The sequence below is a fragment of the Mesoplodon bidens genome (assembly GCF_964165515.1).
Source record: "Mesoplodon bidens genome assembly, chromosome: 6".
NCBI lineage: Eukaryota > Metazoa > Chordata > Mammalia > Artiodactyla > Ziphiidae > Mesoplodon > Mesoplodon bidens.
Window position 1 is genome coordinate 6,649,093 of NC_138162.1, and position 67,897 is coordinate 6,716,989.

Consider the following 67,897-nt stretch of genomic DNA (forward strand, 5'->3'; position numbering starts at 1 on the left):
CAAGAGAGCACAGAGAACCTCTCCTAAATGGGAAGACTTGGCTGGATACAAGGCCGGCCTGCTGTGGACCTGCTGTGTGACTCTGGGTCATGTACTTCCCTCTCTGAGCCTCAGCTTCCCGTCTGTAAACTGCTTGCTTTATCCTTTTCACCGTTGTGTCCCCAGAGCCCGCAAAGGAGAAGAAAGGAGAAGTGATGCAGGCCCTGACCCAGCACACAGTAGGCCTCCAGATATGGTTATTTCAAAAGTGAATGGCTGTTTGAATGGCTGGTGGTCAGATTCCCTATAGCCCAGGACACACCTGGCTGGCATGGTGCACTATGCCTGGGCCAGTGCCACAATGGCATTCAGGTGGTTTTGGGGGCCCGAGGACCCCCCAGGGCTGGGACAGGCCTGGATCTGGGTCTGGAGCCAAAGACAAGCTCCTATTAAGGACCTACTGCGTGCAGGGCTCCCAGTGTACGGTACGGCGTGGTGCCCATGTGACTTACACTCTGGACCCACTACAATCCCTCTGCTGCCCTGGGTCGGGGGGTTGCTGTAGGCGTCACAGGGAGATGGACCAATGGGAAACAGTCCTGAACAACGCATTCCACAGTGATTTATTGAGCACCTACTATATACTGAGGCATGTTGGGTGAGCACCAGGCCATAGACCTAGTGGGACTCTCCGAGGACATGCTGCTGTCCAACTTCGGCAGCCGGAGCACCACAGGCTCAACTCCGGTGGGCCGGGCACTCTGTTCCAACAAAGACATCTTCCAAGTCATGAGCTTTGGGCTCTTGGGACCAACGTGACTCCCAGGCTGGCCCTTGTTGGAGAATTCTTTTCTGTTACAGGTGGACAAACTGAGGCTCAGAGGGGGAAAGGACCAAACTTGGGACACACCCCACCCCACAGCTCTCCAGAATTCTCTTTTGGTGAACTGCCCCTACCCTCTCCCGCCCTGCCTTCCCCAGGAGTCAAGGGAAGGATGCGGGGCAAGGGGCACAGGCCTAGGCCTAGGGCAGCCCCCAGCCTTCACAAAGGCTTCCGGAGCCCTTGGGCCCTGCCCTCACTCCCTCACGGGCCCTGAAACATCTTGCTGTGATTATTCTGCAGAGAGCGGAGCGGAGCTGCACGAGGCTCTTCTTGGCACTCAGCATGGGGGTGAGGGCCTGTGCACGATGGGGCCCCCGCGGTGGCCGAGGACAAGGCAGGGCTGAAGGACAGGGCTGAGGCTTTCCGCTCACCAGCTTAATTGGGGATCTAATCGTTATTATTATTTATAACTCGCTCCTGAACCCTCGCCAGGAGAGTGTGTTCACAGCCTGCACAATCCAGGCAGGCGTTAAATAATTAAACCAAGGGCCTAATCGGCGGTGAAACTCTCCAAGGGCCCCCACTTCCTTAGTTCGCTGATTGCTGATATTTTGGGGGTGAAATATGACCATTTTTACGATCAAAGAGATCAGAGTTCCAAAGGAAAGAAACGGAAAAAAAGGAGGGGTGGGGGGGGACTCTTCCAGTTTTCTTTTCCTCTGACTTAGCGGTCTGGTAAAGTTTCTTTAGACATGCAAAGATTTACACACCTTTCTGCAGGGAGCCTTAAATAACTCCCCATTCCTCACACATTTCCCCAAGCAGCCAGGAACAGTAAGTCATTGAGAAATGAACAGGCCTCCCTGTAATCGCTCCGGCGGCCTTTGAGAAGGAGAATGTCTAATGACTTTTTTTGAAGTGGAGGTCAAGGTTTTTTAAATAAAACAATCTGTATTAATGCAATTTCCTTTTTAGCTATAGCGTTGGATTTTTTTTTCCTTTTTCTCCTTTTTTTCTTATGGGGGGGAGGGACGGGAGGCGGTGGGGGGGAAGAGCATCATTTTTCTCTTGCCAGACAACGCGTCCCTAATGAGATACATTTATTTAAAACTCTGTACATCATCACCCTGTCAGGGCCTCCAAGTGGGACGCCGAGTCTCCCTCTTGGTTTGTTTCGGATTAGCGGGGCTTGTGGATGGCCCTGCAGTCCGGCTGCTTTGGCGGCCACCGTCTCTTCCCGCTGCCTCCCTGAGCGGGGCCTTGACCGCTGCTGCATTGTGTGCCCGCGCCCTCACCCCGTCTGATCACCCAGATCTTAGTACAGCCCTTTGGCCTCTGGTCCTCGGTCCTCGGCTTTCCCGTCCCGCCTCCACCCCAGCTGCCTCTGCTGCTCAGTGCTGGCCCCTCGGGGTCCTTTGTCCCCTGCCCCACGAGGAAATATGGCTCTGTGGTAATGCCAGTGACAGAACGGACAGGACCGCCCCAGACAGAACCGAGCTCCAGTCCCAACTTGGTCACTTTCCAACCTCCCCCATCTCCCCAGTTTCCCTAAGGCTTCATTTACTTATCTGTTCAATGAGAGGATAACAAGAATTACATGCACATCTGGGGGCTGCAAGGAGGTGCTGCTGGGCCTCCCTAGCATCTGCCCGGCGTCCAGCCTGCAGAGCACATCCACTTAGAGCAGGAGCCACTGTCACCACCATTACTGCTCCCCCAAACCTAGAGCAGAGCCTGAGGGCAGGACCCGGACTGTCCCCCCTCCCCCAGACCACCCCAGCTCACAGGCTGGTGCACCCAAACGCAGGGCTTAGTACCTCTATTAACACGTTTTTGTTTTGTTTTGTTTTGTTTTTGCGGTACGCGGACCTCTCACTATTGCAGCCTCTCCCGTTGCGGAGCACAGGCTCCGGACACGCAGGCTCCGCGGCCATGGCTCACGGGCCCAGCCGCTCCGCGGCATGTGGGATCCTCCCGGACCGGGGCACGAACCCGCGTCCCCTGCATCGGCAGGCGGACTCTCAACCACTGCGCCACCAGGGAAGCCCTCAACACGTTTTTTAATTGAATGCCTTCCAGTGCTGGGAGCCGGCTGGGGCACTGGGGATAGAGTGGTGACCCAGACAGCCCAGTCCTGCAGAGAAGTCAGTAAGCCAATCTCAACAGAGAAGTAAGCAGATCCGGGCTCCACGGGGGAGAGGGCTGGGGGAGGGGCATCGGGGAGGGCTTCCCTAAGGAAGGGGCATTAAACTGACTCTTCAAGCTTGAGCAGGATTTAGCAGGTGACAGGAGACAGAGTCTAGGGGTAGCCAGGCCGGAGACCCAGCATGTGCAAAGGATGCCCAGAGCCTCCAACCTTACCTGTTCCAAGCATCCTTTTTGCTCCTGCTGTGTCTCACTTTCCTCTCCAAGCCAAGAACTTGAACTACATTTTTCAACTGCTCCGCAGGTACCAAGGTCATGAGATATCCATTCCACAAATAGGTACCATGCTCCTTCCTCTGCCTGCTCTGGGCTGGACCTGGGGTTAATCTGCGGACCACGTTGGAGCTGGCTCCTGCCCTACAGAGGAAGAGTGAAGATGGATACGGAACTCGGGGCTAAACTTCAGCCATCCTGGGCTGTGGCGGGGGGCGGCGCTGGGGGAAGAGGGATCAGAGAAGGGCCCCCAGGCTGCACAGGCTGCAGGGCAGGTGTTGGGTTTTAGGGGAGGAAGGGAATTAGTCCAGAAGTGGTCACCCCAGAGTGGACACCCTGTTCCTCCCCTACAGCCCTGGCTGGCAGGAGCCTTGGGGGCCTTTTGGGGCCTGGGGATTCTGGGACCTGGGGGAGGGGGGGCGGTAAGCTTGGAGACCAGGGGCAGGATTGCTAACATGCAGGAGTCTGGCTTAAAGGGGACCAGGCCAGTGTCAGATGGCTCAGCCACGGGGCTCAAGGCTGGGAAGCCGCCCACCTGTCCCCGTGCCCATGAGCACCCGCTCTGACCCAGCTCCGGGCTGCAGCCTGGGACCTGGAGGGTCCTGTTCCACAGGGGCAAGAGAGAGAGACCCCGAGGCCTCTGTCTACACCTCCTCTCTTAGCCAACTCTGGCCCGGAGAGACTGTTTCTCCCCACAGCCTAGACCTGGGCCCAGCACTGACTGCCCAGCGAAGCGATTACCATCACAGTGACCCAGGCAGCACATCTAGACAGTATCAGACAGGCCTGGGATCAAACCACGGCACTGCCACTCGTGTGCTCTGTGACCTTGGGCAAGTCACTTCCCTCTCATCTATAGCTACACCTCAGGGGTGTCGGGAGGATTCAGCCACAATGTGTTTCAAGCAGGGCAGGGGCTTGGTAAATGCTGGCTACCTGAGGGACCCTTGGCCTGGCATGTTGTTTTCTGGGATTTTCTGGGACTTACTGTCTTGGTCTGTGACGTAGACCTTTACCTCCTGTCACTGCTGACACCTCTGAGGCCAAATCCCAGGGCACCGCCCGGCCACCCACCCCACCTCTTCTTTCCTGGCTCTCCCGTCCCTGCCTCTGTCTCTGTTCAGCCAGCTCTTCTCCTGCTTCTGTCTGGGCCTCCACCATGGTTTCACTGCCTTTGGTTTCCCTCTGTCTCTGTCTGCCAGGAATTGTATCCCAGAGGAACAAGTACTCTAGGGCTCTCCTGTGTTCCCTTTTACAGCGGTGAGATGGGAAGAGGGAGGGAGGGAATGAGAGAGAAAGAGAGAGAGAGAGAGAGAGAGGAGGGAAAAAAAATCAAAGCCTACATATTGGTTCCAGATGTGGCTCTCTCTCACAGCCCTCTCCAGCAATTTAATTAAATTCCCCCAGACAGCCAGGAGGGTTTCTTAATGATCAAATTTCCCGGCCCCCCTCCTTGAACGGGCCCACTCCGTCTCCCTGACGGATGGCCGACGGGATTCTTCCTGCCGTCAGCTTTGCCAAGCAGGGCCAGTGGGGGTGGAATAGGGGGCTTCCCCAGAGCACAAAGGACCCGTCCTGTGCCCACCCCTGCCCCCCTCCATCCCCAAGGGCTCTGAGCCTTGCCCCCCCCGCCCCCACCCCCGAGCCTATCCTTGGCACAGCCTGCCTGGGCCAAGCTGCAGTGGCTGGAGGGGGCCCAGTGGTCCCCTCCCATGATCTCTGCCTCTGGGCTGGCCTGCTGGGGACTGATGCCACGTGGGTGCCAGCAGGGGTCAGATGGGGAGTCTGGGATCAGTACACTGGGCTCACAGACCAGCCAGAGATGGGGCAGGCTCGGACCTCCCGGGCACCCTTCCGAACCCATCTGGCAGTGAGATAGACCAAAACTCAGAGAGGGTAAGACCAGGGCCAAGATCACACATACCTGCTTGCCAGGGATGGGAAAGGCAGAGGCAGGCTGATCAGCATTTAGGTGGAGAGGCTGTGCCAGGGAGAGAGACCTGGGATGGTTCCCCCACGTGAAGCTAAGGGTCACTCTCAGTAGGACCCCTCCCTGACTTCTGGAGTGGGAAGGAATCTAGGTGAGCCTTGCAACCACCATCTTCTTGTGCCAGTGAGGCAGTGAGGCTGAGAGAGGGCCAGGCCAAAGCCCAGGCCCCAGACTCCCTCCTGTCTTGAGGCGAGGGGCCTGAGGGTCTCTGTGTGAATTGAATGTTTGCGTTCCCCAACCTGCAAATTCATATGTTGAAGCCCTAACCTCCGATGTGATGGTATTAGGAGGTGGGCCCACTGGAAGGAGTTAGGTTAGATGAGGTCATGAGGGTGGAGCACCCGTGATGGGATTAGTGCCCTTATAAGACCAGGATGTGGTCATGTGAGTGCATGGGGAGATGGTGGCCACCTGCAAGCCCAGAGAAGAGGTTTGGAATGAAACCTACCTTGCTGGCATCTTGATCTTGAATTTCCCAGCCTCCAGAACTGTGAGAAATAAATATCTGTTGTTGAAGCCACCTAACCTACAGTACTTTGTATGGCAGCCCGAGCTGACTAAGACAGGCTGTAAGCACCTTCTCACCCTGTTCTCCTGGGTGAATCCCTAAGGATCCACCTCATCTGGAAGAGGCTGGGGGTCAGGTGGGGCCTCTGATGTGGGCACACAAGGATGGCAGAGAAAGGGAGGATCCCTCATCTTCCCCTCTGAGGCTCTGGGATGCCCACCTGGGGCTTCACCAGGGCCTGACCCAACCCATAACTGGCTCTCACAGGCCCCACACCTGGCCAAGCATCGGGACCACGTGGCAGTGTCTGGGTGTGGAATGGGGTGGGGGGATAAGTCAGGGAGGAGGCTGCCCTTGGAGCAGGGGACTCTGGCCAGCAGTGCCGGATTTCCTGGAGGGCGCAGTGGCAGGGGAGGAGCAGGGCAGGCCACTGGGAGCAGAGATGTCCCTGGGTGTCAGGGTCACAAAATGCTCCTGGGTGCTGGAGAGCAAATGGAATGAGGGAGGGGACAAGAAAGTCTTTCCCTGGCCCAGCTGAGGCCCTGCCACCCACTCCTGATCCCGGTCCCCTGGTCCCTCAGCTCCTCCCTGAGCCCACAGAGGGCCAGGCCCTTCAGCATGGGGACGGTGGCCAAACAGGGCCAAGCAGGCCAGGCCTCCTGGGGTCTTGAGGGTCAGGGGTCAGGGCGGGGTCAGGTGTGGGGGAGGGGAAAGGAGAGGGAGGGAAGCCGGGCCCGAGGAGGAGGGGTTCAGGCAGAAGGAAGCCCAGGGCGGTGGCCCCAAGATGGCACTGGAGGAGTCCACCCAGGCCGCCTGCTGCTCCCTGCTGCCAGGCCTGAAGCTGGAGGCTCCACCAAGGAGAGGGGGAAGCATATTCCTTGTGGCAGATTGCTGCGTTTTCCAAATATCTCACTTTATGGAAACTCTGCCAAATCAAAAAAAAAAAGAGAGAGAGAAATAAAAGGGGGCCTCTTACCCAATTTCTCTCTCCAGGGCCTTATAAGGGACAGACCTTGCTGCCGACTGCCCCTCCTGGACAGGGGGCACCAGGAAGGTGGGGTGCTGGGCCGGGGCCGTGACACCACCCCTCCTGCAGCCCCTGTCCTGAGCGCGTGTTTGTGTGCGTATGAATGAGTGTGCCTGATTGTGTGTCTGAGCAAGTGAGTGTCTGCATGTGAGAATGTCTTGTGAGTGTGAATGCGGTGTCACAAGCACATGTGGGTGTGTGAGGGCGCCTCTGTGTGAGAATGTGTGTGAGTGTGTGAACCGGTGAGCAGGAGTGTGTGAGGGAGGGAAGCAGGAGAGAGTGCAGGGGACCGTGGCTGGGCAGGGCCAGGTGTCCTGAGCTGGGGTCCAGGGAGCCCTTAAGGGCTAGGCTCGGGATCGAGTCCCGGAGGCCCCTCGCTAGCCAGCCGCCCTGGAGCTGGTCAGTTCTCTCTCTGAGCCTCGGTCCCCCAGACTATGACACGGGAATCCTGCCGTCACTTCCTTGCTGGAGCGTTATGACGAGTTGTTGAGACATCTGTGCTGAGCTTCTAATCTGATTCACAAGGCGCAGGACTCACTCCACCAAAGGCCACTGCTGTCATCAACGTACCATTCATATGATCAGGCTGGGCCCTGAGGTACCCAAGGACTGGGGAGGGCAGTGGGGGGGTGCCCAGGGGCTGGGGATCCAGGAAGGCCTGTGTGCTGGGAAGGATGTCACTAGGTGGAGTTGGGAGGAGAAAAGGTTTTGTGGAAGGACCTTGCCCTGGTGTTCACGGCCTTACCTTCAACCCCAGGTATAACTGTGTGCAGGGCCTGATCCCCTGCCTCTGGCTGATTTAGTCTCAGGTAAGACACATTCATTGGTAAGAAGGTAGAAGACACAGAGAAGCACAAAGAAGATCAAAATTCTCCAGATCCCAGCACCCAGAAACAACCACCACCCATGTCTCAGCACAGGGTCATCAAGAATTACTCCTGCCCACGAGCAAATGCACACACACGCACACACACACACACCACTTTTTCCTAAATGGGATCAGAGAGTACCTACTATTCTGTAACTTGCTTTGCTGAGCTGCTATAGGGAAGAGTCAAGCACATGGTAAGTCTTATATGTCAGCTATTATCACTGTTGGTGTTGGGCTAGAGAGGCCAAACTTCTCTCCTTATGTTTGTTGACCGTAGTTTTTCATCCTTTCTGACTTGCCTGTGTATGTCCTTTGCCCATTTTTCTCTTAGTGTTTTTGCCTTCTTCTTGTTGGTTTTTAACAGTTCTTTACATATGAAGGTTATCCCCCTCTGTGCATTGGATAGTCAGAGTGACTCCTAAACTGCCCTAGGAGAAGGAGGCAGGGACAGACGCTGCCAGGGTCTGAGCACTGGGTGCTTGGGCCCAGCCCCCCCACAGCCTGCTAAGAACCTTGGAGTTGGGCATCAGGAAGCGGTTGGGCTGACAGGGCAGTGAGAGGCAGTGGCAGGGAAAAAAGAGAAGGTTCAGAGCTGAAATGAGAGGCTCTGAGCGACAGAGCCTTAATAGGAGGCAGATGGAGGAAACAGGGTTGCCCTTGCTGATAGGAAGGAGGTCATGGGTCACGGAGCTTTCTAAAGATAGGAGCCTGGGAGACGGGCAGGCAACAGGGCCTGCTCCATGGTGTGGTGCCCAAGGACTGTGACAGAGCAGGGCTCAGCCCCTCCCTTCAGCATATCCAGACCCTCTCAGGCCCAGAACCAGAGGAACTGCAGGGCACCTGAGGCCAGGTATATGGAAGAGCCCCCCCAAACTTGGGTTAAAGTCCCAACCTAGCTGTGTGACATCGGGCAAGCACGCAAACCTCTCTGAGCCTCAGTTTCCTTGTTGAAAACGGGTGTAATACCATCCCCTACTTAGGGGGTGTGTATTAAGATTAGATTAGTATGTCAAGTGTTTAGCACAGTGCCTGGCACATCAAAAGGGCTCAGTAAATAAAAGTTAACTTGTGATTGGGGTTTCCCTGGGAGCGCAGTGGTTAAGAATCCGCCTGCCAATGCAGGGAACACAGGTTTGATCCCTGGTCCGGGAAGATCCCACATGCCGCAGAGCAACTAAGCCCATGTGCCACAACTACTGAGCCCATGTGCTGCAACTACTGAAGCCCACGCGCCTAGAGCCTTGTGCTCCGCAACAAGAGAAGCCACCGCAATGAGAAGCCTGTGCACCGCAACGAAGAGTAGACCCCACTCACTGCAACTAGAGAAAGTCCATGTGCAGCAACAAAGACCCAACGCAGCCAAAAAAAAAAAAAAAAGTTAACTCAGGCTTCGCTTCCCTGGTGGCGCAGTGGTTGAGAGTCTGCCTGTCGATGTAGGGGACACAGGTTCGTGCCCCGGTCCGGGAAGATCCCACATGCCGCAGAGCGGCTGGGCCCGTGAGCCATGGCCACTGAGCCTGCGTGTCCGGAGCTTGTGCTCCGCAACGGGAGAGGCCACAACAGTGAGAGGCCCATGTACCGCAAAAAAAAAAAAAAAAAAAAAAAAGTTAACTCAGGATTGTCACTATCCTAATCACAAGACAGTTATAGTTATCTTGGTGGTAGAGCCCATTGGTGACATCAAGGACCTCTTCATTTGGCTCCAACACTGTCAGAGCTGAAGGGATTTCAGGTTACAGGTAGGGAAACGGAGGCCCAGAGACCAGAAGGGCCATGCCTGGGGTCATCCATTGGAGCAGCTTTAATTGTGTCCTCCAAAGAGATATTTCCAAGTCCTAACCCTGTGGAAACTATTGCAGTGATCCTATTTGGAAATAAGGTTTCTGCAAAGGTGATCAAGTTAAAATGAATTCATATTGGATTAGGGTGGGCCATAAATCCAGTGACTGGTGCCATTTAGAAAGCACAGGGAGATTTGGACAGAGAGACAGACACAGGGAAGAAGGCCACGTGAAGACAAAGGTAGGCAGAGATTGGGGTAATGCTGCCACAAGCCAAGCCATGCCTGGGGCTGCCAGAACCTTCCCCAGGGTCTTCAGAGGGAGCATGGCCCTGCCTACACTTTGACATCAGATTTCTGGCCCCCAGAACTGGGAGAGAATACATTTGTGTTGTTTGAAGCCACCCAGTGTGCGGTGCTTTGTTACCACGGCCTTATGAAGCCAGGGCAGAAGCTGGCCTCAGACCGGGCTGTGCCCACCACTCCCAGTTCTGCCCTGGACCCCATTCTAGGTGGGCCTCCTCCAGTTACCTCCACGTGCTCTAGCCTTCTCCAGGCCCCTCAGGGCTCTCACCTGCGCCATGGAGCAAGTGACCCGGGATCAAATAGGGCTGTGAAACCTGGGGGCTGCTGCACCATTCAGGGCCTGGGGATCAATTGAGGGGTGGAGTGTGGATCCTTCAGACAGGGGCAGACATTCCCAAACCCCCAGGGTAACGCCTGGGGAGACTGAGGCACTTCAGAGCAAACCCCCATCCAGATGCGCCTTGTTGCCAGATGGGAATTTGGGCCCAGGTGCCCAATCTTCTGATTTTACCAGACAAGCTGGAAATCTCCATTGCTGTGTGAGCAAAAAAAAATGTCCCAATTTCACTTAAGGAGAAGATACTTCTTCCTGGAGTGAGAACCAAGGCAGATGTGTGCTGGGAACCAGGGACCCTGTGGTCTGGAGCCCCTTCTGGCAACCCTAAGCTGGCCTGTCCTAACAGGGCTTAAACCCCACCCCTCTTTCTTGCTCCTTTAGGCAACGGAGGGGCAGGCAAAATGAGGCCTTCTGAGGCCTGATGGGGATTTTAGTAACTCATCGCTTGGTATGCACAGCAACCTTGTAAACTGAACGATAATAACAGTGAGCAATTATCCAGCCCCTGCTGTGTACTCCACACTGCTGGGTCGCCATAGCTGGACCTGGAATACCTTGGACTGGGTTTTCTTGCTAAGACTGATTTTGCTCTTGGCAGGGGAGCCTTATTCTATCTATCTTTTTACATTTAATCATAGACACACGGGGTTGTCTTTAAATTCATCTCTAAACGTTTTCTACTTCACTCAACAACGCTTGCCTCTGACAGGTGCCAGGCAGGAGAGCTCCCACGCCCATGTGGTGGAAGTAGGGGTAGATGGGAGACCAGGGCTGCCACGGGCACAGCTGGGACTGGCGCACATCTTCATAACGGACTTTCCAGAATCACGAAGACATCAGGGCTCCACTGTGGGCCTCAAGGTTGTGGAGGTTCAAATGCGAGGCCCAGGGCCGGATGCCTTCACCCCAGAAAAGTGGCCCCAGGCTTGGGCTCCTTCCTGCTAGACTCCACTTCCACGCACAGTGACAGAGCTCTTGATCCAGGTTCTCGCGTGCGTTTGATTATCCCCATTATACAGATGAAGAAACTGAAGTTCATTGAGTCCATCAAGGCAGAAAGTGGAAGGAGCCAGCAGCCTGCGGGGCCAGGAGCTCCAGGGGACAGAGACTCAGGAATCATCCCCATCGCCCGTCGGGTTGAGTGTGGTCCAGTCAGCGTGGGGCAAGGCGAGAGCCAGGCCCAGCCGTGGTCCGACCCGAATCCAGGGCGTCTCGCGGGCGCCGGGGGTTCGAGTCACCTCCACCACGGGAGGGAGTTGGACAGGGGTCAAGCCGGTGTGCTCGCTCAGTGGGCGGAGCTCGGACGGCGCCCAGCGGCCGCGGGCGGGATCGCAGGGCGGAGCCGGGCCGGGAAGGCAAGGGACGGGCCCTCCAAGAGCTGGGATCCGGCTGGGCTGCAGGTCCGCGCCCTCCAGTCCCCCAGGGCCGCCCCCCGAGACACCCTCAGCTGGCGCGCCCAGTCGCGCCGCGGTCCTCCCAGCCCGCAGAGGGCGCTGTCGTCCCCCGCTCGCTTTCCCGGGCTGGAGCGGGCCGGAAGTGCCAGAGTTACTTCCGGCGTGGAGCAGCTGGTTGGGCGGTGTAGTGGGCCGGCGAGGGGACTGGAGCAGCAGTGGTCAAACCTGGCCGAGACCGCGGCCCCCGGAACGTGCCCAATCGGCGTCTCGGCCTCGGCGGAAGGTGCGGCCGCCGCAATGCCGTTCCTGCACGGCTTCCGGAGGATTATCTTCGAGTACCAGCCGCTAGTGGATGCGATTCTGGGCTCCTTGGGGATCCAGGACCCCGAGCGGCAGGAGCCCCTGGACGGGTAAGTCGCTCCCTTCCCGCCTCCGACCCGGAGCTGCATCCCTTTCATTGTCACTACAGACATGGCGGGGCGGGGCGGGCGGTGTCCCACCTGACAGATAAGACAGACGGCGGTGTTGAGGGTTCCCAGCTAGCGCAGGCAGGTCCGGAGGGTGGGGTGTCGGTAGGGCCTCCGCCTCAGGGCCCCACCCTGCGCCCTGCCTGTCCCGTGCCCTCCACCTGGAGTTGCAGAGGAGCAGGGTGGAATCTGTGAGCAGTGCGAAATGTGCTTTCCGTAGCCGAGTTTGCACAGGCGTGGGCCTATCCGTGAACCGGTGGGAACGGTGTTAGAAAGCGCATCGTTCAGGGATACGTCAGTGAGCTAAACCCCCAGCCTTCATGATGCTTGTGCTGCAAAGGAGAGAGACCGACAGTCATAAGTAAACTTAATAGTGTATTAGGTGGAACGGAGAAAAGAGCAGAGGAAAGGGGGCTCAGGTGTGCGTTTTGGGGATCAGTTGGAATTGGCGAGGGAGGTAGGTGGGTTGGGAATTTGTGTGCACTCAGCCGTCAGAACACCAAATGTCTCTGGGTGTGAGCGAGGGAGGAGGTCTGCTGACTGCCTTGGCTGTGGGGTTGCCTGGGCTGGTCTGGCATACTCTGCAGCTCAGGGGCAGTCACTGTCTGCGGTGGGGTGGGGGGTCAGTGCCTGGTTCTTGATCTTGGCCACAAGAGTTCCCTTCAGTGCCAACAGCCCAGGTGTATGAGGCTTTGTACCCAAGCCAGGGGCTAGATTCTCTAGGCCGCTTGGAGGGGGGCTGAAGCCAGCCCCAGTGCTTTCTCAGCAAACCCAAGGAGTCTGCTCCAGTGAGCAGATCCAGCTGGGCCCTCTCTACCACCAACCTCTTCTGAAGAGACTTTCAGCCCCACGGAGCCAGGGCCCTGCCTGTGTGTGACAACAGGAGACTAAAGGCCACCCGCCCACAGGGTACCCAGCCAGCTGGTCCCACTGCTGTTCCCACCCTCAACTCGTCTGCCTCTCTCCTGCCCCAGGCCCAGTTATGTCGCCAGCGAGGAGAGCCGGATCCTTGTGCTCACTGAGCTGCTGGAGAGAAAAGCCCACTCTCCATTTTACCAGGAAGGCGTGAGCAACGCCCTGCTGAAGATGGCCGAGCTGGGACTGACGCGTGCAGCTGACGTGCTCCTGCGGAATGGGGCCAACCTCAACTTCGAAGGTCAGCTGGAGCCCAGAGGGGCCGGGGTGGGTAGGCGGCTTAAGTGTGGCCCTGCTTTGGGTGGGCGGCCAAGCCTTCAGGCTCTGCTTTTACTGTTCTCTTGGGAGATACTTCCCTCATTTATGTCATGGGTGATGACTAAGGAAACCCACGTTGGGTGGCCTCCCATCCCCCTGCGGGCTTTCAAATGGCCCTTAACCACCTCTGATCAAGAGCGAGTTTGTCCCTGCTCCTACCATGTGATGCTTTAGCAAACTTTCCCCCAGCTCCCCGCTAAATCCCTGCTTCCATTAATGTGAAAATGTGGCTGCTGGCGCTGTGCCCAGAGCTCAGGGAATGTAATTCTCTGCCACTCATTCTGAGCCACCTTGCATTCTTGTTCCTGCCACAGGGAGAGGGGAAAACAGATAAGACACACTGGGCATAAATGACAGCATGATGGCGTTGGCTTCTAGCTTGTGTGCTGGGGGATGGTGATGGAGCCATTTTCCTTCCCTCTTCGCTTTCACCCTGGGAGGGCAGGCAGAGTCAGCCAGGAGACATGCAGGGCTGACCTGTGGCCGACCTGGGGGTTTTGTGCTGACACAGGATGTGGCCAGGCGTGTCTCCCCTCCCCATCTGAGGACAGGCTCAGAGGCTTCTGGGCTCCTGGAGGGTCAAGGAGCTGAGAGAGGTGGGGGAGGCATTCTGAAGTCAGCCACTGGGAGACCCAGCCTTGAGAATTTGGCTTTTATTGTGAGACTTAGGGAGCTGTCATTCTGGGTATTCCTCCCAACAGCCCTCTTTAGGTCCCATTTTACAGAAGGAACTAAAACCCAGATTAAGTACCATGTCCATTAATTAGAACACCCCCAGGACCCAAACCTAGGCCTGCCTCCGTGCACTGTCCGACGAAGACAGCTGTGTCCTGACCCCTTGTGGTGCTGGGAGCCCTAAGGTCGGAGCACTGGGGCTGGGCTGCCAGGCCGGTCCTGGGACCCTGCGAGAATGTGCCGACAAGCAGGACTGACGAAGCTGTGTCTGTGCCCTCAGACCCGGTCACCTACTACACAGCCCTGCACATCGCCGTCCTGCGAAACCAGCCTGACATGGTGGAGCTGCTGGTGCGCCACGGGGCCGACATTAACCGCAGGGACCGGGTAAGAGCCAGGTCCGGCCTGCTCTGAAGGGGGGATGTGGTCGGGGCCCTGAGCAGCTCACAGGCCCCCGGGCCGACGCGGCTGTGCTTTCTTGACTCAGATCCATGAGAGCAGCCCCTTGGACCTGGCCAGCGAGGAGCCGGAGCGCCTGCCCTGCCTGCAGCGCCTCCTGGACCTTGGAGCAGATGTCAACGCGGCCGACAAGCATGGTGGGTGCCTCCTGTAGAGAAGCAGGGTGGGCCTGGGCCGAACTGCCTTGTGAGGTTACCCAGGGTAACCCGGGGCGATGGCTTGGCAGGCAGGCTGGAGGCAGCCCCTCTGATGGCACAGCACGGCCGAGCGCACACTGGTGCATTTTGCTGACTCGCCGAGGCTTGAGAGGCGGTGCATCATCGGCCCTGTGAGGGCATCTGTAGGAGGAAGTGGGGTACCTGTGCGCTCAGCTTCTGAGGGACGGGGCTCCCTGTCGGGAGAGACCCAGCCTGAGTCTCAGGTAGCATCTCAGAGTCTAGAAAAGTCCTACGTTCCCTGGCCCTTCTGTTCCCATTTTTGTGTGAGTGGAGAAAGAATGGCCAGAGAAACCTGTCATTCTCCGGGCAGAAATAGAGACACAGATGTAGAGAACAAACGTATGGACACCAAGGGGGGAAAGTGGCAGGGGGGCTGGTGGTGGGATGAATTGGGAGATGGGGGTTGACATGTATACACCACCACGTGTAAAACAGATAGCTAGTGGGGACCTGCTATATAAAAAGTAAACAAATTCAAAAGAATAAAAAATTCAAAAAAGTTCAAAAAAAGAAACCTGTCACCCTCAGCCCTAGCTGAGAGAGGTCAGTCATCTTTGAAGTTCGTTTTCTGATCCCGAGGGTCTGTATTTCCCTTCCACCTCTGGGGTTGGCCTGGCTTCGGCCTCCCGGCCTCCCACCGCCCCCCACCGCCCCCCACTCCCTCTCCCTCCCCAGGAAAGACCGCCCTGCTCCACGCCCTGGCCAGCAGTGACGGCGTGCAGATACACAACACTGAGAACATCCGCCTCTTGCTGGAAGGAGGTGAGCCCTGTCCTTCCACGCTGCCCCCGGAACACGAAGCGTTGCTTTGCCAGCGTGTAAGGCCTCCTCCCACCGTCTCTTCCCCCTCCTGGTTCTTCTAGGGGCGGATGTCAAGGCTACCACCAAAGACGGGGACACCGTGTTCACCTGCATCATCTTTCTGCTGGGCGAGACGGTGGGAGGTGACAAAGAGGAGGCCCAGTTGATCAACCGCTTCTGCTTCCAAGTAACGCAGCTGCTGCTGGCTCACGGCGCCGACCCCAGCGAGTGCCCGGCCCACGAGTCCCTCACGCACATCTGCCTCAAGAGCTTTAAGCTGCACTTCCCTCTCCTGCGCTTCCTGCTGGAGTCCGGGGCCGCCTACAACTGTTCCCTCCACGGCGCCTCCTGCTGGTCCGGCTTCCACATCATCTTCGAGAGGCTGTGCTCCCACCCCGGCTGCGCGGAGGACGAGAGTCACGTGGACCTGCTGCGCAAAGCCGAGACCGTCCTGGATCTCATGGTGACTAACTCCCACAAACTCCAGCTGCCCGAAAACTTCGATATCCATCCCGTGGGCAGCCTGGCAGACAAGATCCAGGCCCTTCACTTCTCCTTGAGGCAGCTGGAGAGCTACCCCCCACCCCTCAAGCACCTGTGTCGCGTTTACATCCGGCTCTACCTTCAGCCGTGGCCTGTGGACGCGAAGGTCAAGGCCCTACCTCTGCCTGACAGGCTCAAGTGGTACCTCCTCAGTGAGCACAGTGGCACCGTCGAAGACGACATCTGACAGCTGCGACTGCAGGGAACAGGGTCTGGGCAGCTCAACCTGTTGGTGGATTTAAGTACCCGTGGCGGCCTTAGGGGAGAACCTTCAGCCCCGTCTGTCAGAAGGTGCATGTGGGAGGCGAGACTGGATCCTTACTGAGGACAGGGAAAGCCAGGTGGGACCCGGCAGCTGCAAGAGCTCCAGTGGGGAGAGGCTTCTGTCTTCCAGGGAGACCGCCCCCACTTCCCTCTGGCAGCACCCCCGTGTCTCACCCCACAGTGGAACAAGGGACAGGGTTTAGATTTGGGACACGTTTGTACCCTCTTAACCTGAGGGAAGCGCCAGCCATTTAGAGAAGCAGGGTAGCTCCGAGACCGGGCCCTCCTGCGGGCTGCAGGAAGCTGGCCTGCCCTGCGTGGAGATGTGGCTGAGGCCGGAGCAGGCGGGAGGGGCCCGTGGGGTGCAGCCCAGCCGAGACCCTTTACCACGCGCCTCTTCACTCCAGAGTCTGTCAGAAAATAAGTGCTTTTGGGCAGGCAGGGAGGAAGCTGAGCTGACCCCTGCGGCATCTGCAGCTCTGGGCCCCGGTTGCCCACCGAGGTGCAGGGGCTCTGCTCTGGTGGCAGCTCTGTTTGTGCCAAACCTGGGGTTTGGGGGACCACGCTTTCTAAAAAGCAGTCATGCATGACCAGGGGCCGTCTTTCCAAAATGTCTCGCTTTGTGAGGGTTCATCTGACGGAGAAAGCCACCGAGACTGAAAGCCAACCTCCGCCCTGTGCTGAGCCCTCACCAGGCTGTCTGCAAGTCACACAGGGTGGTCACTGTGAATTGTGTAAATGCCTGGGAGATGAGCTGAGACAACCAAATGATATATATTATAAAATTAAACCGATTTCCCTTGGCCTTAAAGGTCCTTGTGTAACATTTCGCCCCCGCGTCCCCCCGCCCCCCCCCCCCACCGCCCTTTCCCGAGTTCAGGGAAGCAGAGTTGGCAGGCATGAGAGGCCCAGCTTAGGAGAGCGGTTTCCAAGCAGCACAACCCTGTTGTCCCAGTAAAGAAAAGCACCACTCCAGACTGGCGAAGGCCTTTCCGGTACAGGGGTTCACCCTTTTATTTCTGACTGAAAATGCCCCCTAAGGAGGAGCCACAAGGCACAGCCAGAGGGAAGCCCCAGGCCTCTCCCCTCCCTGCAGGCTGTGGTGACGCTCACGTTACGGGCCCCTCTCCAAACAGCACTCGGAGCGTGGACGTCGCATCAACCGCACGACTCGGCAGGCACCGCGTAGGCTCGGCGCAGGCAGGAGGGTGCGGAGAGCCGCAGGCTCCACGGGCCCTGCTCCCCTCCCCTCTGGAGGTATAAAGTCCTCAGCAGCCGTTTTAATGGCTACTTTCTTCCTCTGAAGCCAGCCAGGCCTGTGGCAGGGAGGCCAGGTGGTGGTACTGGAAAGCAGGGCGTCTCACTTCGGATGGGATCGCCGGGTTCCCACGGGGCGAGCACGAGGGGCCCAGTCCCCGCCGCTCGCTCCAGCCTCACTGCCCCCTTCAGCGGCACCCCTCCCGACTGGGTCCCCTTATGCCTTTTTAGTAAGAGTCTGTATAGTGAGTGGCCGGCAGACAGGTATATTTCGCAGCCCCGCTCAGCACCCCCGAACCGTCGAGGTTGAGCCTGTGGACCTCGCGTGGCTGCCAGTCCCCCCCACAACCCCACACTGGTCCCTCTCTCCTGCCAGCCCCACTCATCTCAGGGCTAAGCTGTACACGTGGTAGATCTCGTCCGGAAGGTTCTCCTGCCGCTCCTGGGCCAGGAGGCTGAGGCCCGCGCTGCGGACGATCCTGTGGACCACGTCGAGGTCCCGGCACACGCTGCTGTCCACATCGTCCAGGATCACTCCCTCCTGGGCCATGTTGTCTTTGATGACGATGATGCCGTTGGGGCGGAGGCCCCGCTTGCAGCGCCGCAGGAACTCGGCCAGGTGCTGATCGGTCAGGTGGCCTGGGGGAGGCAGAGGCCGTCACGAGGGAAGGATGCCAGCCCCTCCGCGCCACTGCGTGTCCACTTGCTGAGCACTTACTCGGTGCTGAACACACAGGGCCGCTGGCTTTCAACAGCCCACAGGGGTTTACCAATCCCCATTTTAAGAGGAAACGGGCTCAGAAGTCACCTACCCAAGGGCACTCACAAAGTATGCTGCTGGGATTCCACCCTGACTGGGTGACTTCCAGGCCGGGCCCAGCACCTACACTCCACCCGCCCCTCCTAGGCCTGGATCGGCGGAGTGTACCAAACAGAGTTCCTTCCCTACGTTACAACTCCTAACAGGCTTTTGAGGGCCACGAAATACAGGGCGAATCCAGCGTGTTCCCAGCAGGCCTGGGCCGTCCACCTGGAGGAGGTGGCCTGCTGCTAGGTCGGCAGCCTGAGGAGAGCACCCTGGGCACGCCGTCAGGCCAAGTGGGTGCAGGACCGGATGGTAAAACGGGGCTCGCTCACCGCGAACAGCAGAGGGGCAGCAAGGCTTCGACTCTTCCTCTTACTGAAAACCCTTCTTAGGAAAACTCATTTCCACATTCTCTGAATGCGGTAAGTTATCGATAAGTCAAACTTCTCAACAACAAAATCTGTCCCCAAATGGGTCACAGCAGGTATTGAGTTGGAACAAAACATGGAAGCAAATGAACCTTCTAGGTGGAGTCCTGGGCAGTGCAGGGAGGGTTCGAGGAATCCCCGCTGGCCGCCCTCTGCAGCAGCGCCGGAGCCTCGGCTCCCAAGGCCTCGGGAAGCCCGGCCTCTGCGCTGAGAGATGCGCAGGCGGGCGGAGAAGGGGCGCGGGATGCTCACCTATCACCCACTGGATCCAGATAACGTCGTAAGAGTGAGGCTCCGGGCTGAAGTCCTGGAGGCCGCAGCAGAAGAAGTTCCGCACCCTCTTGCCTTCCTCGCCCAGGTAGGTCTTAGCCTTGACCAGGAAGTCCTCCGTCACGTCCACCATGTCCACCACTCCGAAGAGAGGCAGGAGCAGCCTCTTGGTGATCCTCCCGATGCCGGCCCCGCAGTCCAGGGCACACGAGGTTCCCGTCTTGTTCGGGCCTTCCTGAAAAAGCAGAGAGGGCACGGACTATACGGAAGGGTTAGAAAGCCAGAGGGACCCTGTCACTGTGAAGGGGCCTTTCCTCATGAGCCCCTGCAACTACTCAGATCAGGACTGGGCACGGGCCGGCAGCTGGCACTGGTGGGGCCAGCAGTGGGCATAAGCACAGCACAGCCTGTTTCTGGGCCACGTGTTTCTAACGTGAAAGCCAACCCCCACTTAAAGGTGTTAAATCAAATAGGTGCGTTCATCTCCTGTCACTCCTGAGACCCCGTTACAGGACAGCAGCAGAGAGAGAATAAAGAAGTCAAGCAGTGAAAGGATGGATGAGGGCACTCAGTGAACAAATCTGGGAAGATGGAACGTGGGTGGCGCAGGGGGCAAGCAGCCGCCTCAGTGTTTGCCGAGGGACAGGCAGGGAGGCTCTGGCCACGGCGATGCCAGCCTGGCACAGAGGAGGGTGGCGGGGCAAGGAACTAGAAGTCTGTGCTGGCCGAACGGCCAACACCCGCAGCCCAGATGCTTGCAAACACGGCAGGAGAGCAAAGGGTTTGCCTCTGGCAAAACAGAACAGTTTGTGAGAAGAATGCTCCGTTCCGGCACCCAGAGTCCCCAGCGTAACAGCCAGCCGCCGCCTGTCGGGTGACCTCGGGGCAGAGCCTGTGAATCACCCCGCCCCACCCGCTCCTCAAGGCCTGGGGCGTGGACACGACAGGGTGACCCTGTGGTGGCGAGTGGGAAGGTGGCGCCCCACGCAGGGCAGGCAGTGCCACCAGCGCTCCAGCCTCTCCTCCTGGAGAGCACAGCAGCCCTGCCTACCCTCAGAAACCTCCGCAGGAACGTCCGGGAGCTGCTGATGTCGATGCTGGAGATGTGGCCATATCCCCCGAGCATGCCGTCCACGGTGGCCGGGACCTCCTTCCAGTACGTCTTGGCCTTGGAGTAGAATTGCTTCTCGTCCCCTATCACCTCGCTCGTCATGCTGGCACCAGACTCGGCAGCGGTGTCCCTGAATAAAAAAAGGAGGGAAGCAGCCGGGTTGAGGGCCCGGGGCCCCCCGCATGCTTCTGTTGGTCGCACGATCCTGCCCGATGCAGAGGAGTGGCCAGTGTCCCCCAACCTGCTTCTACCCATTAGAGGGCATTGCCTCCCGTCCCTTGCATTCAAGTCATTTTGCAAAGCTATCTTCATGTCAGAGCAGGACAGCCAGAGTCCTGGCTTCTAGTTCTCTCCTTACCCTACATGACACCCGACTCAGTGGCTGCTGAACCCAGGGTACAGAGAACCCCCATCTACACTTAAGAGAAAGGAAAACAAAGCAAGGAACCCAGGCCTCCCACAGCGGACATTCCGGCTGATCCCAGCAGGGCCCGAGGAGCCCCACGCCTCCCTTCCTCTGTCGCGAGCACAGAAACAAGCTCACGGCGGGGTCCAGTCCACGGTTACCCGTGAGTCTGACTCCGTGCCAGGTGCGGTCTGTGAACAGGGAGACAGGCGGATACACACGATCACGCGTGTGTGAGGGCTGCGGAGAGGTACAAGCTGCTGGCAGAGCACAGGTGTCAGGAGAAGCGACACACCAGCTAACATCAAGGATGAGGAAGCGTTCGCTCAGCAACCAAGAAGACTGTTCCAGGAAGATAGGAGCGTGCGTTGCCCTTCCAACGGGAAACTCGGGTCCTAAGGGTCATACTTACTAGTTCAGACTTCACACCAAAGAGCAGCGAGCTGGAACTACTCTAGGTTAAGCAGGGAGTGGCCTGACGTGTGTGCTTCTGGAAGGCTGTGTTGGCAGCCGCGTGGGCTACAGGGGAGAGTGAAAGCAGACGGCCGGGCCCTGATGGCAGAGCGGAGGCCCACCGCGAGCGCCACATTCAGCCAGCTGGGCCACACCACATAGGGGGTGGAGGGTCACACCTCTCCCGAGGCACCGTGCTCATCCACAGATGCTCACTGTGCGCAGGGCTGCTCCAGCCGCTGTGAGGCTCGTCCAGATAAAGTGCGACACCCAGAGGCTTACAGCAGGGGAGACAGGGAAGAAATGGAACCAACAAGAACACGGGGCAGAAACGAGGACTCTCGTTGAGCCAAGAAGCGCTCTGGAGACTCGAGGGATAGAGGAGTCCCTTCCGAATGGCAGGCGGGGCGGCAGCCAGGAGAAGGCCGGGCCCGGAGGACAAGGAGTGCTCTGGAAGGGGACAGCGACAGACCAGAGGTGGCATGGTACGCGTGCCACACAGAGGGCGGGGGACGGCCGGGCTGGCTGCAGTGTGGACAGAGAAAAGGGTGTGGGAGGTGAGCCCGGCCTGGCGGACGGGGCCTGGAGTACAGCGCCCGGACTGCAGCCTGGGGCCACGGGTCCCGTCTGTCAACAATGGGAAACTGATCAGCTGAGTTTCTGAAGGGCAGGGGTGTGCGGGGACCCAGCCTGCGGGGGCTGCGTGGCGACGGTGCAGGAACGGCAGGGCCGTGCCAGGAGACAGAACGGGGGTTAGCAGCCACCCCTCCTCTGCCCACACGCGTTGAGCACTCTTCGCTGGCCACTGGACCCTCACGACTCACCGCGACCCAGGCACCCCACGAGCCCCGTGTAGAGGGAGGCGATGCCCACGGTGGCATCCTACCCAAGGTCAAGGGGCCCGTGCGTTTGTCGAGCGTTTCACTTAAGTGTCACCTCAAAGAGGCCTTCCCTGACCAGTCTAAGGTGCCTTCCTCCAACACGCTTACCCAATCTCCGTGGTTGCTGCCTTCAGAGTGCGTTTTTCTAGCTGAAATGACACTGTTTACTGACCGTCTGGCCTCCACTAGAATGGTAGGACCTTGCCTTTTCACCACTGCGTCCCGGCACCGAGCCACAGGAGTCCCTCGGTGCAGGGGTGAAAGCCCCCCAGTCCCCCAGGAAAGCTGTGCACGTCTGTGCTCCTGGGGGCTCACTCCGCCCCCTTTACAGTGCTCCACGGGGCTGTAGTTAAGTCACTGACCTCCCGGTACGGTCCTCAAAACCAGCTGAAAACCCCGTAAGACCGAGAAGTGCTTTAAGAGCTTCAAGAGACGTAACAGAAGCGTGCCCTGAGGACAAGCACGGGCCTTCGACACGTAACTTAGAGACTAGAAGAAGCGAAGGGGAACAAAACATGAGAAACGCTGAAGATCTTCACTGCCACGTCTGTAGTTAGCCTCCAACACACACCTGCACTCTGAACTTGTGCTGGAAGACAAGGAACCTTCCAGAAGCAGCAGGCCCACCCCAGCCAAGCAACTCAGGAATGCTGCTCCCTGATGCAATTCCACTTCTGCCACGGCCAGCCCTTTCTGGAGACGCCAGCCAGCCAGTGGGGGCACCAGGGGAGGGCCTGGCCTGGCTGCTGGGAACAGATGGGAAGGCGGCCTCCCCCTCGTCCCCGGCCCCGGCTCCTTCTGTGGACCCGGGCGTTCCCCAGGAACAGGGGTCACACGCGGGCCTTCTGAGCAACAGGGGGGAGCCGGCAGCATCCACATGCCCCAGCAGGGTCGCCCTTAGACCTGGGTTTCCGCCCTCCGTAGACCCCCTCCACTGTGCCCCCAGAGACCCCCGGCTGCACCCCCTCTTCACGTTCCTGCATCAGCTCTCAGGCGGATCCCCTCCCTTCCCCGTTCAGGTACAGGGCTTGGGACTCCAATGAGGACGGTTCCAGTTACGGCACCAACCCAAGAGCCCTTTGGGGTAACAGGCTGGGGGGGGCCTCAGTTCTAAAGACTGCCCCCCACCCCTGGCTCACGGCAGTGTCCCGCACCCGTGCCTCAGCCCCTGAAGCTACCCCCAGCCCACAAGGAGGAAGTGGCACGCTGCTTGTGAGACTGAACTCTTGTTCCAGCCTCGAGGAACATGACAAGCAAAAGCACGTGGAGAGCTGCCAGTCCCCAAGAATGCTAGCTGTGGCAGAGTAAGTGTCACCGGAGCTCCCTGAGAACTGACGGGAAAGGGAGCCACCAGCCTGAATGTTACCATTCACTCTGCTGGGCTTGGGGGCTGCTTATGTGGATGCGGTCTGAAAGGCCAGGTGGGCTCCCCAGCCCCTGCCGACAGGCAGCACGGCAACTCCTTCCCAGCCCCTCCGCCGTCACCCAGGAAGGACAGCACCAAAGCCGGCCACACAACAGTGCTCCGGCTCGGACGAGCTCAGCACGTTCGGCCCTGTCCCCCTCACACAAACTTCTGGTTTTGTAGTTGTGTCTATCTCCCCACTGGACTGGGAACTCCTTACAAAGCAGTGGCGACACCCTGAGATGTATCGCTGTATTTCTCTTGCGTCTCATGTAGCTCATAGGTATTCAACAAAGTTCCCTTCCCATCAGATGAACAGAATAAATCCGGGGCCAGACGCTTCCCTGGCTGTACTCTCTCTGCCTATCTGTCTGCCTTCCCTCCCAGGAGGCAAGCTTCCGAAGCCCAGGGACGCTACGTCATACACCATTAGCCTAACACCTGCTACGAGGTGGGCGTTTCCTAACTGGTTGCTGAATGAATCCTAGAAGGACCTTTGTGCGGCTAGTCCTTCTGCACTTCGAAGAAAATCCTACAGACAAAAATTGCATCATTCAAACCTGATTATCACGGAAGCCCTTTACTGACGATACGATTTTTTGCTTTACCAAAAGCCTTACAACATGATTCCTTTAAATGTCAAGGTCCCCCGAATAATCCAATTTACCAGAACTCCACTTACGGGTAGATTCTAGGAACAAGCCAGGGGAGGCACGTCTAGGCCGGGAAATGGCAAGTGTAACCCTGACATTTGTTCTAACAGCTTTAGATTCATTTGTAAACGCGACTTCTGGGGCCCTGTCTACACTCTGCCTCCCAGCGTCCAGATTGAGGAGGGCAGGAGGTCCTTAGGAGTCAGAGGGAACGGCGGGGCTGTCAGTCAACCCGCAGGAAGTCCTCCTGCACTCTGCCCGGATCACAGCGAGGAAGGAGCCACGTGGCCGCAGGGACAGGGGAGGGGCCTGGGCGGTCTGGCTTCGTGCCCTCGGAGGGGAAGTGGGACCCTTTGCTCACAGGGATCTCTGCTTCTCAGCAAGTGGAATGTGTCTGGGAATCCTTCATGATCACCTGGCCACCTACCCACGCCCCCTCCAAGGTGTTTAGGGCCACCCCGGCCAGCCGCCCCAGCTACTACTCTCCTCCCAGGATCCATGGAAGAGAATGGCGTTGGAACTGCCACCATCAGGCTCTGCAGGCTCAGCTCATCCTCCTCATTTACCAGCCTCTAAGGAAAAGCCTGGAAGCCTCGGGAGGCAAGAGCCTGCCTGATGTCACCTCTTCCTTCCCACAGCCTCGCGGACGGGGCCTGTTCTCCCTGGCTCTGTGTGGACGGCCGTTGGACTTCTGAGAAAGGCAGGGTGTTCTATGAAAAAGCAAGGGAGGGAGGGAGTAAAGAAGACCAAAAGGAAAGGCGGGGGGGGATTTAAAAACGAAGGCTCTGATGGAGTTGAATGAACCACGTCTGAATCCTGGCTCCGCTTCTCACTGGCTGTGTAAGCTCAGATAAGACACAACCTCAGTTAAGTGTCTTTATCTATAAAATGGGAACAGCAACACTGACTTTATAGGAAGGCTGTGATGATTAAACGTGGATATAAAAGCGTAAAGTGATCCATACACTGCTGGGCATGCATCAATCTCAAAAATCTCTGTCAGATGAGATTCTCATCAATTCTCTCTGCCAAGTGTGAAGCTCTAATGAGAAAATGTGCTGAAAGGCCCTATAAACCAGAGTGTTGGCTACACCTAAGGGATTATTACTGTTACTGCTGGGTGGTCATTCCAGTGACTCAGCTCTGCCGATCCGCAGAGGGGAGTGAGCTTCCCATCCATGGAAGCACGGAAACCCTGCTGGTTTTGGTGACTCTATCTTTGTGATTCTACGGCTTCTAGTCTCCACCAAAGCATTCCACATGTACTTCAACCCTGCCACAGTCCCTAGTTCACAGAGAGAAAAACCATTCCACTCATGGAGTGATGCACACACACAGAAAACCAGGAAGAGAATAAGGACGGAATCCAGACTTCTTACTGGGTCAAGGCCCTAGTTCTCCCAGGGGTTCATCCCATCTCACTGGGCAGATTCCATACATCCAGACCATGTGCAATACTGCCCAGCCCCACCCGCAAGGCCTCTGACACCAGCTGGTTCTATCCCTTATTGTACAGAGAAACCACGGTCCAGAGAGAGATCACACAGTTGATGGGCAGCAAAGCCTGGGCCTTCTGATATGGCAGCCTCTCTGCCAACAGGCTGACCTTGGCTCCAAGGGCTCCTCGCGGCGGGCTGTCTTTTGAGCGGCACCTATGTTGACCCCTAACTGGGGTCGGGTCCAAGGTGAAATATGATAGCAACGCCTATGTAAGCGGGCACTACCCTGTGCCCGACTCTGATCTGACCATTTTACTGAATCCTCACACCCACCCTCCTAGTGGGTGCTCTCCTTACCCGTATCTCACAGGGGAAACTGAGGTTCAGAGAGGGAAAGGAACTTGCTGCGGCGGGGGCCGGCATGGGGGAGTGCCCTGATCAGGCTTGGGGGGCCTCGGCCTTCCTCCTCCCACCCCACCTGGGGCCCGGGGCCCAGGGCCGGCCGGCCGGCCTAACGGCGAACCTCCCCGGAGCGCGCACGTGGGGCCCTGCGGGCTCGCGCCCGGGTCACGTGAGGAGCTGGGGCCTCAGGGCGCCGAGGCAGCTGGGGGCCGGGGCCTCCCCTTTCCCGGCGGCCGCCGTCCCCCGCTCCGCCTCGCGCTACTCACCCCACGCGGGGGCTCCTAGGACCCGGGAGAAGAGGACGGGAAAATGGAAGGGAGGGCGGAGGCGGCGGCGGCGGCGGCGGCGGCGAAGACCCCCACCAGCCCCCAAGCAGCTCCGCCTACCCTCTACCAGACGCCGACACCTCGCGGCGCGCGCTGCCTTTGCCCGCTTACGTCACTTCCGGGCTCCCGGGGGCGGAGCCGCATCGGGATCCGCCCCGTGGGCTCCGGACCTAACTCGAGTACTGTCCCGGGAAGAGCTTCCCAGCTCTAAAAAGCCGCAGCGCCGACCCTGTCCCGCCTCCAGCTTGCAGCTCATTTGGAGGCGGCAAGGCTGGACTTTTAAAAACGAGCGTTCTGTGGAATTTCCACTGGGTAAAAAGGGGAGGGGGAGTCTTATGCAAGCCTTAATCCCACCCATAACAATTAACATCTTAAACTATACAGATCAAAAAGAAAAAAAAAAGGAAGAAAAATACCCTTGACAGTGCCAAGGGGTTGCCACTCCAAATAAGCAGAGCAAATCCATGAAATTTCTGTTCCCAAAAGGTTGCCCTCCCCTAGGCTCCTGCCATACACAGAATTTCTGAGCGGTCCCTGAAGCAGCCTTGATGGAAATGAGAGTTTGCTGTAGGTAGACCTTGTGAACCTTTCCAAGCCTCAGTCTCCACTTCTGCCAGAGAGATGGAATGCTCTGAGGATTGAATTTGTGGGATATTATGCGTCAAGATTTCAGCCCATCATAAGTTCTTTTTTCCTAAACTGACATCCTGGCTTAAATTTACAGTGCCTTCCTCTGGGCGTTGCACAAAGGAGGGGCTTAAAGTGTGTTTGCTCTAATGAAGTGAAAGCTATGGGGGGGGGCTGCCCTGAAAAGCCCCACCTGCTTTTGAGTCCCCCAAATCTGTCCATATTATGTGGCATCCTCGCTAGGGCACTGCAGGTCAGACTTGGTTCCCCTGGCCTGGGCTCCTCTCCCAAGCTTCATTTTCCATGTCTCTATGGCAAGGGGATAAATCTTGGGCAATCTCAATCTGGAGGTTTCTATAATCTTTGGGGGGCAGCTCTGAGCCTAGCTTTTTAAGGGGTGCCTAAAAATCCACCCCTACCTTTTTTTTCCTGTCAATGGAAGACAAACTCCCTTCCCTACACCTGGACTCCAAGGCCTTTCCAGGTCTGGCCAGTCCACTAACCTCAAAGCCTCTTGCATCTCTGAGTTCCCAAGCCTCGCACACAGTAGATGCTCAATAAATGTTTGCAGCATGTAAGGGCTGGAGGCCTCCTTAGAAATCATCTAGGTAGTCTGGTGTTCCTCATCCATTTTTTTAAAACTCACATATCCTTAGAATAAATATAAAAATTTCTCACCTTCCCCACTCAATATTCTGTCTTCCCAAGGAGGTATGCCCTTCCATCCCTGGCTGAGGAGTATTTTCAGAAATATATTACATTGTCTGGGATGCCTCCTCCAGGCAGACATCTTGTCATTTGAATTCCAAAGTCATTTTTTTCATTTTCAAATTGTAAAATCCTACCAGACCAGTGAAATTACTGGTCCAAACTACACTCATCCCCCACTCAAGTTTTACAATACAAGCTTTTTCCCTGCCCCCTCCCAGCCAAGAGTCACAGGTGGAGCCCAACAGTCCATTTTACCACGGAGCCCTGAGAAAGGAGAGATTTATCCAGCACCACACAGCAAGCAGGAACACAGCATGGACTCACAACTGGTTCCTCGTGGTTTCCAGGCCCACCGCATTCTTACTACCCAGACTTCTAGTGGAAGTTCCACCTCCAAAGCCACCCAGCCCAAACATGACCCACCTGAGCCTCCCAGATCCAGAGAGGGTAGCTGAACCCAGGGCCCTCCATCCCTGGCTTGGGCCTGGCTGTCCTGGCCAGGAGTCCCACGCTCCATTGTGACGGCTTGGCATCCTGAGCACAACAGCCCTGCCCTCTGCCCCCCAGCCTCAGTGCCCACTTCACCTTGGGTGAGGGGTGGATCATAATGACCCTGAAGAGGCCATGGAGGTAGAAGGGAGGGGCCAGCAGAAGGACCAAGCCGGGAAGACGGGCTCTTCCAAGGAGCAGCCCACCTGGTAGGGGCCTCTAACTTCAGGGGACCGTCTCCGGCCCCGCCCCAAAGCCCCACTAGGATGAGTGTGACGCTAGAAACCAGCTCAGAGCTGACAACAATCTGGGAGTGGGGTGTGGCCGGGAGGAAGCAGGCTCTGAGACGCCAGTGTCAGAAATGGGGGGGCGGGGCTGGGGCTCCGTCTCCCAAAGGGGGAGTTTGTTAAAAATGTCTTGCCCCACCCCAGACCTCTGAATCGGAATCTGGGGCATCTGTATTTTCACTAAGCTCCCACCCAAGGGACTCTGGGGCTCCAGAAGGAATGGGCAGCTGCAGGGCAGGTCACCCTTTCAAGCTGGTTCCAGGTTTCCCAATGCCCACCTCAGCGCTAACAACAGTCACAGCACCTTGAACACTCCAGATGCTAAGTGCTCTCTACCATGTGGTGCTGTTTCATTCTCACAAAGGAGCAGGCGCTGGGTTATCCCCATTCTGCAGATGAGGGCACTGAGATCAGTTCATTAATTGGCTTGCCCAAGGGTACAGCTAATAAGTAGTGGAACTGAGACTAAATCCTACATAATAATTTTAAAATATAATAACAACAGCAGCTAGGCTTCGTTGCGCACGTACAACGTGCCTGTCATTATTCTAAGCCATTTACATGTGCTCGCTCATTTAAACGTCACAGTAACTCAGAAAGTGGGTACTGCCTTTTGGCTCTTAGAGCAGCACCATGGCGGTCAGAAAGAACAAGCGCCTTATGAAAGGCGGTAAAAAGGGAGCCAAGAAGAAAGTGGTTGACCCATTTTCTAAGAAAGATTGACCAGCTATGTTCAATGTAAGAAATATTGGGAAAACACTAGTCACGAGAACTCAGGGAACCAAAATCGCATCTGATGGCCTCAAGGGTCGTGTGTTTGAAGTGAGCCTTGCTGATCTGCAGAATGATGAAGTTGCATTTAGAAAATTCAAGCTTATTACTGAGGATGTTCAGGGCAAAGCCTGACTAACTTCCATGGCATGGATCTTACCCGTGACAAAATGTGCTCCACGGTCAAACAATGGCAGACCATGATCGAAGCTCACGTTGATGTCAAGACTACCGATGGTTATTTGCTTCGTCTCTTCTGTGTGGGTTTTACTAAAAAACGCAACAGATTCGGAAGACCTCTTATGCCCAGCACCAGCTGGTCCGCCAGATCCGCAAGATGATGGAAATCGTGACCCGAGAGGTGCAGACAAATGACTTGAAAGAGGTGGTCAATAAATTGATTCCAGGCAGCATTGGAAAAGACATAGAAAAGGCCTGCCAATCTATTTATCCACTCCATGATGTCTGTTAGAAAAGTAAAAATGCTGAAGAAGCCCAAGTTTGAATTGGGGAAACTCATGGAGCTACATGGTGAAGGTAGTAGTTCTGGAAAAGCTACTGGGGACGAGACAGGTGCTAAAGTTGAACGAGCTGATGGATATGAGCCACCAGTCCAGGAATCTGTTTAAAAATCAGACTTTTAATGGTGACAAATAAAAGACCTCATTTGTGATATTAAAAAAAAAAAAAGTGGGTACTCTCACCGTCACCGTTTTTCAGGTGAGGAAACAGGATCGGACGCTCTAGCCTGAAGCCACTTACTGTCTGGCGAGCCGGTGCTAGTAGCCCCGAACCACGCTGCCCCGCTCCGGGCGCTACGGCAAGGAGGCTGGTCTACGCCCTCCTCTCCACTTCACACGGCACCGCCCCCACTGGCTTGAGGATGCCCTGAGCTGAGCGCAGGGCCAGACATGCCCCGGCGTCGGCCCAGCTCCTGTGCCCAGCAGGTGGCGCCCGAGGGGCTCCCCGGCGGTGGCGATCGTAGACGGAGAGACCCGCTGCTGCCGAGGCTGCTGCTGCCCGAGCTCCGAGCAGCCTCTGGCGCGTGGGCCTCCGGGGACTCCAGGGCTTCGGAGGGCGGCGCCGAGTGGTGGGAGGCCCCCGCGTGTGAGTCCTCGCCCTCGGATCCCGGGGTGGGCGTCAGGCGCCCCCGGTCGCGCCTGCCCGTCCTGCCCACCGTGGCCCAGCGGGCGGCCCGGAACCGGACAGGGCTGAGGTCGCTGCTGCTGCCGCCCATGCTCTTGGCCGGCGAGCCCCGGGACCCGGGACCCGGGCCTGGACAGTGCGAGGACCCCCGCACGGGCTCGGCCAGGGAGAACCCCGACTCTTTGGGCGACCTCCTAGGAGAGTTCCTCCCCGGCCGGTCCTGGCAGTTCCTGCGCCAGCTCAGGGCTGAGTCTGCGAAGCAGCCGCGACCACGGAGGGAGGCCCCTACGGCCCCCACGGTGGGGGGCTGAGTCATTTCCTGTGGGGGTCCCACCACCAGGCATAGAATAATGACAGTGTTAGCAGAGTATGCCTGGCAGAGTCCTGGCTATGGCAACCATCCCTTGAGGGCGGGTCTACCACTGCCCCTATTGTACAGATGAGCAAACTGAGGCCCAAGGCCATGCAACCAGGAAGAGCCTGGTAAGGATTGTCCCCAAGAGAAGACTCAGAACTATTTCCACCTCCTCCTGGCTCCCAGCAAACTCAGCATCACAACATCAAAGGGGTGGGTCAGAACACTCTGGAAGTCCTCCTCAGTGTCCCTGCTACTCCTTCCTCCCAGACCTGGGGTAAGTGTCAGTGACCTGCTGGTGGGGACAGGGTTGTCATCAATGCTCTGACTGTGGGGGACCCTGATCACTCATGGCAGGTGTGGCCTATTTGTCTTCAAGGGGCCAGTCATTGTACTTCAAGAATAGTCTTAAGAAGATTTTGCTCCATCAGATACCTGCCCTGGGGCCCTTCAGGAGAGATCACTCACAATTCACCACGGTCGAGAAGACCAATCAGTGCGTTATGGGAGGATGGGGTAGGGGAGTGGGGAGAAAGAGCGTTTCTTTCCTCTGCCTTTCACCCATGAATGTATCCATCTGTCCACCTATTCATCCATCTGTGTGTCCATCCATGAATCAGGTCTTCTCTCAACCTGTTCAAGGATCATCCATCAACATCTATGAATTCATCCACCCATTAATCAGGTCTTCTACCAACACCTTCATAATTCATCAATGAATCCATTCATATATTCATTCTCCCATTCACCCATTCACCCTTGAATACACCTTATCTGTGAACCAGGTCTTTTAAAAACCTATTCATGAATCTCTCCATCCATCCATCCACCCATGAATCAGGTCTCCTCTTGATCCATTAATCCACGTATGCAGCCAGCCAGCCAGCCAGTCATCCAGCTATTCCCAAATTCCCACAATTCTATCCATCTACCCATGAATCCAGGGACTGATCATCTACCAATCCTTCCATCCACTTGTAAATCCAGGATGCTATCCATTTTTAGTCTTGAAGCCATGTACAAGTCTACACACTCATCTACATAATCATTCACCCACCTGTGCATACATACATGTGCCCATCCTCCTAAGATCCAATCCTTGTGTTAAGACCTTTTCGGGAGTTCCCTGGCGGTCCAGTGGTTAGGACTCGGCGCTTTCACTGCTGTGGCCCAGGTTCAATCCCTGGTCCAGCAACTAAGATCCTGCAAGCCAAGCGGTGTGGTCAAAAAAAAAAAAAAAAAAGACCTTTTCATTAATTCATCTATCTGTCCACCCACCTACCCAGCTACCCAGTCTTCCATCCTTTCACACAACCCACCATTCACTCATCCATTTCTTCCTCTAACCTTTATTAGCTTTTACTATATGTCAAATATTGGGGGAAGTAAAATAAGGGGTGGGGGTAGAAAGAGCCTGGGTGTTAGAGCTTAACTGGGCCTAGATGCTGTAGCTCTAATGGAGGGGGAAAAGAACGCAGAAATAAATCCTCCTGTTTAAACAGGCTTAAACATGGATGAAAGGTGAAGAGCATTGGCCATGAGTTTAAAGACCAGGGAGAGAAAATACACTAGACATGCCATTCCTTCTCATCCTGGACCCATGGCAGACAGAACTAACTGATCACAGCACTTTTCCCCCACTGAGCCTCAGAACCCTTCCTGACACAGTGCTCCAGGCAGACACCACCAGTGGATCAAAGTAGGTGCCAGAAAGGAAACACATTTGCCAACCCAGGAACTTTAAATCAATCAGACCAAATAAACACACGACTTCTCATAAGATATAATAAATAAGAGTATGGAGCTCATTATCTCTCTTTTTTTTTTTTTTTTTTTTTTGCGGTATGCGGGCCTCTCACCGTTGCGGATCACAGGCTCCGGACGTGCGGGCTCAGCAGCCATGGCTCACAGGCCCAGCCGCTCCGCGTCATGTGGGATCCTCCCGGACCGGGGCACGAATCCGTGTCCCCTGCATCGGCAGGCGGACTCTCAACCACTGCGCCACCAGGGAAGCCCTGGAGCTCATTATCTTGAATGTAAGCAACAACAGGGATGGATACCTTCACAGTGTTTCACATTCAAGAGCTAATTCTTGAGCACCTTAAGGTGTGTGGGTTTCCCTAGTAGGCCCTGCTGGGGACAGCTGGGTGCATTAGAACACGCTCCAGCAGCATTTGAGAGGAGAAGCTGAGATTTCAGACCAGTGGGCACAGCTGGGACAAGCCTATGGCTGGTCCTGAGGCCAGCACCAAGCAGGCATGGATAAGCAAACAGCTGTTGCATAACTAGGTCCCAATGCCTGTAGCTGACACTGTCTTGGCCATCTCCTGGATGCCTGGCTCTTCAATGGGCTTATGAAAAGCGTCCCCTCTGTGTCCAAACAGACATAAAGATGTGGTCAGATAAATGGAGTCAGATATATCAATAAGCATTGTACGTAAGGTCAAATGTGGCATTTCTGAATAACAGAGCTGTGGAAGAATCAAGCAAGCCCTCCTGCAGCCTTGCTCTGGAGGCTGAAATTAATAAATGTAACCATAACAGATCCCCTTTATTGAGCACAGGCCCCTTCCTTGCCAGGCCCTGTACCAGATGCCTCACGTGTTATTTGATACTCACCAGACTCTTATAAGGATGCTATTATCGTGTCTACAATACATAGTACATAATTTAAAAGGGAAAACTGTAAAATGGAGACTTGAGGGCAGTCTGCCCCATGTCGCAAGACTGGGAAGGGGCATAATTGACGATTATAAGAACAGTTCTCAGTTAGAGATGCTTACCCTTGGCCCTGCAGACCCTGGCCTGGGTGGTGGTGCAGGGGACGGTGCTTTTCAGTCCTTATCATCTCTTCACAACCCTGTATGGTGGGCACAACAATGATCCCCATTTTACAGACAAAGAAACTCAGGCTCAACAGAGTCAGAATTGAAACCCAGGACTGCCTGACTCCGGAGTTCATATCCTTATTGTCTCTGCTGAATTGCTTGATATAAGAGCCAGCTCTGGAACCAGAATTCAGATCTCGGCTCCACCCCTAACCAGCTGTGCGGTCTTGGGCAAGTTGCAAAAAACGAAAAACAAAAACCCTCTGTGCCTCAGTTTCCTCATCTGTAAAATGGGAATAATAATCGTGTTTCACAGAGTTGTGTGGGTTTGGTGGGCTGATGCCTGTTACAAGCCATTGCTTGAAGGGCAGGAAGTGCTCAGGAGAGGCCAGCTGTGATTGTCAGGATCCCACAGGGAGCTCCAGCCTGGTGGATGTGTGTTGTCAGGGTGGCATGGGGGGCTGGGGGCTCAGGCCCTTCTCATCTCTCTCACCAGGCCCCACGCTACACAGGCCCCCAGGCTCAAGGCCGTGCTCACCCACAACTCCTCGGGGGAAGGCTCAGGGCACCGCAGGTGGTGTTGCACTTTCCTCGTGCGGTTTGCAGATGAGATGCTACGGGACACGGCGCTCCGCTACTGGGAACGCAGCTGTGCAGGTGAGCAGACAGGAAGAGGAGCTCCAGGACTCCAGAAAGTTCCAGCCTGAAACCTGAAGAGCAGAGGCTGTGGCCCTGGGTCCTGGGAATTAGGGGCCAGCCAAAAAGTCCAAGAGGCCATTGATCCGGTGGAGGAGGCCCTTGAACGGGCCTCTCTGGAGGCTGTTGGGGTGACCTTCAAGGACCAAGTAGAGGGTCTGAGGTCCAGCAGAGGTGTCCCAAGGCTGCAGCTGTGGCCCAGGAAACAGTGGCTGTCCAGGCCTGGCTACCACGGAAGGATTTCTCACTGCCAAGGGTTCCCACATGCTGTACCTGCCCACCTTGGAACCCACAACCTCAGCCTGCAGACCTCACACGTGGCCTCCAGGGGCTGGAGAAGGTAGGAACAAAGGCACCCGAAGCATCTTTTTCCCGTATCCCTGAAGGCAGACCTCAGAGGCCTGGCTTGGGGGGTGCCCAGAAAGTTCTAGAAGGTCACACCTCCATGGAAGGCTGGCACTGCCTGGTCCAGCAAAGAAGCTAGGAACCAACCACCAGGCCCAGGTTCCTAGGCAGAGCTTTGTTCATGTTGGCACAGTTTCCAGTGTTTTCTGAAGTGGGTGTCAAGAGGCGGGAAGAATACACGTCTTTGCTCTGGTATGATCTTTCCTAAGGCCTGCTTTCCCCATCTGCCCAGCCCCTTCTCTTCTCAGGATCCAGCAGTCCAACAGCCTCATCTATTTATTAAGCACCCACTGTGTGCGCTTTCAGGGAACGGCTGCCCCAAAGCCTCGCTGGGGGCAAAGCCCTCAAAATCCAGGACCTTGGCTGATTCAGAAGGAACCCGACCCATCCCCCTCAGGGTCACAGGAAGTTGGAGGTGGAATCTGCAATTCTGCCCAACTTCTGGTTGTTTGATTGGGCAGCCAAGGCCCTGAGGGCAGATGACACAGCAGCTGAAAAGAGAAGCCAGAGTGCCCCCTGGCCACCCCTGGGAATCCAAGGAAAGGGAGCACCTGGAGAAAGTTTCTTGGGAATGGCAGTTGGCTGGCATGGGAGACGCTTCCTTGTCAGCCACTGGGCTGTAGTCATACCCCAGAACACCAGAGTGGAGCTCAGCGGCTGCTTCCCAGCCCTTTCCATCCTGAGGAATTCGGGGTTCCTGACCAGCCGGAGGGGCAGCTGTTGGACAGGAAACACTCTCCATCCCCATAGGATTCTCAGCATCGTCTCTTGGATTTACATGATGGGACGACTGGCCTTCCCACTGTGGGAAATGGGGCCCATTTTGGGCTGAAGCAGGAGTGGGGGTGTGGGGAGGGGGTAGGGGGCACAGCTTCGGTAATAGAGGCAGAAACAGTCATGCAGGATAGTTTTAAAACCAGAGCCTTCCCTGGAGGCAGCCAGAAGGCACTGGGAGCCTTGGGTTGCCATGGAGACAGGACTCTGCCAGATCTTGCCTGCCAGAGGGAGGAGGAGAGAGGGGGGTATAGGTGCCCCGCCTGGGTGGAGATCTCACCCGTGCTCTCTCTCCTCCAGTCCAGCAGGGCATCCTCGAGAACAGGACAGCCAGCGGGTCAGCAACATCGGAGCAGGTGTACAGGTGTGTCGGGAGATGGCTGGAGAGTTTGCCCAAAGCCCTGTATCCCAGGGCCAAGGAGGACACCACGGCCAACTCATCGGCTGGAACTTCCCTGGCCTGTGAGGCTTTGTGGAAGGGGATGGGATTCATGCATCTCCTCATCCTGTACACCTCCCTGTCCAGCTGTGGTCTGGGCCCTTGAGGGCTCTGCCAGCCATGGGTAGACCTGGGACTCAGGGTCCACACAGTTCATGGGCTCCTGTCCCCCTTAGGTCCACGCTGGAGCCGAAGGGCCACCTCTCTGAGGACACCTCTATGAACAGCAGCCTGCCCATCATCCCCAGGCCCACCACCCAGAGGCAGCGGGGGGACCTCAAAACCTTTCTGGAGCAGGTGGGCAAATCGCCCTGTTCCTGGAGCCAGAAGCTAGTGAGCAACTGCTGGCAGCCAGCCACCTGGAGCCCCCCTGCCTGGTGGGGGTTGGTGCCCAGTGGGGTGGCCAGGGTTCTGGGTAAAACCCCCGTATGTGCTCGGCTAAGGGGTGGGCTCTCAGGCCAGGCTGCCTGGGTTCAGATCACAAGCTCCTAACTGTCGATCGGTGGGGTCTTTTCATGTCAGTTTCCGCATCTGTAAAATGGGGCTGACCACAGTGCCTGCCCCCTCGGGCTGTGGTGTAGAATCCCCCTGGGCCCAGGGAACCCCATCTCCTGCCCAGAGGCCCCCAAAACGCCCAGCTGGTCCTCCTTCTCGCTCTAGGAGTCCTTCCTGCCCAGCTTGGTGTTGCACACACAGTCCTGAAACAAGGCCGCCCTAAGGGGCACCAGCTTCTCCTGCCATCAACATCACATCGCGCTCAGAGGTGAATGGCTGCTGGTGCCCAAGCCCAGGTGTGGACACGGGTGAGCAGTGAGGAGAGGCCTTCCCTGACCCACAAATAAACTCACACCCCCGGTGGCTGATATCTGCTGTCAGGGCTCACCCTACAAACCTCTCCTGGTTGCTGGTCTTTGGGGGTCCTGGGCCAGGGGGAGGGCTGGGGTGGAGTCACAGCTCGATGAAGATGGCGGGCAAGGCATCTTCAGGGGTCAGGCTTGTTCCAAGTGAGCCCCTCTTCTGGGAGGTGGGAGACCCTGCCACACACCTCAAACCTGGGACCAAGCCTCTGTCAACCTAGATCAGCCCACACCTGAAACAGGCACCTGCCCCAACCTCCCCCAGCGCAGCCTCCATCTTTGACGGGAACCAAAGGCTGCTTGCAGACCTCCCCTGTGGGGTGAGGGCATCCAGACTGTGGCCAAAGGGACAAACATTTGTCTTCTGTGTTCCCCAGGCCAGGGTCTCATCTGGTCCCTGGAGGGCAAGCATCTGGGTGGGCAGGGGTCAGATGTTTCTCTCCCACTTAGGGAGGCAGTGTTCAGAGTCACACAGGAGGTGGCGCAAGACAAGGTGGCGCAAGGAACTGCCTGGAGCTTTTCTGACCGCTGCACTGACCCAGCAGTGCCACCCCCATTTGCCTGTCTGCCAGGTTTGGCCCTGCCACACACCTGCGTTCCCACTGCTGGGCAAAGTTTGGCCCCCTCCCCTGTCTCCTAGAAGCAGCGCTTTGGCTCCAACCCCTCGCCAAGGCCGGGATCGAGGTCTTTATCGCCACCTCCTGGCCAGTGAAGAAACAGCCACGGAATCCACACCCAGACGCAGTGCTGAATAGCAAAGGCTGGGATTTGGGGTGGACCGGCCGTGGGGATTTTAGGGCCAGGACGGGTTGTGGATGGGGGAGAACTGTTTCGAAGAAGGGCCCTGGCTCCAGAAAAGGCCACGGATCTACCAACCCTGTGGGGATGGGATGGAGCAGTGCTACCATTCCCCTTCACTGGGGAGTGCAGTGGGATTTCGATTCCTGGGATGACCTATCCCCTCCATCCCCCCTTTCTGGACTTTCACCCCTCCCCCACGCCCCCCCAGTACTTCTATTTCCTGGAGAGCCTGCGGGTCCCGGAGGAGGCCTGATTCTACTGCACCTTTTCCTCGTGGCCTTGCACAGCCCACCTCGCCCTCTACGAGCCTCAGTCGCCGCGGACCCCAAACCGGCCACCGGCTGCAGCGCCGCGCCGCGCCCACGCGGGGGCAGTGTTGGCCTGGCTTTGGCACCGCCCGGCGCGGCCGAAACTTCTCAGCCTCTTGCTAAAGGGTCGGAAACTTTTCCCCTCGCGCGGCGCTCGCGTCTCCGGCCCTGCGCCGCGCCGCCTCCTTCCACCTGCCCGAGTTCGCTGCCGGACCGCGAGGCGGGGAGGGGAGGCTCCCCAACCCCCAACTTCTCTTTCTCGCTTTTCGTTGTTCAACCAAAATACTGCTAAGCTTGCAACAGCGCCGTCAGCCGCGAGCACTGAAGATTGAGTCCCGCGTGCAGCGCACAGGGGCGGGGAAGGGGGCGGCCCTGCGGCGTCGGGGCTCCCAAAGCGGGGCGGCCGGACAGCGGCCTCCCGGCGGGGACCTGCCCGGTGGGCTGGGGATGGGAACCCGGCGGGCGGCCACGCGGGGTCCCGCAGCCCGGTTTCTCGGGGACCCCTCCGCTCCCCGCCCCTTCCCCGCCCGCCTCGCCCCCGCCCCAGCCCTCCATTTCTTCCTTCCCTCTCTCCGTTCTCCTCCCCGCTCCTCCCTCCGCGCTCTCTTTCCCTCCTCGACAAACATGGATTCTGTGTCAAGAGGACCTTCAGCGGCAGCCCCGAGCCTCCCCTCCCGCCACTGCCAGCAGAAACGCAGGGACACGCAGGGACAGCCGCAGACAGGCCCCCGGAGACGCGCCCCACGCGCACACCACACACTCGTCGCACACACACGTCACACATGCACACAGATAGGCACCACAAACCTCCACACCCACACCCACACCCATGCAAAGACTCACACCACGACACTTAGAAACCCCACATACTCACAGAAGACACGTGCACATCCTCCCCAGCTAGGGTCTCCCAGCGACTGCACCCCGACATTCCAGAGTCCACTTGTTGCCTTGGAGGCCGCAGATGCAACCTCCACCCCAGCCCTGTGTAGACCTTTCCAACATGCGCCTGCCCCTCTGCAGGCAGAGCTTGAACTTGAATGTGGGGTGCCCAAGAAGGGGGAGTGGAGGGGAGGGACTGCTGCAGGGAGGGGATGGACCCCTCCCCAGGGTCCCCAGCAGGGTCCTTTTCGCTGGTACATTTCCACTCAGGGCTGGCAGATGGCCAATCCCGCCTGGGCTCCTGGGAGCAGTGCGGCAGGAAGGCTGGGGAAGTGGCTGTGGCTGGGGCTGGTGCCCCAGCTCTTGCTGCCTACAAGCTCAGAGCCCCCCTGAATCTCTGGGGGTGGGCAAGGCAGGCGTACCCCCCACTGGTCTCTTCCAGTTCCTGTCTGCCCTTATCACTCTGAGCAATAGCAGCCTGCACCCCATTCCATCTGCCACCCACACCCCGGCCCTGGACCATGGGCAGACCGGGGCCAACCCAGGCTGGGGAGCAGTGGGAGCTGGTCTAGTTTTGGGGGTGGCGGGGAGGGAGGAATGACTCCCAACCCAGGGCAGAAGGAAGTGATGGGAGAAGCAGGAAAATCTCTGCTCCTTTCTCCCGGCGGTCCCCACCTCACGGGGCCTCTCCACCGGCTGCAAGGGCATCTCCTTGGCTCCTTTGCAGATAAGGAAACCAAGGCCCAGAGAAGTTAGGGGGTCTTGCCCAGGCCATGCCAAGCGCAGGAGCCGGAGCTGGGACCAGGTCCACGCCTGTCCTATGCCAGTGCCCAGCCTTCAGACACCCACACCCCTGTCCTCTCACAACCATTTGTCGCTGGGAAACTGAGACCCAGAGAGGTTCATCTCTTTCTCAAGGTCACTTCGTTTTGAAGGGTTGGAGTCAGGATTCAGATTCAGCAGGAAGAGATGCGGACGATGTACAATCCTGGGGCTCCCTCGCCCCAGGGCAAGCAGGGTGGTCTGGAGGATCCTTCCTGCCCCGGGTCCCTCCTCCTGCATGAAGGGCACCTTGGGGGCAGGGAGAACCGGGGCAAGGTCAGGGAGGGAGAGAGACGTGTTTGGAGGTGGTGTTTGCGGAGGCTGTGGAGACTGGCAAGCGAAAGGACAGGAGCAAAGGGTCCTGTGAGCCGCAAGCCTCAAGAATTGCCCAGAGGGTGGGGCTGGACCCGCGGGGAGGTGGGAGGGCAGCGCTGCCTCCAGACAGGGGCGTGGTCAGAGAGCCCCCCACCAACCCCGAGCTCGGATAGCAATGAGGTGCCACGGGAGACATGGAACCCGAGAGAGCCGGTCCCACGATGGGCTCTGGGGACATGAGCTGCCCCAGGGGCTCATTCACTTTCATTCTGCCGGCAGTTCGGTGAGCACCTACTGTGTGCCACACACACGCTGGGCCCTGGGAGCACCGTAAGACGCAGCCCTGCCCTCAGGACGCTACAGTCTGGTGGGGGACATGGACTCAAATGGGCGATTGCAGGACACAGTGACAAGTGCCATGAGGGGAGGCCCGGGCTTTGGGGGCACAGAGGGGGGACCAAACCCACAGTTTGGGGCACGGGGTGGACACCTGGGCCTTTTGACGACAGTGAGATGGAGGCATGGTCAGACCCAGACAGCAGACCAAGAGCACGGGAAGGGAGGTGATTGCTACAGGCCCTGCAGCGAGGCTGGTGCCACGATTCTTAGCACGGGTCAGGGTAGGGCAAGGGGCCCAGGAGGGCTGTTGATGAGGCAGGAGGAAGGGCTGGAGTTCCCCTAGCCAAGACAGGCACACGTACACACCCCCCACTCTGCACCGGCCACGTGGGGCTGCGCACTGCTCATTCCTACTGCCTTTGTCTGTGCCATTCATCCTAACTCCCCCCGACGCCCCGCCCTGCCACGTCCTCCCTTTCCCTGACATTTCTGCCTTTTGGGGTCCTGTTGTCCTTCCCTCCCAAATATGCCCTAAGTGACAGATGGTCTGCAGCTTCCAGGGGCTCCTGCCGAGGGCCATCAAACCCCTCCATGGAGACAATGCATGCTGCCACCTCCACCAGCCTCAACATTCCCCTGTAAACAGCCTCAGGAAAGGGGGTGACACTGGTGATGCTCGCTGTGCCGTTTGGGCCCATCGGAGCCAGCTTCGGATGCTGGGTGGAGTCCGAGCCAGCAGCAGAGACTGGACCCATCACTGGGTTCTGGAACCCTCTTGAATGGTGGCACTTGGACCCAAAGAGCCGGGGGCAGCTCATCTGCCATCTCCCATCATGAGGCCTTGGGGACCCTTAATGACTCACCCGCCAGGGTTTCCGGATTTATTGTCTGCACCTGGCAGCCCTGGGGATTGCGGTGACACCCGCAAGCTCGCAGGGAGCCCCCATCTGGGCTCTGGGCTGGCTTCCAGCTCCCCCAGCTGCAGGGCACAGCAAACCCCAAAGAATCTTCTTCCAGGAACCTGCTGGCCCAGGCAGCCCAGATCCCTAGTGTGCATTCTCCAGGGGACGATGCCTCCCCAGAATGGCTTCTGAGTAACTTCGGACAGCCCACAGCCATTCCATAATGTTAACCAAGAATCCACGTGAGCAAGACAGACCCGGGCCCTGCCCTCATGGAGCTCAGAGTTCGCCGGAGATCACAGAGGCACAGCGACAAAGGCTATCGAGCAGGTCCTTGTACAGACATTGGTCCAAAGACTGCCATGCTTCAGAGCTTACTGATCCATGAAGGAGGGCGCAGCTCTGTGAAGTAGGCACACCCTTAGCTCCATATTACAGATGAAAAAACCGGGTCACAGAGAGGTTAAGTCATTTTCCCAGGGTCACACAGCTGAGCTCCAGATAAGAAGTCAGTGAGAAGTGCTGTGATGAGGGATGTACAGGCAGGTGTGCAGGAGAGCACAGGGCAGCTGCATCCGCTGAGGTGAGGGTTTCCTCCTCCAGAAAAACTAGCCCCAGATTTCCTCTGGCCCAGAGGGAAAGGCCTAGGAGGGCAGGACTGTAGCCAGCATACACAGGCTGCCTATCAATGGTAAACTCTGCCCACACTTCAGTTCTGTTCCTTCTCCCGTATTCATTCACAGAACACATTTATTGGGTATCTACTGTGTACCAGGCTCTGTGAACAAGACAGACACACTCCTGCCTCAGGGAGCCCACATCGTGGTGGCCAGGCAGATACAGACGGGGCTGGGCACGCAGTGTGTGACCCCTGCCGTCAGCCACACAGGGGCTTGCCTAAAAGGGCCCTCCACTGAGTTTAAAGCCATCATCTCGAGATGCTTAATCAATTTTGAACAAGGAGCCCTACATTTTCACTTTGCCCTGGGCCCTTGCAAATTGTATAGCTGGTCCTGGACGCAGACATTACACTGTGGTGAATGCTGGGCTGGGGCTACAGGGAGGGCTGGCAGGAGGGTCCACGAGGTTTGTTGGAGGGGCAGTAACAGATCGGCTTAGGAGTGGGCTTTGTCCTGACCCCAAATCCTTTCATGGGTCCCCAGTTCCCTCAGGGCAGCTCCCTGGGAGCTGGGTCAGCATCAGGCAGGAGGTCAGGACCAGCAACGCTCCAAAGGGACTTTAAAAATACCCCTGCATATCTGTATCGACTAAATAACGCATGCCCAGCATCGGTAGGCAGAGGCCAGAAACCAGAGAGAAGAAAGCCCTGCTCAGCCGTCCCCCACGAGGTCCTGGTCCCTCCCACTAGGTAGCAACGTTTCCTGGGCACCTTCCCGAGTTATTCTGCATCATATAAGGAAATGCTTACACTCGTGTATTTTTGTATTGTGATACTGATTTTTTTTTTTTTTGGTGCGGTGTCTATTTTATATACATTCTGTATTGCACACACTTTCTGCCCATAGTGTTCCCACTTGTCAGTCTAACTGGGAAATCGGAGAAGGCTCTTTCAAGGTCATTTAATTGTAGAGATGGAGAAACTGAGACCCAGAGTGTCACAGCAAGTGTGGGTGTTCTGGTGGCCCAGGCATGGCTCCTGGCCTTGGCATACTGATCTCCTGGTCCTTCCACGTGCTCATATATGCCCAGGTCTCCCTGACAGCCTCTCTCCTGTCCTAATTTCAAGGACTACCGTGGAGGGAGCCAAAGCTCCATCCCGTGAAGGAGGTACTGTGATGATCTGCATTTCTACATGAGGCTCAGAGAGGTGTGGCCACCGTCTTGGGGTCACACAGCTGAACCAAGGTTGGAACCTGCAAAGCTGCACTACCTCCCAGGAGCAGCTTCACATTTCCCTGGGGGACTGGGGGCGGGGCACTGCCCCTTGCCATATACTCACAACTTCCCTGATGCCAGATGGGGAGGCCCCTGACTTCAGCAGGTGAAAATTGGGCAAGAACCCTTCCAGCCTGACAGAGCCACCAGGATGGAGCTGGCAGGAGTCCCAGCAAGGCCTGAAGGGTGGGGCTGAGCCAGGTGGCCTGCTGGGGGAGGGGGGCAGGTGTCGGTGCCTGTCCCCTAGGCCCCAGATGAGTGGAGGCTCCTGGCAGGCGCCCCTTGGTGGGCTGTGCCTGTCGAGAGGGCTGGCATCAGCTGGTTGAATATGCCTGGAGCTGCCATTCAGCATTTGGGTTCTAAGGGTTATTTTTATTGTGTTTTGTTTATTCAAAGCTCGCCTTTGAAATCTGGTTTCGAGCCTCCCCCATCCCAGAGAAGGGAGCTGGTTTAGATACAACGCGCTGCGTTGTCTCAACCTTAAAACATAATTCCCCTTGAGTTGGGGTCTCATTACCCCTGGGCACACATGGCTCCCCAAGTGTGGGTGCCAGTGGTGGGTCAGCAGGGCAGCCCAACATCCACCTGCCCTGCCGAGCCACCCCAGGCAACAGGCAGCCCCAGAAGTTGGGCCCTCCAAGCACTGGGGGTGCCATCAACGCTGGCAAAGGAAGGTGCCACTTTGGGGGGCGGGTCATGAAACCTTTTGACGAAAGCTAAGGACCTTATCTGTCCAGAAAAATGTACCCACACACAAAGCTTTGCAGTCAATTCCAGGAGCTTCTAGGACTTCCTGAGGCCCATCCACAGACCCCCTCCCTCCTTAGAACGTGTTCCTAAAGGAATCCCACAGTCAGCCTTTTTGGAATAATAAGGAATAATAATCATAATAGCCAAAACTGAGCAGATTTCAAGGGTTGTACCGCAGGGTTCCTCAGATTAACTCACATATGCCCCATGATTGAGGGTCACTCACCCAAGGTCACACAGCTGGTAAGGGGCTAAGCCAGGATCTAAGCCCAGCCAGTCCAGCCAGTCTGTACTCTTAACCTACCCTTAACATATACACATGTGTGCGCAGGTACATACACGTGTGCGTGAGGGTACAGACACACACACATACACACACACAGTGCCTCAGTATACCTGTGGGTTAGCCCCAGGGAGAGTCTGCGCGGGGAGCCCCAGGTCAAGCACCCAGGCTTGGGAGTCTGGCCAAGCTTCATGACTGGGGTCCAGTCCTTGTGAGGATCAGATGAGACCCACCTGGAGATCCCCCAGACTCAGGGCCAGCATCTGGGCTCCACCATCCCGGGAGCTGACATTATTTTGAGGGAAGGAACCAAAGTGGGTATCCCACAGGGCAGACACCCCTCGAAGACTGCCATCCAGCACAAGGCAGTCTCCTCCTCTCCCTCCCTCTCCCATAGCCCCCCTCCCCCCTCCACAAACAAGGCAAAGACCAGGGTGGAAACAGCTCTACCCTGTACACAGCACACTTCTGAGAAGCCCAGACCCCGTCTTGGGGAGCCACCAGGAGCCCTCAGACCAGGCCAGGCTGCTCAATCCAGTCGGCCCTCCCTCCTGCCCCAGTGCAGGGTGGACAGGGCCGGGCCTCCATGGGCCTTCCAGGCTGGGATTTTCAGCGTTTGTGGAGTTAAGACCCTAATACTATTTTCCAACAGCTTCTGGTGGTTTAATAGAATTGCGGGTAAATCTAACTTGCGAATTTTCCCTTTTGATCTCCTTCCTTCTTCCTTTAGTAGCTCAACAGAGTTGGGTTTAGAACAGGGCTGGAGACAGCTCCCACCTCAATCCTGCTCCCAGCCGGGGATCTCCCAAGGAGACCTGAAGTCCTGGGGTGTCACCGACGTGGTTGCCAGGCTTCACTCTCCCCTCCCCCCCACCTTGCCTCTTCTCCTGCCACCAGGCACTGACCTGGCCCACGCAGGCTTTTCCAAGCCCCGAGGTCCTGCCCCTCTGCTTTCTCCTTGGCTTCTCCCCTCTTCTGCAGCAGGCCAGACTCCTTCACGCCCCCAGGGCCTTGGCACCTGCTTTCCCCCCTGCCTGACATGCTCTTCCCACTGGCTTCACTGACTTCTGTTAAACATCAGGTCTCAGCTTAGATATCTCCTCCTCAGGGAAGCCCTCCTGGATCAGAACTGAACAATGGTTACATGACTGGTGCACAGAGGACGACTCTCAGCAGACCCTGAGTTCCGGGAGCACAGGGACTGAACAGGTCCCCAGCCCAGACCCTACCACACAGGAGGCCCTCAGTAAATGCTGGGCGAGGGGGCTCCCTGCTGTGTTCTGCGCCTCAGTTTCCCTGCCTGTAAGGTGCCGTGTGATGATTCTCTGGTGCTCCCTGTGGGTTTCTGGCAAGGATCATACTCATTTCACGGTATGTGACTTCCTTGATTATCTGATTTTCCAGGGAGGAATTCTAAATCCCTGGGTTGGGGTGGCATCTGCCTGATACCCGGGCACCCATCCATCCCCCCAGACTGAGTGCACCTGACATCCTGGGGAGGCCCATTAAAACCGCCCTCTCTTGGCAGGTAAGGCCCTGCACAGAGAAGCACTTCCAGGCTCTGTAACTGTGTGTGTTTGACCCGTGGGGTGGGGGATGGTGGTGGTGACACCACTGCTCTCTGTGGCCAAAGCTATCAAATCAGGCACCGCGGCTCAGTGTGGGTTCAACTTTTGACTTGGTCATTTCCCGTGAGACTGAGGCCCACCCTTCACTCCTCTGTGCCTCAGTCCCTTAGCTATATAATGGGCATAATAACAGTAGCTCCAACTGGGGTTCTGGTGTTGACTGAGATGGTTCCCCGCCTGGGCTCTGGGGAGCCCTGCCCTTCTCATCCCGGAGGCGGCAGCTAAGCTTCAAGCCTCTGGAGAAAAAAACAAAACCACACAACAAACAAACAGACCAACCCAGGTCAGTACCCAGCTCTGCTACTTAGCCAGGTGTGTGACCTCCTAATGCCAAGGTTTTCCCATCTGTAAAATGGGGGTGATAAGTATAGCTGCCTCTTAGGGTGGCTGCCGACCAAGGGGAGCCCTAGCTCCCTGCTCGGAGCTCAGTAATCCAGACATTAGGGAATCTGCCCAGAATCTTCCCGGTGCTAGGGCTTCCTGGGCAGGGAGGAGGGTAGCTGTGGAAGCCGAAGCACAGAGAAGGCAGCGACAGGCCCGAGGTCACACAGCCCGACCAGGATGGAGGCTCTGTCCCCGCTGGGCCCAGCAGCGCAGCCTCGCGGTCCCCGCAGCCCCTACCTTCCCTGACTGCCAGGCCCTGTAGGGACATGCCCTGCAGGGACGTGCAGGGCCTCCCGGAGGGCGCGCCGGCCGAGCCGCGGGATGAAAGGGGAATCCGCCCAAACCTGCCTCCCTCCCGGCTCGCCCGCCACTCCCGCACCCGGATCAGGCCGGGGCGGCGGGCTTTGATGTCGGCGGAGTAGCAGCGGCCCCTGCGCCCGGCCAGCTCGGAGCCTCCGGCTTGAAAGGGCAGCGGCGGGTCCAGCCTTCCCGGACCTCCCGGAGGAGGGGAGGAGGCGGGGGAGGGGGTGTGGAACGTCCAAGCCCTGCCCATGGAGCTAAGAAGAGGGTTGTCCTCGGCGTTCAAGGCCCCGCCGGCGGGTACCATGCCAGCACCACCGGTCGTGATGCTCCCACTCAACCCCTGGGCCGGACAACAACTGTGGTTCCCAGATATTGCCCTATCTCGGGCCCTAGCATATGCTGTTCCTCCTGCCTGAGAAGCCCTTCCCATCTTTTCCTTCCAGGCCTCACGGTCAGCTCTTGGGTTGGAGCTTTATCTCTTCTTCTGGGCCCTCCTCGGAACCGCTCCCCACCCCTGCCAGGTGCCCTCCTCCTGGTCCGCTGCCGCAGCGCCCCCTGTGGCAGCCCACGCTCTGGTAACCGCCCCCCCCCCCAACAGGCCTCTGGCTGTGAGGACTCCAAGACTGCATCCTGATCAGCTGTGGGTTCGCGCTTGGGAAACAGGGAAAAGGAATCTTTCAATAACAGCAGCCATAATAATAAGCGTTAGGGGCAGCCAGTCTGGTGGGGGGAGGTGGAGGGCGCTGAGAGAATTCCAGGTTCCCGGTACACTGATTCCTCCAATTACAAAGCTGGGTGGCCTCTCTCTCCACCTCCAGCCCGGGGCCTTGCCCTCACTGCAGAGGGGCTCAACCACGGACAGCTTCCAGAAAGCCCCAGCCTCCTGACTCCCTGCCCCAGTGTCCCTTGATGCCTCCTTGAACCCTCTCCTCTGCCCGCCCAGCTGACTTCCCACGCCTGTCCCAGCACCCCAGAGTGGCAGGCTGGGGACAGAGTTCTAGTTCCAAGTTGCAGATGGGGATCCTAAGGCTCACAAAAGGGTCAGGTCCCAGAGCTTGGGGAACAGAGCTGGCAGTGCTAGGCCTCAGGAAAGAGAGGGAGCCCCTCAGTCTAGATTCAAACCTAGGACTCCATTCAACCAAGGCCTCCTGGGTCCAGGCACCATCCTTTTGTGGAGGGGGGTGGGGCTTTCATATACTAAATACAGGAACAAATTGGCCGCAAGCCTCAAGACAGGTTTCAGTGTTCTGTGTCAGGAACTGATGTTTAGATGCATGCACGGCACCATATAACTGGCTGTATGTGCACACAAATCCAAGGGCAGCTCTGAAAGGGCCCTCCGGTGCTTCCCCAGGAGGGGGAGGCTGGGGCGTGGTTAGGCGGGGTGCAGAGGTGGATGTGAGGCCTAGGTGGGCCAAACCAGATGCGAGCTTCAGCCTCCCCTCCAGCTCCAGCTTGCTGCCATCCCAAGGGGACTGGGTGTTCTGTCTGCAGCTCCCTCCCACCCCTCCTGCTGCTCCCACCCCCGCCCCACGGTCTGCTCTCTCCTGGGTTAAGCTGGCAGAGGGGAGAAGGGAGAGAGAATGGAGGGCTCACTCTGGGGGCAGGAGACCTGACTCCCGCCTGGGCCAAGCCTCTCAGCCTGTTTTCTCATCTTTCCTGGAAGTTTGGACTAATTCTCCTACTTCCTCCCTTTAATAAGTGTTTGCTGAGCACTTACTCTGTGCCAGCCCTGTGCTAAGTGCTGTGGATGCGTCTGTGGACAGGATTGATTCATCATTTAGTGGGGGGGACAGACACGAATCAAATAGATCCATAAATACAGGCTATGATGGTGGGACTACAGACAGTTCAGAGAAAAGGCTTTACTCCAGACATCAGGAAGGCTTCCTGCAGGAAGTGGCATGGATGAATTGAAAGCAAAGGCCAGGGCAGGTGAGAGTAAGTGGTGGCAATGGCCGAGCGCACAGCGGGTGGGCTGGATTTTGTGAGTGTGAGAGAGAGGACTCACGGCAGGAGGGAAGAGCAGGGTGGTGTGGCAGAGGCCAGGGGACAGCAAGGGGTCTGGGCAGGGTCCTGGTTCAGCAGGGCCTTGCTAGACCTGGGAACCCACAGAATCCAGCCCAGAAGGTCCCCACTGCCCGGGGGTTGAGGGAACGCAATGGGTGTGACCAAAAGAAGCAGGAGGGATTAAATTGGGGTTAGAAGACAATCCCAGCCTGTATGTCAGACCCCATCTAGAATGGACTGGCCAATGGAGAAACCAGAAGCTAGGCTCCGAGGAGGTATGATGGGTGGGGCTGGCTCCAAAGTGCATGGCAAGTAGAAAGGGGGTGTGATCCACGCTCCTAGAAGACCTTTTCTTCCCCTAGGCACGTGGGCTCTTCGTGGTGTGGCGTGTGGGCTCTTTAGTTTGCGGCCTGCCGGCTCTTTAGTTTGCTGCCTGCAGGCTCTCTGGTTGAGGCCTGCGGGCTGTCTGGTTGACGGGCGCAAGCTCAGCAGCTGTGGCGCACAAGCTCAGTAGTTGTGGCATGCGGGCTTAGTTGCCCCGCGGCACATGGGGTCTTAGTTCCCCAACCAAGGATCGACTCCGAGTCCCCTGCATTGGAAGGCGGATTCTTTACCACTGGACCACCAGGGCAGTCCCCCTCAGGACCCAATCTAAATGTTCCCTCTACCGTGAAGACTTCCAGAACACAGCTCCACCCTCTGCCTCTGTCCTCTCTATGATTTCATGCACGGTTCACCCGCGTGTTCTAAAACAGCCATCTTTCATTGGACCCCTACTATGTGTCAGGTACTTGCTGAACGCTTTGACTCAGAGAGAGAAATCGCTCGCCTGGGTGCCACAGCTGGGAAGAGGCAGGACCAGGCTAGGGGCCCAGGACCACCAGGCTCCACCCCAGGCTTGTGCTCCTGGAAGGGTGGGGTCCCTCTTCCTTCCTTTACCTCTCCTCTCCTCCCACCTCAGATCTCAGCTCCGCTGTTCCCTCCTCCCGAGGCCCTCCGTGGACTGTCCTCCCAGAGTCAGTCAATGCCTCTTCCACCTCCCATATTGTTCTCCATTCCCTCGTTTCATTTCCTTCATAACTCTTTTCACAACTGCAATTATTTTCTTCTTTGTTTACATGGTTATGGATCCTCCACAACTCTCAAGTCAACTGAAGTCCCCACGAGGCAGGGAACTGCCTGCATCTCTGTGTTAAAAAGGATTTGGTTGTGTTTCACACAGGGCAGACTTCAAATATTAGTGGTTTAAGCAAGAAAAGTTTCTATTCTTTGCTGAAATAAATACAGGCAGTCAGGGCTGGTATGAGAGTCCATGGCCATTGGGGACCCGGGCTCCTACTGTCTTGTTGCCCTGCCGTCCTCGACACACAGCTGCAACCTCGCAGTGCACGATGGCTGCTCCAGCTCCAGCCTCCATGCTCACATTCTAATCCCAGAAAGGAGAAAAAAGGGAGAAGGTGTCCTCCCTGTCCTTTAAGGAGACTCCCAGGGAGTGAACCCCAGCACTTCTGCCAACATCCCATTGGTCAGAACTTGGTCACATGGCCACATCTAGCTGCAGGGGAAGGTGGGAAATGTAGTCTCTAGGCCAGGCAGTTCTATGCCTAGCTAAGAATGGGGGGTGCTATTCGTTTTTGTTTGTTTGTTCGTTTTTTTAATTTATTTTATTTTTGGCTGCGTTGGGTCTTCGTTGCTGCGCACGAGCTTTCTCTAGTTGCCGCGAGCAGGAGCTACTCTTTGTCGCAGTGCGTGGGCTCCTCATTGCAGTGGCTTCTCTTGTTGCGGAGCATGGGCTCTAGGCGCCCGGGCTTCAGTAGTTGCGGCACGCAGGCTCAGTAGTTGTGGCTTGTGGCTCTAGAGCGTAGGCTCAGTAGTTGTGGCGCATGGGCTTAGTTGCTCCGCGGCATGTGGGATCTTCCCGGACCAGGGCTCGAACCCGTGTCCCCTGCATTGGCAGGCGGATTCTTAACCACTGCGCCACCAGGGAAGCCCGGGGGTGTTATTCTTATGGTTGAAGAGAAAGGAGATCTAGCAGCCTGTGTCAACAGTTCTCATCTCCTGGCTTATAACAATAATAATAATGATAATAATAATAATGGCTGACGTGTATTTATTACGTTACTTTGCAGTCGTTCATTTAATCCTCACAATAACTCTCAAGGTAGGGAAACTGAGGAACAATATCAGTCAAATCACCTGCCCAAGGCCACCTGGCTGGTAAGTGGTGGAGCTGGGATGTGAACCTAGGGCCTTCTAGCTCTAGAGCTGATATGTCTCTACCTCTCTGCAGTGCCTGATAAATTGCTGCACAATGAACTACTGACCTGACTGAATTTGCTCATCTCCATGTGTCCCATAAATGCACTGGGCACCCCCTCAGTGTGGGTTCCCCCCTTGGGCTGGCTCAGGGTCTGGTCTATGGCCTGCAGGACTGAGCCTGGCCTGATGCAAGGGGACTCAGTGAGGCCAGCTCCTGGACAGGGCAGGGGGGTTTACCACTTGGAGGGGACGGAGGGGCAGGGCAGCTGTGATGGAGGGTTCCAGAGAACCAAGGGGGAGGGGCGACGTGGCGGCAACCTCTGGCCTCCTTCAAAAACTGGGACTGAATCAGTGTGAAAAGATCTTTCCAGGGCAGTGTGGAAGCTGGGGTGGCCCTGCCCCAGCTTCTGGCTCCTGGGGTGTCCTGTTCCTGGGGGAGCACGCAGGTGAGCCTGGGGGTGGGTAGGAGCCCAGGGATGTTGTCTCACCAGCGTTTCTCCAACGTCTCCCCTGGGTGGTGGCTGCCTCCCCATGGGGTGTCTTGCCAAGGAGCTCTTCCTGGGGACATCTTCCTACTTAATTCATCTGGGTGTGGTGCAGAGAGAGGAGGCCTGGAAAGGCCAGTCTCCAGCCTTGAGACTCCATCCCTCAGGGAGAGAGGCCCAGACGAGCAGAGGGCCCCGTTCTCTCTCCACCCAGCCCCACCGGGATACCAGTCACCCATCTGCTGGGCCCCCTGCCAGATTCCGCAAAGCTCTTACTTCTTGCTCACGGCAGAGGTCAGCTGAGCGCAGGAGGGCGGCAGCTCCGCTGTGTGTCACCTTCTCTCCAGGATCCAGGTGGAGACATAGCTGTTTTCATGGTAAACCAGGGCCCCACGAAGGCCCATGTCTGCCTGCTTCGCAGGTTTGAACTGTTCTTACTACATAGTACGTGCTCAACCAGTTGCCCTGAATCCCCACACAACCCAGGAAGAGGGCTCCACGATTATCTCCATCTTCCCAATGGGCCCCTGGGGCTCAGAGAGGGGGTGAGACTCCCCATGGGTGGCCCAGCAGGGACATGGCAGAGTAGGGACTCCCTGCTCCAAGCTCCCTGGAGTGTCCTTGGTTCCAGGTCCTGGAGCTCCCCCTCCCCTTTGCCCCCAGGAGAGGTCCAGAGCCTGGTGGGGCCCAGCTAACTGGCTGCTGGCATTGTTCCCCCAAAGTGGGAGATACCAATCAGGCCTAGGGGAATTCATGCAGGACTTACGGGTCCCCACCAGCTCAAACTTCAACTCCTCCTTGGCCAGCTCTTACCTCTGGCAAGGGAGAGGCAGGTCTCAAGTTTGGAGCCAGAGAGCCGAAGACCTCAGGAGCATCTTGACTCCTTCCCAGGAAGCCTGGATGGGGTTCCCTGCCTTCTAGGCAGCAGTGGTGGACCCCGTGCCTATCCTGGGCAGTGTGTAAAGGCTGGGGGAGGTGGGAGAAGCACTGCTGAGCCCTCCAGGGGCTTACAGTCAGGCTAGGGGGGTGGGCCCATTGTAATCACAAGAGAGGCAAGAAGCTCAGAATCAGAAAGAGAGATTGGAAGGTGCTGTGCTGCTGGCTTTGAAGGAGGGTGGGGCCACAGCCAAGGAAAGTGGGCAGCGTCTAGAAGCTGGAAGAAGCAAGATTCTCCCCTAGACCCACAGAAGGAACAGAGCCCTGCTGACACCTGGACTTTGGGCTTCTGACCCCCAGACCATAAGAGAATACATTTGGGTTAAGCCACTAAATTTGTGGCTATTTGTTGCAGCAGCTACAGCAAACCCATACGGGGGTGTTGCACCAGCTCTTCTCCCAGGTCTTAGCCAGCCCTGCTGTTCCAGAAAGAAAAGACGTAATATGCAGTGATGCTGCTTTGCAAAGGATTAAGGGGCAGAGGTGGGAGCTTTCTGAGGTCATGGGGTCACAGAGGGGTCCTTGTCTGGGACTTTCCATCTGTATTTTCTCCAGGAAACAAAACTAGCCCGTTTGACTGCAGAGCCTGGGGTTGCTGGGGGGAGCCTGAGAGGTGAGCAGGAGAAACAGGAGAATGTGCTTCCAAAGCAGAGCTGTGGCGCCCCTCTGGGCTGCTGTCCGCCGCCGCCGGGAGGTCTCAGAGCCCAGGGGTCACAGGCTCAGCCTGGAGGCCGGAGCCCGGGCGCTGCCTCTCCGCTGTGGTGACCTTTCACATCAGCCTCTGGACAGGTCCCCCCACCCCTCTGAGCCTCAGTTTTCTCCTCGGTAAAGTGCAGAGAATTGGTAGGACTTAGCTGTAGGGCCCAACTGGATGCCATGTGTGTGAAGAGCTCAGCACAGGGCCAGGCACACAGGTGTATCCCTGCGTGTGTCCGGGTGGGAAGCATGTGTGTACAGGTACTTGTGAACAGGTGTGCATGTGCAGGTCTGCGTGGGCCAGGACCTGTGTGCAGGTACACGTGCAGTCTGGATGAGCATTCTGAAATTCACCTTTGACCTGTCACTCCCCGGCTCACAGCCGCCTGTTGGCCCAGGGAGAAGTTCACCACTTCACCATGGCCTCCAGGACCCAGCACCGTCGAGCACCTGCAGCCTCTCCACCTCCCCAGCTCCCCAGCTTGCACCCTAAGATCCAGGCCTGCCTGCTTCCACTCCGTTCCTTAGGTAGAGGAACTTCCCGTGGGAGTCCAGGCCTTCGGCCATGCTGTTCCCTCTGTCTGGAACACTTTTCCCTTCTCCTCCTCACTGACTAACTCCTACTCAGTCTTTAGGTCTTGGAAAGGTTACCTCCTCCAGGTAGCCTTCCCTGACTGCTACCCCCCACTGGGATGATTACCCTTTGACCTCACAGCAACTCCCTCCCATGTGCTCCCCTGGTCTCAGCACTAACCACAGGGTAGGATAATCGCTTGTGAGCATCCTTCTTCCTTCTGAGGTCCTGTTCTGAGAGCAGAAACCTAGACTGCCTTGTTCTCCCCTGTCACCAGCACCCAGCATGAGGTCTAGCCCAGAGCAGGTGCTCAGAACTTTGTGGAATGAATGAATGAACGAGTGAATGCACCGGTGTGGATACATGAGCAAGGAGGCTGCGATCACACGCGTGTGCACATGCCTGCTTGCTCGATGCAGGAGGGGTGTGCAGCCCGTATGTTCCTGCAGGTAGTGATGGGGGACAGTGGTGGAGCCAAGACTGTGCCCCAGAGGGCGGCTGGAGCAGGGGGAGGCCAGAGCGCTCCACTCCCCACTCTGGTCCCCTCGCCCCTGCACAGACCGTGGACGCAGGGAGGCTGCTTTACTGTTGGAGGGGGAGGAGAGAGTGAGAGAAGGAAGGAGGCTGCCTGCAGCCTTCAGCGCTGACACGTTCCGCTCCTTGCTTCCTCCCTGACCTCCCCATGACCTCCAGCCCCCAGCCTGGGCTCCTCCGCTGAATGGGGGAAGGAGCAGAGACCTCCCAGTACCTCAGGCACTACTTCTCCAGGCAGCCCCCCGCCCCCGCATCCCCCGGCCCCGCTCCCGCATCATCCCCACAGCTCTGGCCGGGGTCCTGGGTCCTGCGGAGGACCTGATCAGGCCAGGAGGAGGGCAAGCTGGGGTGCGGTGGCCGGGTGAGGGGTGGCCCCTTAGCCCAGACAGCCTGCCTGGTCCCTCCCTCATCCGTGGGTGAGGCAGGTCATGCCACCTCTCTGACTTTTAATCCTGTCATCTGTAAAATGGCACCACAGCACTCCCTTGCAGTGTTGTAGCAATTAATGAGATCATGTTTACAGAAGGTTTGACACAGTGTCTGGGGATGGACAATGCTGTGAGTATAATTTTGTCAATATCGTTATCCCCCTCCCTCCCCCCCAGTAGCCATCCTGCCCTGAGAACCACGCAGGTTTGGCCTCAGCGCACCCTGGGACAGTAAGACAGCTTTGTCTTGCTCTTCTTTATGTCCCCAGCCTCTTGCACAGTGTCTGGCACCTAGCAGTTGCTCAAAAAAATGTATGTTAAATGAATGAACCAGCAGACTCATGTGGATTTAAAGCACTTCCTCTCTCCAGGCCTCAGTATCCTCGTGTGTACAACTGTGTGTCCACAAACTAAGAATCTCTGAGGTCCCTTCCAGTTTGAAATCAGGACTGGATTTTTTTAAAAATTTTTATTGGGGTATAGTTCATTTACAATGTTGTGTCAGTTTCAGGTGAGGACTGGGTATTATTGTCGCTGCTGTGCTGAGTTTTGCGTCTTTTTTTTTTTTTTTTTTAATATTCGTGCCAGCTAACACATCCCCAGCCAGGCCCTCTGCCCTGGACACACTGCCGACCTGCCTTGACCCCATTCTCCATCATGGAGAACTGGTGCAGGGGTCTCAAAACACAAATGTCTTCCAGAGAAAAACAAGAGTCTAACGTGCTCACAGGGCCTGCCATGTCCTAGCCCTTGGGAGTCTTTCCAGCCTCATCTGAAGCCTCCACCAGCTCCACTCCACAGGCCTTCTCTCTGCCCCTTCTCCCCGTGGCCCTCCCTGCGGCCCTCCCTGCACAGGCCCTTTGAACAACACATGCTGTTCCCTCAAGCTGCCATGCCATTCCCTCCCTCTTTAGCTAGGTGACTGCCACTCAGTCTTCAGATCTCCACTCCAGGGCCCCGCCCTCTGGGGAGCCCTCCCTAACCTCTCCTGAGACTGGGTCAAACCACCCCATTACTGACTGCCTTTCTCTCCCAGCATCTGTTGTGATCAGAAAGTTCATTGTGTGTGTTTCCCCCACTAGACCACGTGCTCTTGGAGGTCAGCCCTGGTCTGCCTCTCCCTTCCATTGCTACAACACAGCAAAGAGCCTGGCACACAGGAGGTGCTTGATAACAGTTGGCCACCGCCAGCATCCCCTGCCACCCCCCGAGTGGGAGTCTCTGAGGGTCTCTGCATAGCACCCTCATGGCCGAGCGTCAGGCGGCCACATGATAATGAGTGCGGGCAGGGTGGAGGTTCATGCTTGTCCTTGGGGGAGTGGAACACCCACAGGGGTAGGATCAGGGCAGTGGCAGGGAGGGGCATGACCTCCGGGTGCACGTGCCCAGTCCCTGCCCTCTGCCCTGCATCCTAACCTGCTCGCAGGGAAAGTCCCGTGTCATAGCCACAACATTTTGGAATTAATCCCATTCTTTGAGTTTGGCCTCTGCTGGAGAGAGCTCGGTCCTGAGACTTGGGATGAATCCCAGCCCCACCTGTCATTGCTGTGCATCCTTAGGCAGAGCCCTATCCCTCTCTGGGCCCCAGTTCCTCATATAGAAAATGGAGACAATACTAGTCCCTGCTGCAGGGGGTAGGAGTTAGTGAGGTGCTCTGTGCACAGTGCCCAGCTAGGACAGGAGGGTCCTCACTGGGGAACTGGGACACAGGGAGCAAGGGAGGTGTGGTCTTCAGGGGGCACCCCCAAACCCACTCTGTGGCTGGTCTGCAGCAGGCATTAGGGAAGGTGGTAGAAAGAGCCTGAGTGCTGAGGTGAGCGCAGAGCGCGCAGGAGAGTGTGAGTGTGAGTGTGAGTGTGTGTGTGTGTGTGTATGTAACACTGCTGGAGAACAGACTTCAGAGGAAAGGCGGGAGGGAATGAGCTGGCAAAGCTTAGTGCTGCAGCAACAGCAGAGCCAGAGGCCCAGAGGCGAGCAGCTGGAGGGAGCTTCCCAAGGCCAATGCAGTCAAGGCTGGAGAAGGAGGGGTGGGCCTGGATAGAGGGAGGGGCTTCCCAGACGTGGGAGGGGAGACTGGGCAGTGGCGGGGTTGGGGGGGCGGAATTTGAAGACTTACTGGGTTCCTAGTAACCCTAGTGTGGAGGGCTTGCACTCTGCCACCCAAAGACCCCTGTTTGCATTTGGACTCTGCTACTCACTAGCTGTGTGACCCTGGGCGAGTCCTTTGCCTCTCAAAGCCTCTGTTTTTTTGGTTGTAAAATGGGACAATAATAGAATATACCTGTGTATTGGTTTCCCAGGGCTGACCTAACAAAGTGCCACGGACCGGATGGCTTAAACAACAGAAATTTAGTTTCTTCCAGCCTGGAGACTGGAAACCCATGATCAAGGTATAGGCAGAGTTGGTTTCTCCTGAGGCCTCCCTCCTTGGCTTGTAGACGGCCATCTTCTTGCTGTGTCTTCATGTGATCCTTCCTCTGTGCGTGTCTGTGTCCCAATCTCCTCTTCTTAGGAGGACACCAGTCATATTGGATTAGGGCCCATCATGATGACCTCATTTTAACTTAATCACCTCTTTAAAGACCCTGTGTCCAAATATATTCACATCTAAGGTACTGGGGGTTAGGACTTCAACCTACTAATTTGGCGGGGAGGGGTTAGGGACATAATTCTGCCCATAACACCTGTTTGGTCTGGGCTCCCTGAAAGCAGGCTAAAATAAAGGCTAAGATACACGTAGTTTTTTGGGGAGTACAGTTGCAGGGGCAAGAGTGAGGGATGGGGAGAGGGGAGAGGGAAACAGGAGAGGAAGGAGAACCAATACAAATGTGCATTCCTGAGTTCACCATTAAGGCAACCTGGGTGCCCAGGCCCCCAGGATTGTCCGAGATTCCTTATGAAATGCATCTTGGGACGATCTGCCTGGGGGAAGAAAGGGGAGGCACCCCATAGCTCCGTCTCCCTTGGATCAAGGGCTGGCCTGAATGGTGTTACAGCTGATCTCTGAGTGGGTTCCTGATGGGGAGATGGACATCCCATATGGGGCATCAGTGAACTCCCAGGGCAGGAAGAGAGATGCAACTCAGGGTGAGGCACTGTTGGCCTGCAGTTGCCTGGCCAGACCCTGCAGGGGCTGTTTATTCACCGCCACTGGGCCTGGATTAAGAGGCAAAGCCAAGACGCTGGAAGTAGCGCAGGAAAGGTATTCAGTACAGTCCACCCATTGCAGGACTCAGCTCCGCCCCTGCCCTGCACTGGGCCCCGGCCCATTAGAGTCCCCTTAAAGGAGCTGGCCATCCACAGTCCCTGCAAAGACTTGACACAAGCCTGTTACTGAAGCAAACTATTGCCCCCGCAGCTGGATCTGGGGTAGATGACCCACCCCTGAACAGTAACTCCTTTCTCGGCCTGCTGGTCCCTGGCATGGGGCCTCCAAAGTGGTCAGATGGCAGTCACAGCTTTGAGTTCAGTGGGATGCATTCTGTGCCCGGTGGAGCCCTCCCTCCACTTCCCGTTCCCTCCCTCCACCTCCCGTTCCCTCCCTCTACTTCCTGTTCCCTCCCTCCACTTCCTGTTCCCTTCCTCCACTTCCTGTTCCCTCCCTCCAGCTCTCCCCCCTCACCCCCACCCAGTCCCAGGGAACCGGTACCTCTTCTCTGACAAAATCTCAGGCTGCAGAGAGGAGAAGTACAAATCTACAAGTGAGGCACTGGAGTGATGGAGGTGGGCACAATCCTATTTCCACAGCTTGTTCCTGGACCGTGTGTCCTAGTTTTGGGGGTCACAGCACCACTGATTAGCTGTGGGTTCTGGACACAGGGTGTCACACGAGCTGGCTGCCCCAGCGTTCCGTCAGGCCCATTGCTCCAGGGTCAGACCAGTGGCTACTGTGCTTGCACACCCACTGTGCTCTTTCTTTGCCATCAAGTAGGGCCCTTGGTCCAAGGCCCAGGGGGACAGGATCCCATGTCTCCAGATCAAGAATTCTGTAAGGCCTTGGATGTCATCTGCCATGGTGTTCTGAGAGATGGGACACACTGAATATACATCTCTCTGAAAAGTGAGGTTTGGTCTCACTGTGGAGGCTGAAGTTGCCCTGGATGGCCTCCCAGGGCATCAGCCACCACTGGGTGTGGGCAAAGGGGCAGCTGCTAGGCTGACCCACACAGGCCCTTTCTGAGATGACTGGCAGCCAAAGCCACCAGTTGAGGGACAGGACAAGGGGACTCTGAACGCTGTAGCCTGGTTTTTGCCTGGGATCCTCAAATCCTTCCTGATAGGCAATCATTCCTCCCAGACTCGGGACAGGCGGACAGGGCTCTGGGTCAGGCACAGCCTCCTGGCCGTGGGACCCTGGGTGGGTCCTGGTCTCCGATCCCTCATCTGGCCTTAGGGGAACTGAGGGACTGAACATGATGCTGGGAGCCAGACCCTTGACGTGGCTGTTGTTAGTCCAGCCGAGGCACAGAGGGGCACCCAGGGGACATCAGTCCTATATTGACTCCCAGTCCAGTGCTCCTTCGACCACTCCTCGAGAGAAAGCGTGGGGGTCATGGGGAGAGGGAGAGGATGGGAGAGGCAGGACCTTATGCCCACTCCCCTCCCCACTGACCCGCACATAGTAGGTGCTTACTAAGTGTGTGCTGAATGACTGAATGACAGTCTGGGTGGGTGGATGGATGGACAGACAAACAGGTGGGTGCGGCCTAGCTCCGTTTGTTCCAAATCCCAGCTACCCAGTCCAGCCCTTCCCTCCCCTGCTAACCTCATTTGGTTGCTAGCAGTCTCGAGCTTTCATTTCTGCCGAGTCACTGCTCTCAACCCCGTGATGGGGCTGGGTGTGCCAGGAATCCGGAGGGAAGGAGACAGACAGAACCTCAGAACTTCACCACTAACTCCATTTTCGAGATGAGGAAACTGAGGCAGGGGGAATGTCCTGAGGTTTGTTCAGCCCCAGAACAGCCCACCTCCCCAGCAGCCAAGGGCCCCGCCCCCCGCCTGGCTCACCCACCATCATGCAGAAGCCTTAGGACTCCTCTGTCAGATTTGGGTAACTGGCTTGGAGGGGAGGTGGGGCGGAGGGAGTCTGGTCAGCAGATTGGGTTCCCTGAGTCATTCCGAGTCATTCCCAGTCCTCCCGAAGATGTCCTAACACAACCCATGTTGCTCCAAGGAAGCTCCCAGCCCCCCTCTGACTCAGCCTCTGGGCTGCCCCCACCCCTCCCTATCCTCGTGAGTCTCTCCTCTCTTCTCTCTTCCTCTCTGGCCCTTCTCACCCTTCTGCAGGGTCTGGAGCCAATACCCAGGAGCCCACCTCTGACCCCCACATGTACCGTGGCCTTGGGCAGGCCTCTGCCCCTCTCTGAGCCTCCGTGGCCCAGCTGGGGCGGCTGGCTACCTGAGTCCCGTCCGACCTTGACCTTCCAGGCCTCCGGGCCACTGGAGCTCTGTCCTCCCTTCTCCCTCTGTCTGCACACACACACCCCCCTCTAGACACACCCCCCATCTCGCCTTCTCCCCCCCTTTGCTCTCCTTCCTCCTGCCCACCCTTCTCAGAGAATGCCAAGTCTGCAGCTTTCCCTGACCTTGAGCAGACAGCAGGCTGGGAGCTTTGCAAAGGGGCAGCTCAGAGCTTTGCAAAGGGGCCTCTGGCAATGAAGCCCTGCTCAGTTGGTCCTGGGGGGCTGCACTGCCCTTGCAAGCCCTCCTCACACCCTATGCCCCACGCCCTAGTTTACTTTGCTCCATGGCTTTTCTCGTCTTCTCCCTGGTTACTTCACTTACATGTTTATCGTTCATGCCCTCGTTAGAAGGTCAGTTCCACGAGGGCAGGGACTTTTGTCTGCTTCATCACTGCTCTGTCCTCAAGCCCAGAACAGTACCTGGCGCACAGCAGGTGCTCAGTGCGTAACTGAGTGAAGATTTCCTCCACTCTGTAATGACACCCGCCATTTATGGAGCACGTACGTGCGCACACCCATCTACAGCCCTGCGCACCGACGACTATGCCAGCCCCTTTGGGAAGATGGGGAAACTGAGGCTCGGAGAGGAAGAGCTCAAAGGGCAGAACCAGTCCAAGGTCACACAGTGGTAACTGATAAAGGCCGGATTCGAACCCACGTGTCCAGACCACGGCGCCTGCGCTGTTGGCCCTCCCTCCCAGAAGTGATGGGGGGGCAGGTGCACCGCTGGCCCGCCCAGGGAAAGCCGAGGGGGCGGGGTCAGTCCAGCCCCCAGGTCCTCGGCCACGCCCCTACTTGTGGAACAGAGAAACTGAGGCCCTCCGGCTGCCTCGGATACCCTGGAAACCTTCCCAAACTCGAGTCAGTCCGGGAACCGGCCCGCGCTCCCCCCCACCCCCGCGCCCCGGCCCGAGGCGGAGCTTCGCCTGCGCCCACCGGGAGCCGGGGAGGGAGAGAAAAATGAGTTTTCCTGCCGCCCGGTGGCGGTGTCAATTGATCGGGAGCGGGCGGGGGCCGCGCGTCGGGCTGGGGGCCTTGCTCGCAGCTGCAGGCGCACAATTATCGGGAAAAAACTGGGGCGGCTGCTGCGGTGAAATTAGTTATCGATCCCACCGCGGGGCCGCGGGGCCGCGCTCTGCGCTGAAGGATGCAGACCCGGGCAGGGGCCGCCGGGCTGGGGGAGGGGAGGAGGGGAGGGGGCGGGGGCGGGGGCGGTCCCTACCTCCCTCCCCTCCCCTCCCCTCGGCCGTCCTCCACTTCCTCCTCCCCCTCCCCCCCGCCCCCCGCGCCCCCCCTGCCTCTGTGCTCTCTCCTCGCCCATTCATCCCGCCGCTGTATCGACCCAAGGCCGACCCCGCGCTGACAGGCGCCCGCCCACTACAACCCGCCCTCCCCAGCTTGGCCCCGGGCCCCCGCGCTGGCCGCCCCGTCCCGTGGGCCTGGCACCCAGAGCCCCGCTTGGGTGCAGAGAACGCCCCTAGTGTTGGCCCTGCCCCTGGAGAGCCGGAGAGCTGGCCGGGGAGGACCAACCCCTGCTCCCAGTTTTTGGAGCCCTTCTGCCTGGGAAAGTGTGTGACCTCAGCCTCAGTTTCCTCTCCCGTATAAACCCGGGCAGTTCCTACGTCTAGCTTGTTGGGAGGATAAAATGGGAGGCTTTATGAGGAGTGCCTGGGCTTGTCGCCCGGAAGGAAGCGTGTTGGGGGTTTATTATTTCACGTTTATACCACCATTTCTTACCAGCGACTCTAGGAGATGTGTCATAACCCCATTTTACAGATGAGTAAACTAAGCTCAGAGAGGGGAGGTGCCCTGTCCACCCCATACAGCCAGCAAATGGCCCCATGACACTAGAACCCAGCTAACAGAGGGGAGATGGGGGGGGTCTTCTCAGTGGGTGCTGACATATCAAAAGGCTGGGGGAGTGGTCAGGGAGGAAGCGGGGTTGGGTCAAGTCCTCCAGGCCCACTTGGCTCAGGGCAGCTCGCCTCTGCAGCCTCCAGGGAGGAGGGAAAGGGGAGGAGTGGGGGAGGCCTCTCCTTTCCCAGTACTAGGCTGGTCCAGGGGAGGCAGTTCCAGGCTGGAAACCTGGGGATCTGAGCTCCAATCCTGTCCTTCCACTCACCAGCGTGTGACCTTCGGCAAGCCCCTGTCCCTGTCCCAAGCCTTCAACAAAAAGGGGTTTGGGCCTTATGTCCCCCCAGGGAGAGGATGGCAGGGCCAGGTCATGGAGGGCTTTGGAGTGTCCCAGCGAAGGGAAGCACAGAGAGGCTTTGAGCAGGGGGATGACAGGGTCAAGTTCGCCCCCACAGCTGGAGTCCTGGCTCTGCTCGTGGTCTCCTTGAGCCTCAGTTTCCTCCCCGGTGAAATGGAGATAATGATCTCCACCTCTGTATGGGCTGTGGGCTTTGGACTGGGTCAGCCCTGGGTTCAAGCCTTCCCTTAAAGCCATAGGCCCTTGGGTGCTACCAACAAGTGGCTCAACCGAAGGGGCAGGGTGGTATAGAAACTTGGGGTCTCCGTGCTCCCTCTCCCAAGATTTCCTGGCTCCCCAGATGGGACTCCAGAGGCGGTGCTGAAGGGGAGGTGGCCCCTCCACCGGACACAGGGGCCCTGGCCTGAGGCTGAGGAGAGGCAGGGCCGGAGCGCTGGAGGCTGACGGGCTGTTCCTGCCTTTTCTCTCTGTGGGTGGCAGGGACCCTGGAAAAGGGGTCCTGAGCTGAGGGGACGAAGTGCCCGCTTGCTGGCTGTGAGGGCAAATAGAAACTTATGGGGGCGGGGGTGGGGGTGCACAGGCCGGCCTGCGGGGGCCTTACGTTCTGTAAAAATTGACCTTCATTTGCTCTGGGGAGCTGGATATGTGCTATTTTTTTGATTTGGATGCTGTTTAGTTATACAGGTGGGTTCACTTTGTGAAAATTCTTACAGCTGAACACCTAGCATGTAACTGAGGCCCCGAGAAAATCAGTACCCTGGCCGGGTCCCCCAGCACTAAGATAGAGCCAAGCAAGACCTGCCTTCCTGGCTGCAAGGCCATGGGTTCTCTGTGACACCCCCCTCCCTCCTGCCCCATCTGACATTCCACCTGCCCTCAGTGTGTGTAGCAGAGGAGAATCAATGGGGAAGGAGGGGAGGAAGAGGAGGGTGGGAGGAAGGAGAAGGAGTAACCATCCTAAAAGCCCCCCTCCCAGCCACCGGGCCCATCCCAGCCCCACTCACTCACAAGGGACCCCTGGCCACTCCCCAGACCGTCTGTCGCCCTCCTGTCTCTGAGCTTTTGCCCAAGCTGTTTCCCAGTGTTCAGCTCTGCAAACCTCTGGGCACCAGGCCCTGCGCTGGGCTTCAGTGGTGCAGCCGTGAACGAGGGGGCCACAGTCCCTGCACTCATGGCGCTTTCAGTGTAGCATGAATGTGTTGAGCGCCTTTAGTTAGGCTTTTCTAAGCATCCAGATATATATGAGGACATATCTGCACGTGCATTTTTGTATGTGTGTATTTGTGTGTTGTGTACATGGCTGTGCACGTGTGCATGCATGTACACACATAAGCATGAGTGGCTCCATATATGCACAAATAACTGCGTGTGTGTATGCATGTGTGCATTTATGTAAATGTGGATCTTTGTGCGTGTTTGTACGTGCGTCTTGCATGTGCCTGTGTACATCTGCTTGCACTTAGTTTTCAGTGCACATTTGTGTGTGGGGTGAATGTCTCTGTGAATGCTTATAAGCACATGGAATGGGCACCTCTGTGGATGCATGGAGCTACAGGGATGTGTATGAAATGGCCGTGTGTGCCTGGACATCTGCTCTATGTTTGCATTCTGGGTGCGTAATGTGTGCACGCTGGCAGGCATGGGTATGCAGGCGCATGTGGTGCAGGTACTCACCTTTGTGGTTTCGTGCCTTCCTTGTGTTTGCATGCGCCCATGTGTAATTCCTCTACACACATGCCTGTTAGTGTAGGTAGCTCCTCCCAAGCACATGCACGTTTCCGAGGTTGCTTACGTTTGTACCTGGGTCTCTGTTTGTCTCCACGCACGTTTGGAGCATACACACAGCTCCCTGGGTGTGTGTAACCGCACATTCGTTAGGGAGCACAGCACGCTCCCAGCAGGAGGAGGGCACTTGCCGATCTTTCAGCAGAGTGCAAAAGGACAGAGAGACCGGGGCAGGGCTTGGCTGCTGCTTACCTGGTAGAAGATTCTGAAGAGGGAGGTAGAAGCTGGCCAGGACGGCCAGCTGCCCCCTGCACCCGGCTTGGGTCCAGGGAAACGGCCTCCTCCCTGCACACCCCCCCCCCCCCGGGGCCTCTAGGGCTGGCAGGGGCAAGAGACAGCAGGTGGCCCTGCCGAGCAGGCTGAGTCCTCCCCCGGGCCCCTTGCCAAGAGAGGCTCTCCTGAGCCTCTGAGCTTAGAGAGGCAGGCCGCTGCATGCCACGTCCCTGCTTGGGCCTCTCACACCTGCGCCCCCGCCTGTCTGCTCTGAGCGTCCTCGGGCTCCGGTGGCAGGCGGTGGGGCCTGGCTCCTCTCAACTTTTGCACCGTCCCACCTCCCCGGCTTCAAGGCCCAGGTAGGGGCTGGGCCAGAGCTCTCCTCTCAGGAGCTGGAGCCTCCTGTGAAGGCATGCACAAGCGCATCCTTCCTTAAGCTGCCCGCCTGGGTGGGAGTGATGGAGCCCGGTGTGCAGAAAATGAGCTTGCTTGCACTCTCTTTTCTCTCTTTCTCTCTCCATAGGAATCTCTGTGATTCCTAACCCAAGTCTGTGATGCTCTTCCACCCACCACAGCTTGCCTCTCCCTCCACCCCCACGCAACTCCCTCACCCCTTTGTGGTCCCTGCACCCTGGTCCCCGGGATCACCTCCCCACCCCTGGCACAATGCTTCATGCTCAGAAGACTTTGGGGCCTCCCACCGTCCTCCTCTCCAGGCTCAGTGTTCCTCTGGCGCCACCAGGACACCCTGGCCAATATGCTGGTCTCTCCCTTTCTCCATCCTGTTATTTCCGGGGGCCTTAGCTTGGCCCCTGCACTGTGGTCCATGCTGACCTGGTCATCACTTCCACAGCTGCACTTCTGAGGTCTGAAATTCAGACATCCCCGCCTCCACCCCATCTCCCACCCATCTAGTCCTCACTCTTGCGAGAATATTTTAGGCTTGCCACCCTCTTCCAGACCCCTGTGGTCCCAACCCTCCCCAGGACATCTACCACTTTCTGTACAATATCCTGAGACAGTCCTGCCCTGGGGCCAAGCCAGCCACACCAGACTTCACCTCCGAGTGACAACATGGCCACTTTAGACCAGTCTCTCAGCAGGGCCAGTCCACCTGGGTACCGTGCTCCTTGGGTTTCCCTACTCCCTCTCTGCATGTCCCTTCTCAGCTCCCCATGTGGCCCTTCAGGCTCTGCCTCTTGATTAACTGATGGTGTGTCCTGGGGTCTGCCCCTGGCCCTCAGCTCTCTCCGGCAGGGCCCACCAAGTCCATGGCCTCCTGGACTTCTATCTCCAGTCCATTGCCTTCTGAACACTAGACCCATCATGCCTGCTGCCCTTGACACCTCCATCTGTGTCCCTAAACCTGACATGGATCCCACCGTACCTGCGCCCCCTGCAGGCCTCCCCCTCAGAGAATGGTACCCCAGCCATGTCTCCTGGGCCAGAAGCGAGGACATCACCCTTGTCTGCTCCTTCTCCTGCACCCTCCATTTCCAGTCGGTCACCAAGCATCTGTGCTTGGGGTTCATTGAGCTTCTTAGATACAGGTTTCATTAAATTTGGAAATTTTTCATCCATGATTTCTTCCACTATTTCTTCTGTTCCCCTTCCTCCTTTCCTCTGGGACTCCCCATATATTTGGCTGCTTGGAATTATCCTACAGCTGACTGGTGTTCTTTCCATTTTAAAAAAGAATTCTTTTTTCTCTGTTTCATTTTGGATAGGTTTTATTGCTGTGCCTTCAGGTTCATTAACTTTTCTTCTGTCTTATCTAATCTGCCACAAATCCCGTTCAGTGTACTTTTCATCTGAGACATAGTAATTTTCAACTCTTAAAAGTTAATTTGGGGGCTTCCCTGGTGGTGCAGTGGTTGAGAGTCTGCCTGCTGATGCAGGGGACACGGGTTCGTGCCCCGGTCCGGGAAGATCCCACATGCCCCGGAGTGGCTGGGCCCGTGAGCCATGGCTGCTGAGCCTGCACGTCCAGAGCCTGTGCTCCGCAACAGGAGAGTCCACAACAGTGAGAGGCCCACATACCGCCAAAAAAAAGTTAATTTGGGGCTTCCCTGGTGGTGCAGTGGTTGAGAATCTTCCCGCTAATGCAGGGGACATGGGTTCGAGCCCTGGTATGGGAGGATCCCACATGCCATGGAGCAACTAGGCCTGTGAGCCACAACTACTGAGCCTGCGCGTCTGGAGCCTGTGCTCCACAACAAGAGAGGCCACGATAGTGAGAGGCCCGCGCACCACGATGAAGAGTGGCCCCTGCTTGCCACAACTAGAGAAAGCTCTCGCACAGAAACGAAGACCCAACACAATAAAAATAAATAAATTAATTGATAAAAACTCCTACCCCCAACATCTAAAAAAAAAAAAGTTAATTTGGATCTTTTTTTATAACTTCATGTCTCTAACATTTTGAAAACATGGAATACAGTTATAAAAACTGTTTTAGAATCCTTCTCTGCTAATTCTAACATCTGTGTCAGTTCTGGGTCAGGTTCAATTGATTGATTATTCTTTTCTTTATGGGTCATGTTTTCTTGCTTCTTTGCACACCTGGTAATGTTTGGTGGATACCAGATGTGATTTTTGGATACTTTTGTATTTTTATAAATCTGCTTGAGCTTTATTCTGGGAGGCAGTTAAATTACTTGGGATCCAACTGATCCTTTTGGGGCTTGCTTTATGATTTATTAGGTGGGTTTTTAGCAATGCTCAGTTTAGGGCTAATTATTCCCCACCTCTGAGACAAGACCCTCCTAAATGCTATACCTACTTCCCTGTGAATTATGAGTTTTCCAGTCTGACTGGTGGGAACAGGCAGTATTTCCAACCCTGCATGAGCATCAGACACAGTTCCTTCTAATCCCTTCAGATGGTTCTTTCTTGAAAACCACTGTTTCATGTATTTTTTTTTTTTTTGGTCTGAATTTTTTGGTTGTTTCAAGTGGGATAGGAAATCTGGCCTCTGTTACTCCATCTTGGCCAGAAGCAGAAGTTAGTTACCAAGTCTTAATGATCCTACTTCTTAGTAACTCTTGGATCTATCTACTTCTCTCCCACCCCCTGCCAGCGACCCAGACTCCACTGCCTCTTGCCTGGAGTGACACTCATAGCCTCGCAGGCTGTGTCTACTCCATTCAATCATTCCATGCAGCAGCAGCAGCCAGAGCCATCTTCCCAGCAATCTGACCACACCTCTCCTTAGTTCGAACCCTTTCACTCCTCACTGTCTTGGAGTTAATTTCAAACTCCTCCTTGTGGCTCATCAGGTCTTTTTTTTTTAAGATTTATTTTTTTAAATTAATTAATTTACTTATTTTATTTCAGCTGTGCCGGGCCTTAGTTGCGGCACGCAGGATGTTTGTTGTGGCATGCAGGACCTTTTAGCTGCAGCGTGCAGACTGTTAGTTGTGGCTTGCGGACTCTCAGTTGCGGCGTGCAGACTTCTTAGTTGCGGCATGTGGGATCTAGTTCCTCGACCAGGGATCGGACCCAGGCCCCCTGCATTGGCAGCACGGAGTCTTACCCACTGGACCACCAGGGAGGTCCCACTCATCAGGTCTTGATACAGCCAACCAAACTGAGCTGCATGTAACTCTCCCAAGGGGTCATTTCTTGCTCTGTGGGGCCTTTGCTCTGCTGTTACCCCTGCCAGGAGGCCCTGCTTCCCCTCTCCTCTTCTCCTCCACCTGCTCTCACCCCTCCCTTTTGCGTACCTGCACAAATTGCTCTGGAATGTAGCTGCCTGGGAGGTCTGTGTCCCCTAGTTTGGGCCTCCCTGAGGGCAAGACCCTGGCCCCCCATGCTGAGCCCCGCCTATCTTATCACTGAATGAATGAATGACAAGAAGACAAGAGAATAATGGACAACAAGGAGGGCTGCCATGGAGGGGAGGGAGACCAGGACGGACTATGGCTCAAGAGACTGTGTCCTCCTCCCAGCCCGCCCCCAGTTGCTGTGTGATCTCGGGCCTTCGCGGCACACGACGAAGTGGTCTCTGAGGTCTCCTCTGGATCTGTCACAACACTCGCCCGTTTCCACAGCATCGCGGAATGAGTCGCAGTCATGCTGAACCCATCCTCCTTGTTTGACCGATGGGGAAACCGAGGCCCAGTGGTGGGGGCGAGCTGGACCCCCAGGTCACTCAGCGCATCAACGGCAGAGCCCAGCTTGAGGCCCGCGTGCTGGCTCAGTTCAGGGATTCTGGGCTTTGGTAAGGGGAGCGGAGAAAAAGGAGTCCCTACTCTCTGTGTCCTGGGGTGGGGGGCAGGTGGCCTCGCGGGCAGGCTGGGGCACCCCGGGGCTGGGGCCAGGCCTTCTCTGTGCCTGGAGCTTCCCCAGGATTCAGAACCCACCAGCAGAGAAGA

At 57.1% G+C, this 67,897-nt stretch overlaps 3 protein-coding genes and 1 pseudogene across 6 annotated transcripts; 3 read left to right on the top strand and 1 right to left on the bottom strand.

The window, feature by feature from the left end:
- The first annotated feature begins 11,571 nt into the window (after positions 1 to 11,571).
- On the top strand, positions 11,572 to 16,894 carry ASB6 (ankyrin repeat and SOCS box containing 6). 2 transcript variants are annotated; one of them, XM_081236278.1, is made up of 6 exons: positions 11,572 to 11,843; positions 12,875 to 13,056; positions 14,089 to 14,195; positions 14,296 to 14,404; positions 15,161 to 15,247; positions 15,349 to 16,894. In XM_081236278.1, exons 1-6 carry the CDS (start codon positions 11,731 to 11,733, stop codon positions 16,014 to 16,016), a joined length of 1,266 nt encoding a protein of 421 aa, XP_081092404.1. In that variant the 5' UTR covers positions 11,572 to 11,730; the 3' UTR covers positions 16,017 to 16,894. The 2 variants fall into 2 exon arrangements, with proteins under 2 accessions (XP_081092404.1, XP_081092405.1); XM_081236279.1 differs by lacking the exon at positions 14,296 to 14,404 and having other exon boundaries at positions 15,349 to 15,588.
- A 184-nt stretch (positions 16,895 to 17,078) lies between these two features.
- Positions 17,079 to 26,036, bottom strand: NTMT1 (N-terminal Xaa-Pro-Lys N-methyltransferase 1). Of its 2 annotated transcripts, none has more exons than XM_081236380.1 (4): positions 25,870 to 26,036; positions 19,905 to 20,094; positions 18,836 to 19,088; positions 17,079 to 17,989 (listed from the first exon to the last, which is right to left on the bottom strand). In XM_081236380.1, exons 2-4 carry the CDS (start codon positions 20,064 to 20,066, stop codon positions 17,733 to 17,735), a joined length of 672 nt encoding a protein of 223 aa, XP_081092506.1. In that variant the 5' UTR covers positions 20,067 to 20,094; positions 25,870 to 26,036; the 3' UTR covers positions 17,079 to 17,732. The 2 variants fall into 2 exon arrangements, with proteins under 2 accessions (XP_081092506.1, XP_081092505.1); XM_081236379.1 differs by having other exon boundaries at positions 25,559 to 26,036.
- A 2,622-nt stretch (positions 26,037 to 28,658) lies between these two features.
- On the top strand, positions 28,659 to 29,525 carry LOC308619175 (small ribosomal subunit protein eS1-like; annotated as a pseudogene). Its single transcript has one exon. The product of its transcript is annotated as a small ribosomal subunit protein eS1-like (transcript).
- A 168-nt stretch (positions 29,526 to 29,693) lies between these two features.
- Positions 29,694 to 36,216, top strand: LOC308619244 (uncharacterized protein C9orf50). Its single transcript, XM_081237876.1, has 8 exons — positions 29,694 to 30,266; positions 30,370 to 30,592; positions 30,695 to 30,811; positions 33,640 to 33,838; positions 34,378 to 34,436; positions 35,319 to 35,480; positions 35,634 to 35,790; positions 36,118 to 36,216. The coding sequence occupies exons 1-8, from the start codon at positions 29,726 to 29,728 to the stop codon at positions 36,157 to 36,159; spliced, it is 1,500 nt and encodes a 499-aa protein (XP_081094002.1). The 5' UTR covers positions 29,694 to 29,725; the 3' UTR covers positions 36,160 to 36,216.
- Positions 36,217 to 67,897: the final 31,681 nt, after the last annotated feature.

What these genes read in the sequence shown, in the direction of transcription:
- ASB6 (XM_081236278.1), top strand. Translation starts at nt 11,731, where the DNA reads ATGCCGTTCCTGCACGGCTTCCGGAGGATTATCTTCGAGTACCAGCCG. An exon ending in CAACGCGGCCGACAAGCATG is followed by an intron (nt 14,405 to 15,160) that starts GTGGGTGCCTCC and finishes CTCCCTCCCCAG; the next exon opens with GAAAGACCGCCCTGCTCCAC. An exon ending in CCGCCTCTTGCTGGAAGGAG is followed by an intron (nt 15,248 to 15,348) that starts GTGAGCCCTGTC and finishes TGGTTCTTCTAG; the next exon opens with GGGCGGATGTCAAGGCTACC.
- NTMT1 (XM_081236380.1), bottom strand. Translation starts at nt 20,066, where the DNA reads ATGACGAGCGAGGTGATAGGGGACGAGAAGCAATTCTACTCCAAGGCC. An exon ending in TCCTGCGGAGGTTTCTGAGG is followed by an intron (nt 19,089 to 19,904) that starts GTAGGCAGGGCT and finishes CTGCTTTTTCAG; the next exon opens with GAAGGCCCGAACAAGACGGG. An exon ending in CTGGATCCAGTGGGTGATAG is followed by an intron (nt 17,990 to 18,835) that starts GTGAGCATCCCG and finishes TGCCTCCCCCAG; the next exon opens with GCCACCTGACCGATCAGCAC.
- LOC308619244 (XM_081237876.1), top strand. Translation starts at nt 29,726, where the DNA reads ATGCCCCGGCGTCGGCCCAGCTCCTGTGCCCAGCAGGTGGCGCCCGAG. An exon ending in ACGGTCGAGAAGACCAATCA is followed by an intron (nt 30,812 to 33,639) that starts GTGCGTTATGGG and finishes CTCTCTCACCAG; the next exon opens with GCCCCACGCTACACAGGCCC. An exon ending in GAGCTCCAGGACTCCAGAAA is followed by an intron (nt 33,839 to 34,377) that starts GTTCCAGCCTGA and finishes ATGTTGGCACAG; the next exon opens with TTTCCAGTGTTTTCTGAAGT.